Raw genomic sequence first — 72089 nt, 5'->3', positions numbered from 1 at the left:
AACTACAGAAAATAGAAGTTTATGCTTATCTTATCCAATGATATCAGGAAAAGTTATTACTAAGAATAAAACTCTATTGCAAATATTTTTCAATCTTTCCAATCAAGAACCCTGATTAACTTAAAAGGTGGTAGCTGAATCCTGGGAAAATTGCAATAGTCAATTTGTTTAAAAGAACTTTGTTATAATGGTCAATTTACTTCTATCCTATCAACAAGTTTGGAAGTTCCAATATTATTTCAGAAAATACCACTTATGGGAAAACTCTGCATAGATAAACAAATTCTATCTATAGCCTTAGGATTTAATAAAATGTGATAAGCAATATTCTATCTTTCTAACATAGTCCATTATTGTAAGCCAACTTTTTTGCTTCATTTATTAAACTCTTACAGTTCAAGAAATGACAAATTACATACTTGTATATGTATTCTGACGGGATTCTTTTAATGAACTCTTGACTTCCCAATCTCTTGTGTTTGGAGACATGGATATGTATAATCCCAGTGAAAATGAGAATAGAAAATTCCAATTAATACATTGAAATAGGTAGATTATAATTGTGGCTTTTGATCAAGGAACATTAACCTATTTCCCCAAAATGAAAAAATTATTTTCTTTCCACATCATGATATTTTATTACTTTTAAGAATTCACACATTATGAAATGCCTCTCAGGTTTATAAATGTAAAATAAGTAATGAATCACCCAGTGGAGCTTATAGTAAATGGGCCACTATTTTATCTAGGCAGTCAGGTTTTCATGCACGCCTTACACTTAATATTCAACTCGACAAGCAGGCAATTGAACAAAAATAAATTTAAAAAGCAAACATGAAATTACTAACTATGTAAGAAACATGTTTCTATTACACTATATCATTTACTAAGATCAAGCTCAACAAGAAAAGTTTCTTTGAATATGCAATTAAATACTAGGCAACCAAATTAATACCATACTACCTTCTAGCAATATATTAATGCGACAATTAAGTTTGTGAACTCATCCTAGAAAAAGGGCTACATACATCATTGCTGAATATCACTATGGTCACCTTCAAAGTCCTCCCCTTGGGAAGCTATGCACCCATGCCAGCACCTAGTCAATTTTGAAACTCTTTTTCTGGAATGGCCATCAGAACTGTCGTCGTATTACCCTTGATGTTCTGGAATGTCTTCCTTTCACTATTTCCTTTATATTTGGGTAAAGAAAGAAGTCATTGGGAGCCAGATCTGGTGAGTAGGGAGGGTGTTCCAATATAATTATTTGCTTACTGGCTAAAAACTCCCTCATAGACAGTGCCCTGTGAGCTGGTGCATTGTCATATTGCAAGAGCCATGAATTATTGGTGAAAAGTTCAGGTCATTTTCATCTAACTTTTTCACGCAGCCTTTTTAGCACTTCCAAATAGTAAACTTGGTTAATTGTTTGTACAGTTGGTACAAATTCATAATGAATAATCCCTCTGATATCAAAAAAGTTTAGCAACATCATTTTGACTCAATTGGGACTAATGGAACTTTTTTTGGTCGTGGAGAATTGGCTGACTTCTATTGTGCATTTTGATGCTTTGTTTCAGGGTTGTATTGGTACACCCATGTTTCAACACCAGTGGTAACATGGCCCAAAGCATCATCTTGCCTCTCCAAAAGGTCTTGACAAACTTCAACTCTCCTTTGCTTTTCTTCATTGGTGAACTCCTTCAGACCATTTTTTGCACACACCTTTCTCATGCCAAGATTTTCAGTTAAGATTTTCCTAAATGTTTCTCTATCAATGTTTACTTGGTCTGCTATGCTTCTCACAGTCAACTGACAATTTTGACACACAATTCAACAAATTTTTGCAATGTTTCATAAGTTCTTCTCATTACTGCCAGCCCTGATCTCTCTTCATCAGTGACATGTTCTCTCTCCTCAGAAAAATGTTTAATCCATTTGTACACTGATGTTTTCTTCATGACATTATCCCCATAAACTTGGACTAACATGTCCCTGATATTTCTTTCACTCTTGCCAAGTTTAACAAGAAACTGAATGTCTGTTCATTGTTCTAATTCAAGCTCAGACATTCTCACGACAGCACACAAAAACATGCAACAACAATAATGAACACCACTCAGCAAGACACTGCCACACGTCGACATGAACACAGCTGTGAGACACTGATATACCAAGGTTATGAAACCTTCCTGAGCTGTTTGTGCAGTGCTGCCAATGTAAGCACATGGTGGCAAGTTCGAGAACTTAATTGTCAGACCTCATATATTTAAAATAAAACTAGTGACTCAGAAGCAATATATAATGTTTCTCACAATTTTGGAGTATGTCTAGAGCTGTTGGCTCTAAGGGATTAACTTCATCTCTACTCATGACTATGACCAAATCAAATAAGTCAGACAGGAAAAGTCGAGAACCATATGACTTCGCTCATATGTGGGGTATAAAACTGAAAGCAACAAAGAACAAGACAAACAAATAAAGAAACAAAAACTCATAGACACAGACAATAGTTTAATGGTTACCAGAGGGTAAGGGGGGACAGGGGATGGTAGAAGAGGGTAAATATATGGTGATGGAAGGAGAACTGACTCTGGATGGTGAACACATAATGCAACATATAAATGATGTATTACAGAATGTACACTTGAAAACTTTGCTGACCATTGTCACCCCAATACATTTTTAATAAAATAAACAAAAGAGAGAAAAAAGATAAGAAATACAGTACCTTATTAAAACAAATACCAAGAAATGACGCCAGTAATTTTTTCAGTTAGGTTTCATTTTAAATGAATAATTTCTTATAAAATCAAGCTTATTATGAGCCTTCTATGTACCTGTCACTGTCTAGGATCTATATGGGACATGGGTGTTACCATACAACTATCTGAAGAATAAAAGACACAAAGAATAAAAGACCTGTAACAGTTCTATGAAAACAGAAAGATGATTACATAATATGCTCCACATGTAACATACTTCAGTATTAAATATGTTACAGATAAAAAACAATAATTGAAAGTTAGGACATTAAAGTTCAGGAACTATTAGAAATAACAAGAGACTCAAAGGAGCAAAATATTGAGAGAGATTAGAATTCGTCACAGTTAAGCAGCTCACTTTGGTATTAGCTGAGGGTGGGATTTTAGTGTAGCTGGTTCATGAGATGATGAATCAAGTGATGATCCAGTGGGAAGAACTGAACGATTATTAGGGTGAGCTGCTGAGTGGGTCAAGTTGGTAAAGTGGAGCAGTTTCTTTAATAAATAAAAAATTTTCACTCTGACTTCCTGAGACATTTTGACACTACCTTTTCCATTTTCCTTCTTTACCTTAACCACCAACCATCTCAGAGTTACCTTCTCTTTTGAAGGTGAAGTGAGGGATGACAAGTAAGATAATTGTGATTGACAAGTGCAGGAGCTTCACTTTCAAGATATTACTAAGGAGGGAGTAACTTCCAGTGAAGACTAAAATGAAACCATACTTCTCTGTGATCAATACAGAACAGCAAACAACTGAAACATGAATTTCTAATATAACCAGTATAAAACACAGAGTAAAGAGAAAAATAAATGAGATAGAAAAGAATACTATGGATCAAGTACTGAAGTGCTATATAGGAAGGTAGAAAAGGATACAGGGTTTTTACACTATTGTAATAAATGATGACTAATAGAAACTAACATTGAGTACTGACTATTGCCTTGAATTAATTAAGACAAAAAATTCCTGAGGCAAAACAAGTCACACAGAGATAATAATAATAATAATAATAATAATAACAACAACAACAAATTGACCAAGTTCACAAAAGCAAGAAGAAGCAAAACTAGGATTTGAATCCAGAACATTTATTTTAGCATTTGATCTTATGGTCTAAAACCTCGTATCTTGTTTTGTGTCAGAAATTATTAGCAATAGCAACCAGAGGTCTCTAGTTGATTTTTACCTCAAGTTTTCGTGATCAGTTCCTGGAGAATCCCCATCATGCAGACAATTATTAGTATGCGGCATGCATATTTTTAGCCTAGCAAGCAGCAGAACTTGTTTGGAAATAGTCTGGAAAGAATTAAATTTTAAGTGGCATTTCTGGACACTCAGATCCTGCTGTGTTTAGTTGCTGCAGCTGCAGTTTTCTTATTTGTATTCTTTCCTGTTTCAGAATTTTTTTTCTCTCTCTTTATATTTGACATAGCACTTTCTCTCTGAAGAAATCAAACCAAAGAATTATAGAAGCTTTAAATTAATAATTGGCATTAATCCTCAAAATAACCATGAAATTGTTTAAAATCTTGGCATTTATGTTTTCTGTGGGACTATGATATCACATTGAGGAAATGGGAACATATGGAGTTTTGTCTCTTAAAGGAAATATTACAATGGAATAAATAATCTCTCTGCATAAGCCACACAAGAAGAAATCTGTTTCAATACTGGATAACAAAAATTTGCTTCAGTTTTATGTCACACAGGGAATAGGTACTAAATAATTTAAGGAACATTCTTGCCAAAATAACATATAAAACCTAAATAGATTGCAAAGAACTTATGATGTTGTTTATTAGTTTTCAAGTTATTCTCACTAGGCAACTTTACAACAGACTGCTATAGAAAGAAGTCAGTTAAACATAAGCCTGTCCTCAGTAATCTAAAAATCACATGGAGACTTTAAAAAAAAAAGTGCCCACCCACCCTACTTTCCCTCCACTCCCATTATGATTTCATTGGTATGGGCAGGATTTTACTTTTATTGTATTTGTAGGTGATTCTGTTGAGCAGCTGATATTGAGAACCACCACTACATTAGCTTGCTAGCGCTGCCATAGCAAAGTACCACAGACTAGTGTCTTAAACAGATATCTATTTTCTCACAGTTCTTACCATTAGAAGTAGATCAAGATGTCAGCAGGGTTGGCTTTCTCCGAGGCCTCGCTCACTGACTAGCAGTTGGCCATCTTCTCCCTGTGTCTTCAGGTGGTCTTCCCTCTGTGTGTCTGTGTCCTAATATTGTATTTCTTTTTTTTTTAATTAAAGTTTATTGGGTGACATTGGTTAGTAAAGTTACATAGGTTTCAAGTATACAATTCTGTAATACATCATCTATATATCACATTGTGTGTTCACCACCCAGAGTCAGTTCTCTTTCCATCGCCATATATTTGATCCCCCTTACCCTCATCTACCACCCTCATACCCCCTTATAAGAAGACCAGTCATATTGAATGGTCTACCTTAATGACCTCATTTTACCTCTTTAAAGAGTCTACCTCCAAATACATTTACATTCTGAGGTACTGGGAGTTAGGACACATGAATGCGGCAGGGACACAATTCAGTCCATAACAACACTAATCTAGAAAGGGATCAGTTAGGAATGAATAATATGCAACTGAAACTTAAAACTACAAATTCTTTCTTATAATTAATTTTGAGGATAAAGATGTTATGTATGTTAGGGAAATATTACTTTGGGTTGCTTGTGCTATGAGATTTCTAAATCCTTTACGATAAGCTGAACCAGAGGAATTTATACTGAACAAAAATGTAGTTTAGAAATGGATAGATAGTACTAGAATACTCCTTTTTTTCGTTTTCTAACATTTGACTGATAATTTTCTACGTCTAAAGCAACCATTTTCACAACTCTAGAACTACAAAGTAAAAACTTCAGATAAAGCATCATAAAGGTGGTGATTCGAATAGCAAAACACTCATTAAGATGCGTTTCAGCCACAGAAATCAACTGGTTCATAGATGAAGACCAGTCATCAGAGTCATGAAACACTGACCTGCTACTAACTTGTTACAGGATACCAGTCATACAGCAACACTAGAAAATGCCCCAGGGATTGGCTTCACATGTTAATCAACTGGGACTATTTTTAAAATCCCATTTTCTGGGCAATTAAATAGAATTAAATAGGTATTGGATTCAGGTGTAAGTATTTTTGAGGCGATTGCATGTGTAGCCAAGTTTGAAAATACTAATTTAAAGTTCTAACAGAGAGCACCTGAATACAGGCCCAATTAAGTTTTTGATGTTATTCGACCCTATTAGTTGCCTCTGTTGGTCAGAAGTTGTTCTGAGGTAATCTACCACAATCACTTCTCCTAAAGAGAAACAATTATAGCCAAGTGGATGGAAATTTGAAAATAATAGTGCACACCAAAATGTACCATTTTTATTATAAATTTAGACAGACAAAATATTGCATAAAATTAGCAAACACTGTACAGTGTTAACAAATTCTAAGTGAAAGGCAACAGCTTCCTATCAAGAATCCAAATCCCCAGAGCAAACAATGTATTTCTAAAGATGATACTTGAGTTTATTTCCAACCTGCTTCCTAGTTTTCTAGCTTAGTGCCAAAATACCCATCAACTTTTTCTGTGACAGCTTTGAGACAGTGCCAGAAATCCTGATTATGTCCCTTAAAAAATGACTTTATACAGCTAAAGGTTTTACATGCTGTCTAAGAAAGTGAACACCATAACATTGAAAATTAAAACAAAATAAACAATTGCTATTATTTCTATATGTATTTTCTCCATCTTAAGTGTTTTTCAATTTTTTTTTTATTTACTAACAATGTATTCTTTAAAATCAAATTTGTTGAAGTATGATTTCCATCATAAAGTTTCCAATTTAAATGTAGAGGTCAATGAATTTTGACAAATATAAGCACTACCATAAGCAAAATGTAGTTCCATTACCACAAAAAGGTCCCTTGGTACCCTTTTCCAGTCAATCCCCCAACCCCTGTTCTCCCAAACACTAATTGGATTTCTAACTACATAAATTAGTTTTGCATTTTCTAGAATTTCATATAATTGGACATGATCTATTTTTCATTCCTGACTTTTTTCCTCAGCATAGATTTTTTTTTTAATGTATTCATCCATGTGGTGCATATCAGTAGTTTGTTCTTTTAATCATTTTATAGCACTTCATTATTTAAACACACCAAAATTCATTTATTTATCCATTTACCTTCTGATGGACATTTAAGCTGTTTCTAGTTTGGGGCTATTATAAATAAACTTAAGGTGAACATCCCTATAGAATTCTTTGTTGGACATACAGAGGGTGCCAAAAAATGTACACATATTTTAAGAAAGAAAAAACTGTATTAAAATTGTAATAGTCAATATATACTGATAACAAAAATGAATACAAGTAACATGACTTCTGCAATTACAAAAGGTGCTCAAAGTGGTTAACATCAGCATCCAGACACTTCTGATTATGACAAATTACTGATTGAGCAACATTGACCAAAGTGTCCACTTGTATACATTTTTTTGACATGCCCGGTATATTTTCACTTTAAACAAATACCTAAGAGTAGAATGGTTGGGTAGTTTGTTAGTCTGCTACGGCTTCTGTAACAAAATGCCACAAACTAGGTGGCTTAAACAACAAAATTTATTGTTTCACAGTTCTGGAGTCTCGAAGTCTGAGATCAAGATGTCAGCAGAGATGGTTCCCTCTGAGGGCTGTGAGTGAGAACCTGTTGTTTGAGGTCTATTAGGTTCGTGCACTTGTTGCAATGATGTTGCTAACCTTTTTTGATATCAGAAGGATTATTCATTATGAATTTGTACCAACTGGACAAACAGTTAACCAAGTGTACTATTTGAAAGTGCTGAAAAGGCTGCATGAAAAAGTTAGATGACCTGAACTTTTCGCCAACAATTCATGGCTCTTGCATCGCAACAAAGCACCATCTCACACAACACTGTCTGTGAGGGAATATTTAGCCAGGAAACAAATAACTGTATTGGAATACCCTCCCTACTCACCTGATCTGACCCCCAATGACTTCTTTCTTTACCTGAAGACAAAGGAAATATTGAAAGGAAGACATCTTGATGACATTCAAGACATCAAGGATAATATGACAACAGCTCTGATGGCCATTCCAGAAAAAGAGTTCCAAAATTGCTTTGAAGGTTGGACTAGGCACTGGTGTCAGTGAATAACTTCCAAAGGGGAGTACTTTGAAGGTGACCATAGTGATATTTAGCAGTGGGGTATGTAGCACTTTTCCTACGATGAATTCATGAACTTAATTGCCAGACCTCGTATTTCAAAGGAAATATAAATGAAACACCAGTTTTTCTGTATAGTAGAAGGAAATGCACAGTTCCTTGTGGAAATTAAAAGGCAGAGAGTCTAACTTGCCTTGTCAGATAAGGCAATTGAACCCATAGTAACATGTCAGTTTTACTCTGAATCTGCATGATGTTTCAACAAATGGGAATACAAAGAGAAGGTAATGCATTAAAGAAAGAACATTTATTTATACTGTGAATGAAAAGTGGCAAAATAATAGACCCAACAGGCTCAGAGGGCTACTTGGCACACCTGAGAAGCTCAGTGACTGAAAGTAATGACATAGGATTGTTTGATAATAAATCCCTAACTGAACAGTTCATCTCAGGTAGTCACATCCCAGGACTATAGCTTCCTTAGCAAAAGTCAGTCTTTGCCTTAAGTAAACCTTGTACATTGTTTCTACATATCTAGGATAACATACATTTGAAATATCAGAGTAATTTTCTTCTCCAGAGCCTTCGGAGGCACAACCATTGGCACCAGAGCTCAAGAATACCAGAGCATGAGACCACAGAACTCCTCGTTTTTACCTTATTCCCTGAATACCATCTCTATGTGTTGTAAATGTTAATTATTAACTCTCCTGTACCCACCAATGTAAAAGAAGTATATGTTGCTCCACGTTGATTTTTATCCAATCCCAGAGATTTTCCCGTTTTGCTTCCCCCTCTTTTCTTAATCTACAACCAGTGGATTCCATGCAAACTTCCTTACATTTTCTCCTTTGATTCTAAATGTATAAACGGAGCTTCAAAACTGCCATTCTCTGGAGTATTTTTTTCAGTGTGTTGAGATCTTACTTCCAGGCATGTCGTCAAAATTTTGGCTCAAATAAATTCTTATACAATTTTTGTACAGGTTTAGAAATTTTTACAATGACATTATTATTTAATCAGGAAATATTCATTGAATGACTCCTATAAGCCAAGCACTACTCTAGGCCCCAGGGATATGGCAGTGAACAAAACACATGGAAACTTCTTCTCTCATAGAATTCACATTCCAGAGAAAATGACAGTAAGAAAGATTAGTAAGTAAAACATATTGTATGTTATACTAATAGGTCCAAGGAGAACAATAAATCATAGGAGGATAAGAACAGTGTCCATATTGGGGAAGGATTGCAATTTTGCATGTAGTGGCTAAGGAAGGACTCACTGACAGGTATTATAACATTTGAATAAAGACTTGAAGGAGATAAGTGAGTGAGTCAGGCAGGTGTTTGAGGGGAGAGCATTTCAATCAGGGAGAAGAGTAAGTATAAAAGCCTTGAAGAGAGAATATAACTCATATGTTTGAAGAAAAAGAGAGAAGACAATTCATCTATCATCTATCTATCTATCTATCTATCTATCTATCTATCTATCTATCTATCTATCTATCATCATCCATCATCATCTATCATCATTTATCTATGTATTTCTTATTGGTTCTGTTTCTCTGGAAACTCTAGTACAACTTCCAAGACTCCAAATTCATCCACCTAATTTTGCTCTTACCTCTAAGCTCCTTCTTTTGCTATTTCTCCCCCATTTTCCCCAACCTCTAAACTTTGGAGTACTGAAAGATTTGTCCTTGTCATTATTCTATTTGCTATTTAAGTTCATTCTCTTGGTGATCTCATCCAAATATATAACATTAAGTACCATCCAAACACTGGTCTCTAAATTTTCTTCTCCAGCACAAAACTCTCCTCTGAACTTCAGATTTATATATTTAATTCTTTATATTGCATACCTACTTGGATGTCAAATGGGTAGGTCAAATTTAACATGTTTAAGAATGAGCTCCTGACATGTGACCTCCCCTCAAAAAACTGAGATAGAGAGTTTAGATAGAAGTGAAAAGGAAATTGTTCAGTTACTTTTGTGTAACATTTCATCTATTCTGCTAAGAACAAAATACGTATGCATATATATAAGCCACAAAATGTGAATTTTGTAATTTTGGTGATTCTGCATACAACTTAAGTACTCTTATATTTGCATTTAAAACTAACATTGCACAGTATAAAGATTAATGGTAAAATTGATGCTTGATATTTAAATTTTTATTTTTTTATTTACTTAGAACAAGATTATATACTAAGGAAAATGAACCATGACATTGTGAGAGAGAGACCATGAAAGGAAAACCTTCATATTTTAGTAAATTTAATGCCACTTTCCCCCCGCTTTTTAAATGAGACCCTGCATTTACATTTTGCACTACATCCTGCAAATTATGTGGCAGGCTCTGAAATAGCAAGCACATCGTCAGCTGAGAATGAGGAGGAGAGAGCAGATTTTGGAAGTCTGAGAAAAGAAAAGCTATGAAATAGTGCTCTGCTTGAGTGGAAGTGTGAATAGTAATAGCAAAATGAAATATGATCACTGGGCAGCATTATGAAACCACTTGAGGTTAATGGTCATGATTATGATGAGAGTCCAGTCAGCATGATTGTGTGTTTTTCTCTAGACATATTCATTTGCATGGAGGGCAAGGCAGTTGAGGATACATGAAAAGGAGCAGGATGATTATAAGTGACTAGGAAATTTAATCCGAGCAAGGAGGGAAGTGAGAATTTAAGAGGCTAACAAACACTGAAAAGTCATAAAATCAGATATGTACTGTTTTGCAGAGGATTGTTGAATTGGAGTACTGGAGGGAGTGAGAAAAAAGAGAAAGTGTGAGGTATGATGTTGGGATTATGGAGGGGTGACTATCGTCAGTCATAAGCACTAAGATACAATCATGAGACTGTGCAGCTGTGGTAGAGAGTGGAGACAATCAAGTTGCTGAGAGTTTGGAATTTTGGAAGGATCTTTATGGATAGTAAAATCTCAGAGTTATGATAGCAGTGTTGTTGGAGAAAACACCCGTGAACCCAACCCTAACATCAAAGCAGGACTAGTGGCCAGGGACGGGTCGCTGACAGCAATAGGAGAGGTAGTGATAGATTAGTGACAAGGGATTCAGATATTTAGGGGGAAGGGAGGGAAAAATGTCTCCCTTCAGCAAGAAAGAGATGGAAGTTGAGGTCAGAGAAGGTAATATATATAGCAAGTGAGAACTGGAGTTCTAGGGGATGAGAGATGATGTGGGAGACTAAGATTTCTATAGTAATGACATAAACAGGAATAAAGAGTATAAAAAAATCATTCCTGATGTTCTCGAGAAAAAAAATATTGCTAACAATGTTGAGAGTGTTCAGGCGTTGCAGTGTCCTGGGGCTGGCTCCTCCTTGACCACTGCTCATGGAGACTTCAAGTCCTACAGAGGAAAAGTCTCATTACTAGTGGCTGGATATACTTGACCTCTCTAAGAACAATCTATGGAGTATGTATTAATTTATGAAGATATGCTAATTGAGGGAAACGACAAGTCATTTTGGAAACAACCATGAAGTGTGTGGGAGTAAAAGAAGTTGAAATTTTAAAGTTGGAACCACATTTTAAATGAATTTTAATTTCAGCCTACATATAAAGAGCAGTCTTTGGTAGACCTAGCCTGGGATAATAGAAAGACATTATAGAAGCAAAGGTTGACATTTAGTGCTGCAGTTAACTAGCTATGTAGCCATGGGTAAGACATTTATATATGTTCAGCTTAAGTGTCCACATGTTAAAGTAAAATTAATAAATATTATTTATTTTATATTTATTTAGCTTGGAAGGAATATTATGAAATCTATTCTGTCATAGATTGGACTAAGATCTTGAACATATATTAGAGTGACTTGACAGTCCAGCATCTTTCTGAAGTGACTGAAAATTAAGTCCTTAAAATTCTTAGGGTTGCTCTCTCTCTTTCTTTCTCCACCCCCACCCCATCTCTCTCTCTCTTTGACATGATGCCCAGTGCATACAGAGTGACAGAGACGATAACAAGCCAAATTCAGACCATGGAGCCCAAATCCGTTTTGGCTTTGCAGCTGATTGGCAGGTTTCCTGCCAGCTACTCTTATCCTCCCTGCACAAGGCTGGTGATGGGTGTAACACTGTAGCCACCTTGTTCATTCTACAAGACTTACATTAATTTCACTTCAACAGCCCACCTTCTGATTAAGTACCTAAAATTCTATGACTCAAATCTCTGTCTTTAGTAGGGACCACCTTTTAATATATCTATTTCCCTAATGGACCCCATTACCTAGATACACAGTTCTTGCAATCTAAAATATTCAAAATACACACCATAATCTTTATTATTGCATCTATCTCCTCTTTGAGGCTCCAAAACCGCAGCCGCAAAAATGTCTTTGAAATAACCTTTGTCTCTTACTGTTTAGTAAACTACAGATCCAATTGGCTTCAATTAGGTTAATTTAATGGGACTTTACTTCCTAAACATCTCTTGCCTCATCAACCTTTCTCCATTTCCACTGAGACCAGACTGTCTACCTCTTAGCCTTGTCTAATATAAAATAGTCACTTTCATGATGAGAGAGAGAGAGAGAGAGAGAGAGGAGAGAGAGAAGCCCTAAGAATTTTAAGGACTTCATTAATTTTCAGTCACCTCAGAAAGAGATGCTCTGTCAAGTCACTCTAATATATGTTCAAGACCTTAGTCCAAAGCCTCTTCTGCTCTCCAACAAATGCTTGAATTTCTTTTAACACCAAGCTGCTGCTTAGTTTACCTGTAATGAGACAGTATAATACAGAGAAATGAGCAGTTTCTGAATGTGAATTTAAATCCTGGCTCTGCTATGCAACCTTGGATAATACATTTAAATTCTCTGAGCCTAGTTCGTTGCATTTGTAAGATGGGAATAAGTGATTTATAAGTCTGCTAGGATGGCATGTTGTTATAGATGTATAGGATCTATACAGCTGTGTGGATGCACCCGCACACACATGCACATGGGCATATTCATAACCCATTCCCAAACTACACATGCTATCATCCAGACAAACTTGAGAATGTTCTTCCTTATACTAGGTAGTAATTTTCAAGCTACTGGTCTGAAATTCACTCCTGGGAGCCATCGGGACAAACCTTGTCCTTGTCTAACTGGGCAGCAGGATAAAGATAACTGCAGGAAGAGGGAGCCAAAGATTGTTTTGACAACAAAGGTGCTGGAGTGAGGAGGATTTCGGGCATTTAATATGTGTGAAAGTATGGTAACTGGATCTTAGGTTAAGTCAAGTGCATTTAAAAGCTTTCCCAACTGTGTACGTTTCTCTAAGTAGTTCTCTCAATAGGTTCACCTCAGGAAATGAACACACCCCAGGACCCACTGAAGTTCTCATCAATTAAGCTAACTGACACAGCAGGCTTAACTTTTTTCCCAATGGTTAACAAACAAAAGCCTTTTAAATCTTTTTTTTTCTTTTTTTAAGATTTTATTGGGGAAGGGGAATAGGACTTTATTGGGGAATAGTGTGTGTACTTCCAGGACTTTTTTTTTTTTTCCAAGTCAAGTTGTTGTCCTTTCAATCTTAGTTGTGGAGGGCGCAGCTCAGCTCCAGATCCAGTTGCCGTTGATAGTTGCAGGGGGCGCAGCCCACCATCCATTGCGGGAGTCGAACCAGCAACCTTGTGGTTGAGAGGACACGCTCCAACCAACTGAGACATCCAGAAGCTCAGTGGCAGCTCAGCTCAAGGTGCCGTGTTCAATCTTAGTTGCAAGGGGTGCTGCCCACCATCCCTTGCAGGAATCGAGGAGTTGAACTGGCAACCTTGTGGTTGAGAGCCCACTGGCCCATGTGGGAATCAAACCGGCAACCTTCAGAATTAGGAGCACCGAGCTCCAACTGCCTGAACCACCGGGCCGGCCCTAAATCTTTTGAAAGCTCATCCTAGTCAACTTATTGAAGGCTCCCACTAAAATATATATATATATATATATATATATATATATATATATATATATATATATATATATATATAATATGGATAAACTTTAATAATATCAAAGTTACACTCCAATTAGGCAAGCTTTGTTTGGGGTGTAGGGGGTTATTATATTCAACTAAATTTATGATTGTATGTTTATAATGTTTAAACATCAAGATTTCTATACTTTCCTAAAGGGAATCGATGTCCTATTGATTCTTTTTACAGTCTTTAAAAAATGTGCTTTATATTTTTAGTACAACCAAAAAGTACATGAAATAATCATATTATTTCAAGATTTATGTTCAAATTGGAAAGTAATGATTAAGTTTTCAAATGGTGTCTTATTAATTCCATTATAACTTTTTGCCAATTTAAGGTTCTGCTGATATTGAATTGAGAGAAATAAAATAAAATGAAACAGGACAGAGAATATGAAAGTTCTTTGTAAAATTTAAATCATATTGATGTAGATATTACTATAATCTTAGAATCCACTCAGATGACTTTCCTTTGGTCTTTCATTGAAGTTTAGATACTCATTCCACTTATAATATGGACTTTTTTTTTTCTTCTCATTTCCCCATTTTGCTACTATATTCTCTGCTTGACCTTGGAAAATGTGCTTAACCTCTTTGTGTGTGTTTTTTAGTAAAACAGGCCTACTTTGAGAGGGTTGTTGTGAGGATTAAAAATAAGTATATATAGAAAACATTTTAGTGTGTTTGCTAGTATTAGTAAACATACCATAAGCATGAGCTAATTTTGTCAGAAAAATGAAAAAAGAGAATAGGAGGGGCATTCTAGGTTGAAGGAAACATGTAAGTCAAAAAACACAGAAGCAGAGCTTAGCCATGTCTCGTGAATGGCAGGGAGCTATAGGGCTAGAATGCTTATGTCACAGGGAATAATGAGATTTTGTAAAGCTAACGGTGCTGAAGCAGGGAAGGATTTGGGGCATTTAATATGTGTGAAATTATGGCAACTTGATCTCAGTGAAGTCAAGTGCATTTGGATTTTAAGTTTTATTTAGTGCATGGCATAGAACTTTTTTTTCCTTGTTTAAACTTTAATAATATTAACAGTAATTGAAATGATCAAAGAAATATTTTAGGAAGATTTGCCTGGAGCGATTAGTAGATGTTGTTAAAAACAAGACAACATGCCCTAAATGGAGTTCCTTATGCTAAGTAAGCCCCATGTCACTAAACCAAAACCTAACTTAATTACTGTTTGGGTTCTTCCAGAAATGGAATCTTAAACCGGTCAATCAGGAATCGCCTGAGCAATACTAGCTCGGTCATCTGCCTGGTAGACGCCTGTCATCCCCTAAAGAAAAGTGACCTTGCAATAACCAACTTGCTTTTTTGCTGGTATACATTCCTTGTTCCTGCTACTTCTCCCTATAAGAGTCTTCCGTTTTGTACACCTCCTCAGAGCTCCCTTCTAGCTTAGATGGGATACGGCCCAATTCATGAATTGTTGAACAAAGCCAATAAGATCTTTAACATTTACTCAGTTGAATTTTGTTTTTTAATACTGTAAAATTTGGAGACTAAAGATCAATTAGGAAATTATTGCAAAAGTCAGAAAATGAGTTAACGGTATTTATTGGGTCATGAAGTAATATAACTAGCATCTTTTTAGAGATAATTTAGTGTGTTCTTTCTCCATCCCTGAATTTTATGTCGGACGATATCAAAGTATAAAATCAACTAATGATTTACTCAGGTGACACAACTAGTTCTATCAGATCTAGGCCTAGAACACAATTTTCATGTTCCCAGATTCATGTGTTCACAACACCAAGCTATCTCAATTCAACGGGCATACATGGAAAATATACCATGTGCAGGGCATTCCTCAGGGTGCCTCAGGTAACATAATGAGAACACCTGAGCTGTAAAAATGTCATGGCTTATAACGTTATGTTTTTTATTTCGAGTATTTGAAGGTGTAAAATAAATTATTTCACAAATTTGAAAAGATTTAAATACTGTCAGTGACTCTATTTCTAGCAAGTTAAAAATGTCCAGTTATGTTATCTGTCGACCAAAAAAAATTTAAAACAAGTGTACCCCATTCTGCATCACGTTATTGTTCGTGCATTAACGTGGTCATCGAATGTTAAGGCTAGGCGTGGACATGGTTTTCACTGAGCAGAATACAGGAAATGGATGGTAATAGTAGGCTGTTTCCTTGATGTCAGCAACCAAAGTTGATAATCTTGTTTCTGGATGTCAAACAAAACAAAACAAATAAAAGCGAAAAACACCTTCCCTTGATTTTGAAATCTTGCTTTGAGCTCGTCTGAAAATGCCTTTACTGTTTATACCTCAGCAAAGCGCCTGCCAGAGGCAGAGCTTCCCTGGGTCCTATTCCAGGGAGGAGTCACCCTGCCTTTCTAGTTGTCATTTCTGTATTTGATTATTTACTCTTGAAATGACTCACAAAGAATAAAAGTAACAGCACTACTCAAAATAGCCAGTTCTCAAACTGTTTGTTAGCTGCATACTAAGAGGTGAGAAACTTGATCCAAAATGTAATTTAATGCGTGGCTTTCTTCACCAACAAGGTCTTGCTAAGGAACTGTCGATGTCTGAAACGCAATGCTTAGTGCCATAGTGGAGTGTGTCTAAGCTCTTTACGTTGTTGCAAACTAAAAAGAAGTTTATTGTTAGCACCAGTCAGTTAACCACAGTTTTAGTAGCACTGATCTAGAAGGACATTTTCTATGGCAATTTAATGTTTTATTGTTATAAAAACACACAACATGAGATCTACCTTCTTCACAAATTTTTAAGTGTAAACTACAATATTGTTAACTACAACCTCAGTGTTTTACGGCACATCTCTAGAGGTTTTTTGGTGTTGTTGTTTGTTTTTGTTTTTGTCTTGCATGATTTAAAAGACATTGAATAGAAACTCTCCATTGCATCCTCATCTACCCAATGCACAACCATATTCTACTTTCTGTACCTGTTTGTCTGACTACTTTAGATATCCCATACATATGGAATCATGCAGTATTTGTTCTTCTGTGACTGACTTATTTCACTTAGCATAATGTACTCAAGGTTCGTGCGTGTATATACTTCTACATCATGTTGTTACACCTGTAGATGTGTGTGACCACCACCACAGTCAAGATATAATTATTCTATCACCACAGTGATTTCGCTTTATACTCACACTGCCACTTCCCCCACCATCTCTAACCATAAGTAATTATCCAGTTATCCATTACTATAATTTTGTTATTTAAGAAAGTTTAGGTAAACAGAATTATACAACATTTTGGGATTGGCTTTTAAAATTCAGCATAATTTTCTGGAAATGCATCCATTATTGTATGCACCAATAGTCTATTCCTTTTACTGCTAAGTAGTATTCCATGGTGTAAATGAAACACAATTTGTTTAACCATTCACCTGTTGAAGGATATTTTGATTATTTCCAGTTTGGGGTTATTACAAATAAATCTTCAATAAACACTTGTGTACAGATGTTTGTGTGGAGATAACTATTCATTTCGCTGGGGGAAAATACATATGAGTGCTAATGCTGGTGTGTAAGTGCATGTTTATTTTTATAAGAAACTGCTAAATTATTTTCCAGGGTGGTCCCCATCTCTCCACTATCCCTGCTGCCCTGCTGCTCCAGTGGAAGCCTCAGGGATACAGTCCTAATTGGGGTAGGCACATCCTGTGCCCCAGAATAGAATGCAGGCCAAAGTCACCTTCAGGTGAGGGCTACTGGGGCAATCGGAGGCACATGTTGAGCTCACTATTTATTGGTCTTCCAGAAATAAACAAAAGGTGATGATTCTAGTGGATACTGGAGCTGAATGTACTCTAATACACGGTAACTCTCAGAAGTTGTCTGGCCCCTCCAACGCCATCGATGGATATAGGGAGCCAATAATTATGGTTAGGAAGGTCCTTTTGACCCTGCTAATTGGGCATTCCCTCTTTCCCAAGAATATGAGGTTTTTATCTCTCCAATACCAGAGAAAATACTGGGTGTTGATTGATATCTTACAAGGTCAAATTCTGAAAACCTCTTATCAGTGAATTCTGCCTCTAGGTTAAAGGAATACAACCAATGCTGAGGTTAAATGCCAGCTCCAACTGGGAACTGGTAAGCCTACCATCCTTTGTGAAGAGTGGTAACTATCAAACAAAATTGCCTGGGGGGTGGAGGGTGGCATAAGGGGATGAGAGAAACTATCCAAGAACTGCACCAAGTGGTATTATACGTCCTGCCTATAGTGCTTTCAGCCGCTCCTTATGGCCAGTAAAAAAATCCAGATGGCTCACAGTAGATGCCTACGAACTACTGAGCATCAAATAAGGTAGTGCCCACCATCCATGCAGCTATGCCTGACACTGCCACCATCTTAGATACCTTGACCATGACCCTAGGAGTGTGCCATGATGTGCTGGACTTAGCAAATGCTTTTTTTCAGTATGTCCCTGGCCACTGAGTCACAAGATCAATTCGCCTCCGTGGAGGAGGGGCAACAATGGACCTTTAAAGGGCTCCCCTTAAGTTACCTGCACAGCCTCACTGTAATGCAGGATCTCTTGTCCCCCTCCCCACACAAGAATGCAGGATATGGTAAGGCCAAAAAGGAACCCAATGGAGTTATGGATAGGGGAGTCATACCACTATATTCTCTCTTGCAGCTGGGTTGGTGACACAGGAAGCAGGAGCTACACAATCCGCAATCTGTGGTCCACTTCTCTGCCAACCAACCCCATTTGCTAGCTGCAATCCACCGTCCGCTTCTCTGCCAATCATCTAAACCCTGGCTAACTGCAATCCATGCTTGCTTGCTGAAATCCGCTTGCTAACCACACTTGCCAGCCACAATCTGCTGTCCGCTTCTCTGCCAACCAACCAGCCAACCCTTAGCATAGCCACGGCAGTTATATTAGTGGCTAATGACTAACGGGTAACAGCTGATGGTCACCCAGCCACAGCGTATGGCCATCTGATTACAGCTGATGTCCATCTAATAACCAAACCAGCACCTTTCCACATGAGGCTGAAAGCCTGGAAACTGCTCTCTGGGACTCTGTCCCCACATTCACCACATGTCATGGGATGGTAGCCCGAGGTTCATCCCTGTTCTCCTTCCCCACATCAGTAAAATGAGCCCATTACGTTGATGGTATAATGTTAACATGTGAAGACTTGCCTCTGCTTCAGGACATGCCACAGACTGCTGAAACATCTGCAAGGGAAAGAAGCTGAACTCACAGAAAATTCAAGGCCAAGGTACTCCTGTAAAGTTTTCGGGAATTGGTTGGGGAACAGGCAGGTTGTCCCAGAAGGTGTGATTGAAAGTTGCAAGCTTATCCAGCCCCTAAAAAATGAAACAGGTATAATCTTTTGTAAGGATTGCTTATTCCCCAGCTGGCACAGTGCCTCTTCCCCTTATACTGCCTGGTAAAAGAAGGGCATGGGTGGGACTGGGGATCAGAGCAGCAATCCACATTTGACAAGGCTAAAGCTCTGGGCATCTCCCAAGTAGGGCTACCATTTGAGTTGCATGTGTCTGTGGCTCTGGAAGGCATGGGTTGGGCACCATAGCAGAGAAAACAGAAGGGGAGAGGACCCTAGTATTTTGGTCCCAGCTCTGGAAGGAGTGAGAAACCCGATATACCTCCGTAGGCAATAGCTCCTGTCGTGCAGGGCGTCCGGCGGGGGTCTCTGCTCCCGCTCCCCACATAACGCAGGATATGGTGAGGCCAAAAAGGAACACCCACGGAGCCATAGGTAGGGGAGTCATACCACTATATTCTCTCTGGCGGCACTATACTCTCAATGGAGGCTGGATCCACACTGTCCACAAACCGCCATCCACGCTTGCCAGCCCAGCCGCCATCTTCTTGCTAGCCCCATTCTTTCTCTCTCTCCTCCTTCTCTTCTGCTAGCGTAGCCACAGCAGTTATATTAGTGGCCAATGGCTCACTGGTTACAGCTGACGGTCAACTAGCCACAGCTGATGGCCATGCAATCACAGTTGGCCATTTACTACCTGAGCCAGCACCTGTCTATGTGAGGCTGAGAGCCTGGAAACTACTTTCTGGGGCTCTGCCCCCACAGCTCCTAACAGTGTCCACAGCACACAGGTAGTGCCCCTCGCAAACGACAGCATATCATGGCCAGAACTTCTCTTTCTATCAAGGGGCGGGTTGAGAATATGTTCTATTGACCCACCTCTGCCCTGGCTCAGATTGCCGCTGACTAAGTGGCATGCCTATTGGCCGCAGAGAAGCACCCCACCCACCAGCCTACTCTAGAAACACAGGTGCTACTCTAGAGTGCATAGGTCCAAATGCCCCCGCCCCTATTCCTGTGGCACCCCGGTGGCCTACAGAGAGGAAATGGGGGGAAATTCCCACTGGTGCCTGGTGTACAGATGGGTCTAATGGGGCAATCTGCCCTTAAGGACTGCGGTCACTATTCAGACCAACACTGACACCATCTGGATGGAAATAGGAATGAACTGCAGCCACCACTGGGCTAAACTTGGAGAGATTTGGCTGCTCAGGAGCCCTGGCTGTTAACCCTTTGCATTGACAGTTGGGCTGGTCTCGAAGGAATAACCCAATGGCTTGGATGATGGAGAGCTAAAGTGTGGATGACCAGGAGTAAGCCCTCATGAGGTCAGGATACACGGAAAGACATCTGAGGTCTGCCTGAGGCAGTCCTCACTGTTTTCCACGTCCCAGATTGTACTTGTAGAACTCAGGTAGGACTTCTAGCAACTGAAATTTCAGTAGACACAGCAGATTGGGTGCATGGGAAGAGTGGCCACTGTTGCACCCACGTGGGATGACATAGTGCAAGGATGCTGGATTGCCCCTGAAATATAGTGATACGGGTTTTGAAGTAACAGCATGTCCTGTGTGTTCTAAACAATGCCTAAGGCACCTGCCAGGGTAGTCTGGGGCCATCCATCTAAATACTCAACTAGTGAGTGATTGGCAAATTGATTATACTGGCCCCTCCCTCTGTGTGAGGGTTCTAAATATGCCTTGGTTTATGTGGAAACTGTGTCTGGCCTAACCCAAGATTTTCCCTGTCTTCATGCGAACCAGGCTGCTGCCATTAGTAGATTAGAAAAATGAGTACCATGTACAGATACCCTTCATACAGACAGCAATCAGGGGTCACATTTTAAAGGTCAAGACATGCAAGACTGGGCAAAAGAACATGACATTGAATCGAAGTGCTATTTTTTTAATAACTTGCAAGCAGCAGGGCTGGTAGAAAGGAAGAGTGGACTATTAAGGCATCACATTAAATTACTAACAGGTAAAACCCCCTTGGCTTGGGGGGACTAAAGTACTGTCCCAGGCTCTAATACATTTGAATTATCAACCAGTCAGTAGGAATGGTTGCCCTATATGCAAAACTAGGGACCCCTACAAAGACATCCAATACCATAAAGGCATGGAAGTTGTGGGAAGCAGCCATTGCTCTACTCTCACTGTGGATCTACAGGCTATGCTGCTGAGAACACCAAGCCTGATCACACCTGGGAGAGCCATTACCTACTGAAATTTGCAAAGCGATGTCCCATGGGATAGGTGAGTTACCTGGTGTTCCTGGGTGAGTGAGAACTACTCAGTCTCCACTGAGATTCTGTTGTTATGCTGAAAACCGGACCTGTTGAAATGTATTGTATTGGAATGGAACACACACCATTGAAAGAGGGAAGATGGTGGGGGTCCTGGTCTGTGATACCTCATGCCCCGTCCATCTCACACCTAACAGTGCTGCCTCTCCAGCCACATGTATGGTCAAGTTCCTAAAGCTGCCAACCTTCCTCTTTTCAAGAGCAGGTGGGCATGTTCTGTTTTCCACTGGTATGTTCATTTGGCTACCGTCTTTGTTCCCTCCATTGGCGTGGGGGATGTTATACTACACAACTCACCCAGAAAGCCTTGGCTGACAAAGCCTGTTTTTACCGAACACTGAATGTCTCTAATGAAAAAAAAAAAAAAAAGCTGTCCTCCAAAATAGGATTTCCTTGGACATGATTACTACCTCACACCTGTGCCATTCATTATCCGAACAGACTGTTGTGTGTTCACATCTGATGAGTCTGCTAATGTATCATTAGGAGGACACAAGTGAACACCCTGAGCAATACGACCAGAAGTCTAGGGGAATTAATAAATCAGTGGTTTGGATCATGAGACTCTTGGTGGGAAAAAAATTGTTACTTATTTTGGGAATCATTATCTTAAGTTGTGTTTTCTCTTGCATGTGCCTATGCTATTACTATGGCTTCTGTCTCCAATGCAGCCAGATAGCAACCAATGTCTTGCTAATAAAAACCTGTGTTGACCCTCAGGCACTTTGCAAAATAGGAGGGCAAGTAAGATTCTCAGAACTTGTTACAAGGAGTAGAGGGTTGAAAGGTGACCCATTCACCTCTGAGCTGGACCCAGGAATCAGAAGCTCCTCATTCCTCCCCCATCCTTGGAATGCACACGCTGCTCACCATTCCCACAGTGGGAGCCTTGAGAGAGCAATGTATTGTTGAGACCATCTGGATGGTATGCATAACTGAACCTAGTTAAGGCCTCTACTTATACTTTAAGATTCTGGCAGGTGAATGCAGAAAACAACTCATCTTGCAGCTGCCCAGACATGCCTCATAAATAAGTTTCCTTGCTTGTCAAAACTACCAACTACCCATCTGCAGTGGACTGCATCTTTATTTGACTTTCTTTGCCCTCCATGTAACAGGTCAGTTTGTGAATCAACAGGGTGCATCATTTTGTTGGGTGGGGATGGAGTCCAGGCTCCCTATTCAGCAGAGTGGCAAAGGGCTTCTTTACTGACATGGGGAGAAAACCTCTGGGCTCCCCCCACTTGGCCTTTCTGATACCACAATGACAGGGTGATCATAGAGTAAGGGGCGCCTGATTATACTCTGGTGAGAGTGGACCTGAAGGTTCCAGACTCAACTTTTGTCAGCAGGGATGGTAGTGGGGCCATGATTTTTTCTATGATATTTTTCTTGACTAGGGTGGTTATTGTCTAAAAATTTCCTGTCTTGCTAGGCTGCCCCTTTCCTGGTCCTTTGTCTAGAGAGTGTGAGCTTTTTTGTTCTGTGCTGGTTGGTGTTTCTGGGTTGCTGGCTTCTTCAGAACCAGATATAGCATAGATGAAGCACAAAGAAAACCCAAGAAACACGACTGTGTCATCCCTCAATTCCAACATCACTAGAGTGTCTGCCTTCTCCTCTCCATCTTTCAGAGTCTTCATAACTTTGTATTAAATATAATGCGAAAGGATTTTAGCTGCGCTTAGTGGGAGGAATTGAAAAAATATATATCTATTTCAACTTTTCAAAAGTGAAAACCTCTATATTAGCTTTCTAGTTTAAACTACTTTTTATATTGTAACAGAATAACCCCCTCCTTTAAATATGTCTTATACTTGTCTTGTTTTTATTGCAAAAGATCTGATTTTTATAGTTGTTCTCATAAAAGCAACACATTTTATTGTACATTTCAACTATTTCATTTCTGATAATGTAGGAAAATCATTATTAGGTGCTTACAATAGTTCATAATCTATATGTTTATCAGAGAGAGTCTAATTGAGATTAATTAAATAATAAATTTAGATTTTTCTGATTCAAGGACTACCTTATTATAAAAACAAATATATCTCAGAAGAAATCAAATTGATAGTTTTAAGGAGAATATAAGCTAAAGGCTGCAAATAAAGAGAAAGATTTGTTTTATCTTTATCTTCAAATGTTTTAGAAAAAACTGTCAAGTGGGTTATCTAGGAGTAGATTATACTCAAGTATCTTCTAAAAATATGTTTATATTGCATATATAGCATCTTCACCTGGGTAATTTTTCATGAGTCGCCCCTGACAATTAGTTTAATGGAATCTTGCCATGAGGTATACTTTCTTTTGTTAGCACTCCTGGGAATATCTAGAATATGGTGCAAGCACTGTTATGATAATACAATATTAAGAAATTTAATTATCACCAAACTATTGTCTGTGTCTATGAGTTTTTGTTTCTCATTTGTTGGTTTTGTTCTTTTGTTGTTTTTGGTTCATATACCACATATCAGTGAAATCATATGGTTCTCTGCTTTTCCTGTCTGACTTATTTCGCTTAGCATTATATTCTCAAGATTCATCCATGTTGTCACAAATGCTCCTATTTTGATGTAATATAGAATTGTACACCTGAAATCTATGTAACTTTACTAACAATTGTCACCCCAATAAACTTTAATTTAAAAAAGAAAATGTTCTAAAAATAAAAGAAAGAAATTTAATTATCAACATACAAATTACATATACACATATTAAAAATTAAATGTTGAGAGCGCATATAAATACTAAGGACATAAGTCTGCAAAGTGCATTCCCCTCATCTGCAACCACTGCCATTTATTCCTTTTTCTAGACTGGCAGGAGTGACTTGGTGGGTGTTCGATTTTTTGTCAGCTTCTCAGCTTTACCCAGAGTCTCTGTGTATGCAGAGCATCAAGTACAGCTGGAAAAACCATCTTAGCTCTACCTCCGGTTCAACAAGTGTTTCTCTTTTTTGATAAATCTTATCCTTCTTTTCATTACTTGAGTTATGATGGAAATAACCTATCCCTCCTGCCACCTCATTTCTAGATGCTAGGAGTCACTTTCCAGTGGACTTCCACACACACTACCAAACTTCTCCAGCCCCTTGGCAAGGAACGGCATGTATTTAACTTTATTGGACATTGCCATTGGCTTTCTTCTTCTGGAATGACCAAAAACCCCACTTTCTATCCTACTATCCTGGTCCCAGAGTCAGTTCTCCAAATACCTTTCTGCCAACCTGTGCACAATATTTTCACACCCATTTTTTATCATTACATTTAGTGAATTATGGCTTTTATATACATGAATAAATGAAAAAAAAATGATAAAGTACTTAGCTCAATGCTTGGCAGCTAAAAAGTGCTTAGTGAAGGTCAGCTATCACTATAATTATTCTAATTAATGTTTTATGATAACGTTTAGTAGAAATTTTATGTTTTATAATAGTTACAAAATAACTAGCTTTTTAACTATGAAGTAAAAGCAACATTTTATTAAAATAGAGATTAAATAACAGTGGGAAGAAAAAAATGCACTTAAACACTAAAATGCCATATTAAATTATTTTTACAGTTAACAAGATTTTAAGTGAAGTATTTCTTACTTCTAAAACTTTTTTTATAATTACCTTCTTGCTCTTGTTAATAAATATTTATGCATGGTTAACAAAATAGGTAAGTGTAAGTACTAGATCATTTGGACTTTTATAAGTCTGAGTCCCTATCCATCTTCACCGCTTTTTGAAAAGAGACCAAGCTGTGGTTCATTCTGCTCTCCAGGCCTGAGTGAGGATGCAGAGTTCACCTAACATGCTGACTTCTCCCCAAAACAAGTGACCCACTGATATGGGAGTTGAACTGTATTCTCATGGCCTAAGGAGATGTGATAATAGTGTGATACCAGTTCTCTGCTAAGGGAGAAGTCACTAAACATAAACAAGACAACTTTATAAAAGAAGCTGCTTAACTAAAACAAAATTGAGGGGCAGCCGGTTAACTCAGTTGGTTAGAGAGCGGTGCTCTTAACAACAAGGTTGCTGTTAGAGCTCCACATGGGCCACTGTGAGCTGCGCCCTCCACAACTAGATTGAAACAACTACTTGACTTGGAGCTGATGGGTCGCGGAAAGACACACTTAAAATAAATAAGTTTTAAAAAATAAAATAAAACAAAATTGAAGTTTTGGGCTCCAGCTATACCATATAAACACGGATCCCCCCCCCTTCTTTGTTACTAATTTCAGAGACATATCAAAATAGAACTTTACACAATAAGGAATAAGTATCATTCATAAAACTCAAAGTCACTGACTCACCAGCAAAAAAAACATTGAACTGTTAAACATTAGAAAATATTTGCATCACCAAGAAATAGTTTGCCCTGTGAGTAAAACATAATTTAATGAACACAGATTTCATATACATTGCCTTAAAAGACTATGGATTTCTTTGTCTTGCCTGTAGTCAAGTCATTGAAAATGCCCTTGTTTATTGTTTCAATTCAGTATGTTCATAAACATTGTATGTCCAATTTCTTCTTGAAGTTTTAAGTTAGATAAAATTATGACATGATAACAGTATCTAAAGAAGAAACCCAAACTAGGTTGAAAGTGTAAAAAAGAGTGTTATAATGTTAGATTATGTCCATAATCATACTTAAGTTTTCCATTGAATTTATTTTTTTTCTATTATTCCTTGTCTTCCTTCACTTTACAAGATTTCACATGTGTCTTCATAGTTCCAAGAGACACATCACAATCATATCTGATTTTATCATTAGTTGATGAACTATATTAAATGTTGAAGGTAAAAATTACAAAAGAAGTTAAGATGCTAGAATTCTAGAATCTTAAATAGCGTCCAATCTTATTAGGGTAAGCAAAGCATGTGAAATTTACTAGGACAATGTGTAATCAAATACCAGACCCTGGGTACCATGTGGAATTGTGTGAATATTCAACAAGAAGAAATCTTTACAATCTACTGAGCATTTTCGTAGATGCCAGAGATTCTGAACCTAAATTCCAGGCTTCGCCAGCTTAAGCCCAACGCCTTCTGAGACCTGGGTCTCTTCTCTACTTCTGACCTCCATTCACTATCTGCTGACACCAATTCAACTCCACTTGATGTACTTCGTTTTCCTCATCTGCGAAGGAGCATCAAACTTCCATCTTACTGCTCGTGCTATTGTAAGGATCAAAGGAGACGCCAACAGTGAAGATAAAAGCATTCAAAAATATTTAGCCCCGTGGTCTGCATGAAATATTTCAAATGAAGCTGAACTGAGCAAATACATAGAGAGAATGATACAATATGGCAGAGTAGATAAATGCTGTGCTTGCCTCATTCCATGAACACATCAAAATTATACCTAAATTACAGAACAATCAACCTGGAGAACTATCTGAAGTCTAGGTGAACAGAAGTTTTATAACTAAGGATATAAAGAAATAGGCATGTGGAGACTGGTAGGAGGGGTAGAGGTTTGAAACAGGCTGGTCCAAAACTTCCATGTGGAGGATGAAAATTGGAAGGGATATCTCAGTCACAGAGGTTTCCCCCAGAGGAGGGAAGGACCCACATCAGGGCTCCCCAGTCTGGAGTACTGGTGCATGATGGGAAGCCCCTACAACACCTGGCTGTGAAACACAGTGGGATTCCGACCATCTAGGGGGAACAGAAGGCTGTGGGAAACCCAGATATCCTCTTAAAGGGACCCCACACACTTGCTAGTAGGTACTTACCTTGGGCCCCAGCGGAAGGATAGTGACTGGAGGGCACTGGGGACATATGGAGAGCAGACTGATGGTGTGGCTTCACACAAGAGCTGGAGGATAGTCACTATTTTCCCTGTGTGATGTCCGGCTTCTGTGTAGCAAGCATGGGGACTACCATTTTTCCTGCATTGAGCCCTCTCCCATGCCCATGGCCAAATCTGAATCTGAATTGGTCTTGTGATGAGCTCCACTTGCTGCACCCTGGTGAATCACTGAGACCCTGCCACACCCGACTCTGTACAACACAACTCTGTATCAGCACCTGAACCTTATAGGAGCTGGCAACCAACAGCAAGTCGCAGTGTATCCTGACTCTTTGCAAAACTACCCCAGACCTGGTACTGGTGACAGTTGTTCTTGGTTCACAGCACGGCCTCTCCCACATGCCTCCAGGTCCAGAACAGGCAGTGACCAGCCATGGATCACTTTGTAGCTCCTACCAGGTAGTCCACAGCTGGTCACAGGCAGTGGTTAATGTGGGTTGCATCAGATCCCTTCCCAAGAGGCCCCAGAACCAATATACTGGAAGTTGGCTTCAGTCCACAGCAGAGCACCACCCAATTAACCCCACAAGTGGCAAACCCAAAGAGTAGTATCAATAGGCACCAGAGCACACTGGGGCAAATCTCACTCGGTGTGGTAAGCTCCCCCTGCTAAGCAGCCCTTAAGCTATGGACATGACCAAACCTTACAGCCAGTTAATTCTGACATGCCAACAGCAATCAAGGCTCAAATATAACAGAAGGGCACACAGAATCCACAAAAGCCACACTCATGGAGCACCCAGCACAGGTGACCAGGGAGACTGTACTGCTGGGCCCCACAGGGCACCTACTATACAAAGCCAACTAGCAAGATTGAGAGACATAGCAGATCTACCTAATACACAGAAACAAACACAGAGAGGCAGACAAAATGAGGAAACAAAGAAATACATCCCAAATGAAAAAACAGGAGAAAACTCCAGAAAAAAGAACTAAACAAAATGGAGGCAAGCAACCTACCAGAAACAGAGTTCAAAACACTGATTATAAGGATACTTGAGGAACTTAGTGAGAACTTCAACAAATAAATAGAAAGCATAAAAATCTATAAAGAAAAGAAAAAAGAAAAAGAACTAGTCAGAATGAAGAATATAATAACTGAAATGAGGAATGCACTTGAAGGGATCACCAGTAGACTAAAGCAGAGGATCAAATTTACAATTTTGAAAACAAGGTAGCAGGAAACACCCAATAAGAGCAGCAAAAGGAAAAAAAAGAATTTAAAAAAATGAGGATAATCTAAGAGACCTCTGAGACAACATCAAGCATAACAATATTAGTATCATACGGGTACCAGAAGGAGAAAAGAGAAAGCAATGTATTGAGAACCTATTTGAAGAAATAATGACTGAAAAATTTTCTAACCTGGTGAAGGAAATAGATATACAAGCCCAGGAAGTGCAGAGTCCCAAACAAGATTAACCCAAACAGGCCCACACCTAGACACATTATAACTAAAATGACAAAGGTTAAAGACAAAGAGAGAATCCTAAAAGCAGCAAGAGAATGGCAACTCGTGACTTATATGGGAGCTCCGATAAGATTGTCAGATGATTTCAGAACAGAAACTTTGCAGGCCAGAGGGATTGACACAAAACTGTCAACATGATGAAAAGCAAGGACCTACACAGTCAAGGGTACTCTGCCCAGTAAGGCTATCATTTAAAATTGAAGTATAGATAAAGAGCTCCCCAGACAAGAAAAAGCTAAAGGAGTTCATCACCACCAAACCAGTATTAAAAGAATGTTAGAGAGACTTCTTTAACATGAAAAAAAAAAGAATAATAAAATGGCAATAACTACATATCTCTCAATAATTTATTTCAATGTAAATGGATTAAATGTGCCAATCAAAAACATAGGTAGGCTGAATGGATAAGAAAATAAAATCCTTACATATGCTGCCTACAAGAGACTTACTTCAGATTGAAGGATACACACAGACTGAAAGTAAAGGGATGCAAAAAGTTATTTCATAAAAAAAAAAAAAAAAAAAAAATGTTATAGCAATACTTACACCAGACAAAAAAGGCTTTAAAACAAAGGCTATAACAAGAGACAAAAAAGGACCTGATAATCCCACTTCCTGGTATTTATCTGAAGAAAGCCAAAACGCTATTTCAAGGGGACGTGTGCATCCATATGTTCATTGCAGCATTGTTTACAATGGACAAGATGTGGAGGCAGCCTGGGTGTCCATCAATGGATAAAGAGAAGGTGGTACATATATATACAATGGAATATTGCTCAGCCATGGAAGGGAATGTGTTCTTTCCATCTGCAGTGGCATGGACGGACCTGCAGGGTATTGTGCTGAGTGGAGTATGTCAGACAGAGAAAGACAGATGCAATGTGATTCCATTTATATGTGGAATCTAAAGAACAAAAGAAACACACTCGTAGATATAAAGAATATTTTGATGATTGCCAAATGGGAAGGGGGTTAGGAGGTGGGTGAAACAGGAAGCAAGTAAGTACAAGTTGGTTCTTACAACACAGTCATGGAGATGTAGGGTATTTCATAAGGAATATAGCCAATAATATTATAATAACTACGTATGGTGTCAGATGGGTACTAGATTTATCGGGGTAATAGATGGGATGGGGTTGGGGGACAGGGTGAAAAAAGTGAAGGGATTAAGACGTATAAATTGGTAGTTACAAAATATTAATGGAGATATAAAGTAAAATATAGTGAATATAGACAATAATGTGGTAACAACTATGTATAGTGCCAGGTGGGTACTAGACTAGTCAGGGGGATCACTTCTTAAATTATACAAATGTCAAATCACTATGCTGTACACTTGTAATTAATGCAAAATAGTATTGACTGATAACTGTAATTGAAAATTTAAAAAATGGAGTGGAAGGTGAAGGGGAATAAGAGGTTCAATTCCCAGGTATAAAACAAGGTCATGGGGATGTAATGTACAGCATAGGAAATATAGTCAATAATATCCTGATAGCATAGTACAGTGTCGATGGTTGCTAGACTTATGGTGATCACTTCTTTAGATATATAAATGTTGAACAACTATGATGTACACCTGAAACTGATATAATGTTGTATGTTAGCTATATTTTTTAATAAAAATCTAAAAAAAAATAAAGGAAATCTTCATTATAGACCTATGGCACAGCCCTTGTGGATGCTGCTTTATGGTGCTACACATTGGTGTTTTCATAATTCTTAAATTTACCCCATCTTTTTTTCAGGTATTTGTCGTCTGTGCTATTTCTCCTGCCCCAGGGCCCCTTGCTGAAGGTGAAGAAGCACAGGATAGAACATCAGGAAACCCTCAAGGTCAGAACATTTATTTGGAGAGTGGCCTATACAAATACCTTCTCTGCATCTATGATGTACCAAACACTGTCTAAGTTTGTTATTTACATTACCTCATAATTCTTACTATCATCATATGAGGCAGGGTGCTAATATTACACCATTTTAATAAATGATGGAATTAAAATTGAGAAACACTTTTCATAATTTGCTTCAGGTCACATAGTGAATATCTGAAATGGTCTAACAATAGGGCCATTCTCAGTGTCTTCCTGGAGAGAACCCTAGTCAAATTGTTAAGTGTGGAGCAGTGAAGAAATGGAAACAAAGAGGCTGGTTCAATATACTAATCCACTACAGAGATGGATGTTAACAAGATAAAGAGAAATGTCTAGAGGCCTGCTTTGAAAATGTTTCAACATGCAAAAAGGCAGGAGTGTTTTTGTTTCTAATCTGAAAGAGAAAGTCATTTTATAGATGGAAATAGGAAGCATACTGTCATAAGTGATTGAAGTTTAAGTCTGCAAATTGTGGGTGGCTGCCCACTGGTATGAATTAATACAAAGTGGAGAACAAAACCAAGTAACATAGCTTTCTTCTCTATAATTCTATTCTCTTTTCTTTCTACTTCCTTTTATCCATAATGCTAGTTCTTTGCTATGGGTTGTGGCAAGAAAATCAATATAGGTCTATATTTTAAGGTTCTGGAAACAGTACTTTTAATTAAGAAATAATATTGCAGAGTGAAATTGGTGTCTTAAGTTTACACTGCTATAATGGCTTGGCAGTGCTTCTGATTTCTAAATTTTATTGATGTGGATTTGGTATTTGGAAATCTTGTTGGCTTTATTGACCATGCAGATTTTTGGAAACGCTGGTTGCATTAACAGTTTGATGGTGGAGTACAGCTTTGGAAATGCAGAAGGGGCTCCAGCTCTTCCAGTGATGGATGATCCAGGCTGCAGCTACCAATCAAACCCATCTGGCTGGTACTAGGTTGCGTCAGAAGTAAGGGAGGACTGATGCTTTTCTGGCTTCAACTTTTCTGAGAAAAAAGAAAGACATTTTCAATTGAAAACTTTATCTTTTCTGTGGGAACAAGACCTTACCTGGAGAAGGTTGTTGCTGTTTAGAGAACGTTAATGCACTGCTGCTATGTTTACGTGACAGGTATAACGGCATTTTCAAGCTGATGGTACCTAGTGTACGCTGAAAAATCTTGTTTTGCAACCTAGTAAGATAACAAAAAGAATTTAAACGTAAGATTCAGGATGGATTTTTTTTGTTTTAGGCTTAATGTGAACTTCAAATAAACGTAATGTATTTCTCTAAACTATTTCAAAAACTCTAGAAGTAAAATCAAAAGGATCTTGAGGGGATCAAGTTCCCAGTTCATTGGCCTAAGAAAGAATTGTAGTGGGGAGAATTGGAGAAGTTGTGAGCGGAGCTTCTCTGATAATCTGTGATCTCCTCCCCCAAAGGGGATTCTCACCCTCTGCTGATTATGAGCTTTGGTATCAATGCTCTAGGGTTAACAAAAGGGGCATGGAAAACATCAGGGGCATGGTGCTATTGAGGAAAAAATTCAAGGTTCTTCTCTGTTTCCTGCTTCTACTATCCAGCCCCAACTTCATCCCCAGGGAGGAGGGTTTTAATCCAAGCTTTTTAGATAGGTTTAAGATACTGTAATGGGCTGCAGTTCAAAGGGAAGATATTTCAAGAGAATTATAGGTGAGGGTGGTATCTTTTTTAAAATGCTCTCTTCTTTCACACAGCAAAGGCAGATCTTTCAGAAGACATGAAAAAGTCTAAGACGGAAACTAGGTCACTTCCACCATTGACATTAGGGAAAATTTGATTTTTTTGTTGATGCTCCTTAAGCAGGTACATATGATTTGACTGTATTTCAAACCGGAGTTTGTCATTGTGTTTGGGATTTGGGGAGGATGTAAGCTGAACAGATCTTTCAGCCTGCTTTGGTTTTGGCTGATTTGGATTAACCTAGTTTAGGAATCGTCTTCATTTTCTCTGGCTAGCTCATGAGAGAGTTAAAGGGGAATCAAGGCAAAAGTCCACTCATGGTAAAACGGTAATTTTGCTTTTTCTGGGCATGCGTTTCTATCAGGATTCCTATGGAGAGGAATGGCAAGTCCTGGGTTATTTTTACATCTTGGTTCTAATGTCATTTTAAATTCACTTTAGTATACCCCACCCTGATGTTCCTGGACGTAATAATTAGACACTACCATGTCTTTGTAACTGACAGCTGATATTAGTTTTGTATACCCTGGTTAGTCTGATCCTATTAGCGCTAATTCAGTCCAAGTCCCATTTTCTTATAATTAATCTGGTAAAATAAAACACATGGAGCAGATTCTCAGGACCTTCGCCCCTAAATATCTGTGCTTTTAAAATGGTCTTCTGATTTAATATTTGATTTGAGGACTTTTGAGTCAGGTGGGTTATTTGATGGTGTTAAAGGAGCCATGCTGTGTTCAACTACCCACATGACTCCAATTGACCTTATAAAAATATAATTGCTGCAGAATATATGCATATCAAATATCCATTATCCCTGACCCTTTCATCATGGTTTGAAACTATGGCCCCATGAAGAACCAGATTTCAATTGTTTTAAGTCTCTAAATTGGATTTGGATTTTATAGCAAGCCTGGCTTTTCTCCTCTGTCTATACTAGAGTCTTAACCTACACATTCAATTATCAAGAAAATAATCTCTTGTGCATGGGGCATCGAAAGGTTTTGTTGTCCAACCAATATTTACAATTAAAGAAATCAATTGCCATATTTACGGCGAGGACATTTCATGTATACATCCATATTCTTTTCAGCAATTGCCAAAAAAATCAATTTGAGCTTTCAGTTGAATTAAGGTATCCTTTTTAATTTGTTCTAAAATGGGCAATCACTGTGTTACTCCTGAAGACATTTCAGTCATTACCGAGGGGTGTGGGGGGGGATGATGTTTCCATTTCCCTTAATTATTTATAGCATATACTTTAGAAATTTTACTATTTTTTTCAGAACCATGTTTACTTTCAATGAATAAAGTGTTAATTCCTAAAGGGTAGATATATTATTTATAATTATTAAAGTCAGTATAATAAAATCAACATAAATTGGATTTTGGAGTTGAATCTCAGTCCTACCACTCCCTAACTATGGGAATTTGGCAAATCGCTTTACCTCTCTGAATTTTATTTCCCTTAGCTGTAAATGGGATTGGTATTATAAATCTTAACTTACAGTGATGCTGAGACTATTAAATTTGGAGCACCTGGTACTGAAATAACAATAGTAAACAGTAGCTTATTCTCTTTTACATAATTATATAAATATATTATTTTATGTTTAATATTTAATAACATTAACTCATCACATCATTATGTTTGTGACCAATAATAATATTTGGCTGTTGGTATCAAGGATGTTCTTTTTCTCTTTCTGTGATAAATAAATGAGAAAAGTAAGGCAATATGTGTAATTGTTAAGAAAGTGGACCCTGCAGCCAGATTGGTACGGTTTGAATCCTCACCACAAACTGTGAGTTTGGGAAAGTTACTGAAATTCTGTGCACTTTGGTTTCCATCTCTGTAAAATTAGGACAATGAAAGTATGTATATCATGAAAATATTGTATATAAAACTTTTAAAACAGTTATTGCTACAAAATCCAATCTAAGTTGTAATTACTAATCTTAGAAGTTTACCTATAATCATACAGCCAATAAGTGGAAAAAGAGGATTTCTACCCAGGATTTCTGGTTTTAAGTTCAAGTTGTTTTTTTGTTTTGTTTTGTTTTTCCCTTGACTTGGTACTATTGTCATTGGAATTTTATGTATATGAATGTGTGGCAGGACTTTATAATATTGATACATGAGTACATAAAACATAACATGCAGTAGTTCTATTTTCCTTACCAGAGTGGGTTGATGATAAAACTTTGCAGTTTCCAAACCAGAGGCCCAAGTCTGAATTCAGATCATTGATTCTCACAAATTTGCTGCCTCCAAAGTCAGTGGCATTGACTGAATGTTCATCAACCTCTGCCTGAGTCATTTTAAGACTATTGCTGTGAACCCAGGATCATTGACTTCAAAGCTGGAGAGCTGGCATCCATCCTATTGGCATGTTAGGTCCCCAAAGGGTCCAGTACTCAGTGTGAAGGTAAATAAAGCCAACAGCAAAAATAAATACTTTATTAATAATGCATCTATTTGGCCAAGAATGAAATCAAGAAGGATTGTCATGAGTGATCAATAAAAAGGTTTAACTTGTACTGCTATGTATACTGGAAACTAATATAATACTGTATGTTAGCTATATTTCAATAAAAATCTTTAAAAAGAAAAGGGTTCACTTTTTGAAGTTGTATTTCTGCTTTTATTCTAATACCAGTTTTTCCAAAATATCTGCAGTACTAATAATAGCAAGATATGTAATTTATAAGCAAAGGCAATAGAATAGTTTAAAGTATTATAAAAGTTTTAGATTCATTTTCATTTGAAGAATACATATTGTATATATTAAGGAAAAAGAAAGTGTTTTCTTTCCCGATTTTTGAAAATACTGTCTCACTCATTGATCATTTAAAATCACATTTTTCTAGGACACCAGAGAACATTTCTTTCTTAAAAGTTTTTAGAACATTGTTGATTCTTCATGGATGTTTTACAACTCATCCAGGGAATATAAAAGTAAAACCCTTCAATGTTGAACACCTTGAATAAGAGCAAGAAATAACTTGTCAGATTGATAAACATTTTTATCCATCACCTAATCCAGAGAAAGTAGAAAGCTATATCCCTAAAAACTCTATGGAAATGGACTAGAAAGAGAAAAAGGCCATTCTCTTCCAGAGACCGAGTAGCTCTAGAAGCCAACCCAGACTGTATTCTATAAACTTCATGAGATTAGACGTAAGGGATCGAGTTAGAGGTGTATGAGATTGGATGTCCACCCATGTCTGAGTTTTGCTGTGAGAGATGAAAATATCATCAAAGAAAATGTGCTCTAAATGTGGAAGTGTTTCATAATGGGGAAACAAATAACCACTAAAGAGAATTTAGGATTTGTTTTATGGATCTCTGGAAAAATAAGCCAGCCAAAACACACCTTAAAATTTCCTTGAGGAAGACTTGTTTTTTTTGTTGTTGTTTTGTTTTCATATTTCATTATGTCCCATAAATTATTTTCATCTAAATGAAACAGTTAAAGAAAATACAGTTTTCTAGGGTCTAACATTTATAGATTTAGAATAGATATTAGCAGTTCATCCCACCCTCTATAGCAACTCTGTAAGGTGGTGATTCAGTCTCTGCTTCTCTGCTTGAAACTATGAAAATAATAGTTACCATCTACTAAGTGTTCATTTGTGCTTGTACTCTGCTAAGTACTTCACAATTATCCCACTTAATCTTCACAGTAACTCTATGAAGAAGACACTATTGTAATTTTTTTTTTTGACAATTGAGGTTTAGAGCATTTACTAAGTTGTTCAAAGTCAAATAACTAATAAGATGTGTTGCACGATAAAACTCAGGTTTCTTTGCTTTCAAAGCACATGCTTCTGATACCTACATTATGCTGCTTGAGTTTTGTGGATGGACAACTTTAGTTCTTAGAAATGTTTCCTTATAGTCAGCAAAAACATGCATTCCTCTAAATTTCAGAGTAAATTTAACACTTCTCATCTGCTTTTTAAATAAGGTAACATAGCAATCAGAATTTTTTTAAGGTAGATAGTCCAGATACAAATCTAAACTCAGCTTTGAAGAAAAAGAAAGATCATAGAGTCATGAGGAAATAGAGCAAGCTTCATGGAATCTCTCTAGCTCATCAATCTACCATGTCACCTAGATTTTTCCAACACCTGGGATTAAGGTATCATCTCCAGAAGGCCCTAGTGAAATTATAAGCTACTCACAATTAATAAAAATCATTGTGCATTGGCACGGATTACTTTATACATTAGTTGGTACTCTATAGAGAAGAGAACTAGAAAGGATGATATGGGATAGGTATGTTCTGATGGATCTACACAGGAATTGATATTGGAAACAGGATACCCTCAAGTGTAGATTAAGTATGAAGTAGCTGATTGCTTGATGGCCTCCTTAACCAACTTTCTCATAAAAATACTTTCCTTCCAGGAGCTATAATAACATAAATTCTTCTATTAGTGTTTTATTTCTGTAGAACTCTTTCTTTGACCAGGAATTTCTATTGAAATACAAATATCCCTAAAACTCAGTGTGGATTGATTGAACAGATTCCATTATTTCCTGTCAGTAGTCACTGCAATGAAAAGAAAGGGACTGACTAGAGCAGTAGTTGTCCAACTGTAGCATGCTTCAGAATCATCTGGAGGACTATGCCACACTGCCCCATTTTTCTGGTTTAATAAGACTGACGTAACATCGAAGAATTTGCATTTCTAATAAGTTCCCAGGAGATGCTGATGTTGCTGGCCATAAGACTACACTTTGAGAACCACCGGATTAAGGAGTGGTGTAGAAAGAGAAATGAGGAAGGGCTAAAAGAGAGCATTTCAGAGCCTAACTTAGCATATAGAATATTAATGTTAGAAAATTCAGAGTCATCATTTCATAAGCTGATCTCTGATAAGAAAAATGAAGCATACAAACTCAAAGTAATGTATACCATTTCTGAATACTGATGAGATAGGATGAAAGTCTTCTGATTTTCAGCTTTGCACTTTAGTCATGAATAAAGCCTTTCAAATCTAAGGCTGAAAAGAGCCCTCTGAGAAGCTTGTGAAAAGTAAAGATTCCTAGACCCCATTCTGGACTCAGGGCTCAGACAATCTGCATTTTAACAAATTCTCCTCATTATTCAGATACAAGGGGCTATGAGGACAACACTCCAAGGAGCAAGGCAAACACAGTCAGGTGTTAGGGAAGCCCCACAGCCCACACAGGAGTGGAGACCTATGTGAACACAGGGCAAGCTGTGGTGCCTGAGGGGAGCTGAGATAGAGTGGGGAAAAAAGGATATACATTTGCTATCTAACAAGTTGGTGCAAAACAGATGCTCACTGTGGAAACAAGAAGCCATGTCACTATACTTGTCAAAATACCCCACCTACCTTACATAAAAGAATCCTAGATTTATAGAAAATATGAACACAGAACACCCTGTTTAATCCTCACAGCTCTATTATAATAGTTTCACTCTAAAGGTCACCTGGAAGAATAACAAAAGCATTTTGAGTGTCATCCCACAGGGGCTTATAACCTTTGCTTTCTGTAGGGCAAATGGGAAATTCAACAAGAGAGAGAAGAGATAAACTGAAGCTTGCTTAGTATTAGCTTTAATTTTTAATTTCCCCCAAGTATGCAATTATATTCTTATTCCTAATTAAGAAAATTATTTCTATGTTGTAAAGATTTTGTAGAGTATCCGATGGACACTTGTCTCATTAGGGAGACCACCTCAGGGATGATGTAGATGCCTGATCACTGCACTGTACACCTGAAGCTGAACAATAATGAATGTCAACTACAAGTTTATATACATATATATGTATATACTTACAAGAAGCAGAGTACAGCATTAGGAATAGAGACAGTGGAAATGTAATGGCTGTGTGCGATGTCAGAGGGGTAGCAGATTGTGGGGAGGGGGGTTATCACTGTGTGAGGGATATAAATGATAAACGTCTAAGTATTACTTTGTTTTGTATACCTGAAACTAATAAAATAATAATAATAATAATAAATAAAATTATTTCTATCAATTTGTCATCTTTATTTAGTTACTCTATTTATCTGTCCTTATGTATGGGAGCTTAATAATGAAAGCACTTGTCTCCATCAAAGTAGCATATCATGAAATCTCCGTGCCTAACTCATTATTTTCCTAAATATGTCATTACAATAAAAATCACTTTTAAAGAAAATAATAAAAATTGCATTGAATTTGTTTTGCCAAATACCTTTGGATTTTTAAGGGCAAGAAAGTGAAAAAAAAAAATTTTCAGCACTGAAGGTAGACTTTGAAATCCTATCCTAAGTCATCTAACTATAGCACATGCTAGATCAAAGTGGAGGTCAAATCAATTTCTGCATGAATGTGTAGTCCACTCTCATTCCAGGAAATATTATGTATCTCTGCACATAATTTTCTATGTGCTCTCTACTATAAGAAAATAAGTCTTGAAGTACAAGAATTATTTCTCTAAACTTTTGCAACCCCTTTCAATGAATAAAGCCAAAAAAGCTTAGAAGGCTTTTAAGGCATCCCATGATTGCCCTCATTTTTCCCCATTTCAGTTTTATCTTAAATAACCCCATTTTCCCACACCTCCTGCCCTTCCCGCCCCCACTCTTCTGCAAATATAAATTTAACATTCTTAATTACACTTAGATTTACCTTGAGTCTGATGAATTCAGTATGCCAGGGCCCCTCATTCACAATGGCCCCTTGAACACCAGAATTTGATGGGAGTTGTATGGAGTTCTGAGTGAGGACCTAGAAGTCAGGTTGCAATCAGGCATTTCTATGCAATTATTTCTGATAAATTGTCCAAGAGATCTTATAAGAAAAATTCATGAGGAGGCGGCCAGTTAGCTCAGTTGGTTAGAGCACAGTGCTCTTAGCAACAAGGTTGCTGGTTCGATCCCCACATGGGCCATTGTGAGCTGCGCCCTCCACAGCTAGATTGAAACAACTACTTGACTTGGAGCTGATAGGTCCTGGAAAAACACACTTAAATAAATAAAAGTTAAAAAACAAAAAAGAATAAAGAACAATTCACGAATCTAGAAGCTTCCAGTAATTTGGTGGAATTTTACCTTTTATAAACACTCACTTTTGTATCTAATTTTTATTCTCAAAGGTATACATGTTTTCTCAAAACTGGCCATAAATTATGTCTCATGTCCACAATAGTTGGATTTTCCCTTTTCCCAATACTTTCTGCTTTTGTTTACATTTGTTTCTTTGATAAAGCTATTTCTAGAGTGCCCTTCCATTCTCCCAATGTATACTCTCTTTCCCATATCTCTGTATATCAAAATACTATCTATCCTGTAATTTTTAGCTCAAATGCTATAGCCTCATGACTTGTCAATTCTCCAATCAGTATACATTTCATTTGTACACTTAAATTTAATCTCTCTTTTATTATAAATATCACTGTTTTAAATCATATGCCACTGGTAGTATATATTTAAGACAAAAACCATACCTGTACATAGTTATAGTTCATTCTTCAAGACCCAGCTTAGTTCCTTCATGAAGATTTCTTTTTTCTCCCAACTTAGTTAAGTGACTATTTTCTATGGCTTCCCCCACAGCATTTCATACATACCTCTTTCATAGTGCTTTCTTCACAGTGCTGTGGTTGTTGGCTCTTTTGTTTGTACATCAGACTTGGAGGAGGACTTTCTTTCATTTTAGTGTCCCCAGAACAGTTTGCTGCATAGAGTAGGCACTCAAAAAACAATGTATATTGAATGAGTGAATAAATGAAAAGAAATTGTAAACTATAAGGGACATAATCATTTCAATTTATTCTAAATGTATTTCATTTATTGTTTTCACATAGTTTAAACTCAGAAATAATAGATGAAAGCTACAGTTAAGTAGCTCAGTTCTAAGAGTTACCTCAAATAAGTTACATTTTTTTCCCATTTATTACTCTAACTCAATAAACTCAATAAATGTAGGGATTGTGTCTGTTTTGCTCGCAATTTTATTTATGACACTTAGAAAAACAATGGGCAAAGTTGGTGTTCAATAATTATATGTTCAACAAGCAACTTACATATATGTCAATCTCTGACATGCAAATTTATCCCCAAACAATATAATTGCACTCTAACTTTCAGGGCCTATCTCCCATGACTTTATTACTCTGGAATCCAAGAGGAATATTTCCATTTCCAGTGCATTATTCCTCTATAACTTTTTTTTGTGTTTTTTTCTCTATACATAATCCTATCTGTATTTTCATAAATTTAAGTCCTATCTGTCTATTAACATCAAACCATCCATCCATCCATCCATTCATCCCTCCTTTCATTCATCCATTCATCCATCCATGCACACTTTTAAAAGGTTAAGTTCTATGAGAACAGGAATTTTTATCATTTACTTATCTAAATCCCAGACTCTAGGACAATACTAATAAGTGCCTGATATTAGAAAACATAGCAAGGAGACAGGAATGAGGAGGAGATAGGGAGTAAAAGATGAATAAGAAGCAAGATCATGTAGAATAATGTAGGTCACAATAAGAACGTTTTGGATTTTAGGCCGAGATAAGCCACAACAGTATTTCTAGTTGAGGAATGGCATAAACTGACTGCCTAGTTGAGAATAAATTGAAGATTACAGTGGGGAGGCCAGTTAGGAAAACATTACAATAACCCATGTAAGAAATGTGAGTGTTAGGCTCAGGATGGTGGCTGTGTGGTTAGTGATAAGAGGTGTACATATTGCAAAGGATACACATATTTTAAAATAAGTCACATTTTCTGCAATAACTCTTTTATCTGTTGCCATTTGCAAGGACCCCATAGTGGAGTTTCAGGTTTGCGTTGTCAGTCATATTTAGAAGTAAACCAGCACCACGTTTACTTAATGATATGGAAGGCTAAGAAACAGCCGGGTGTACAATGACAGCATCACAGACGCTGTGGACAACCAGATGCAGTTTTTCATTGTCCAATCACTACACAGGGATTTTTGATCAGAGGGGACACAAAGTGACAAGAATATGGGTTACATCATTTGAGGGAAGCTTCAGTGTTTAGGATCCCTGAGCTTAAATACTTTGCTTGTCACTCAGCACCAGCAGGGATGCATACCACTATCCCATTTTTAAATTTCAGCTATGGGTCATAAATTGAGGGAAGGATACATAGTAATCTTCTCAAGCAATCACAGCACACTTAGAGGCATCGTTGCATATATAATTAATTCGTAGCAACCTCAACAAGACCCACTTTTATCTCCACTGCATACATTCAACTGATATTATCAAAAGCTTAACTAAACATCAACCTTTGATCAAACATCTCAGGATGCTGGACGAAAGATTTAGAGTCTAGTTCTTAATACTTTATTCCTAATGTCTTTCCATCTTCCCTGCCCCTGCACTATCATATTTAGTACTATCATACTTGGTATGCATTGATTCATTCTTTTCATGATTAGATATTAGTGACTACTACAATATAAGCCACCTCCTGTTTATGTAGTAGAGAATTTCACAGATATGGTTCTTGTTCTCATGAAGTCTACATTCAAGTAGAAGAAGAAAGACAATTAACAAATATATTGGAAATTCCAGATATTGATAGGTGCTATATAGACCATCGTGCTAGTGATATCAAAGTGAGAACTGGAAATGAGGTAACTTTATAACTAAGATGCCCTATCTAAGCAGGTATCATTTAAGCCAAGCCCTGAATGAAAAGAAACACCAAATCTGGAGAGGAAAAGCATTCCAAGCTTTGATTAACATCTCCCTAACAAATTTATTTTCCTTATAATTTACCTCTTCAATTCACCCTTTACACTGCAGTTAGAACAATATCACCAGAATTTAAATCTAAAAGTGTTATCTCCCCTACTTAAAATCCTTTGTTGCTCTCAATGCCAACATTTAGCATGGCTTAGAGATACATTTGTGGCCCATACTTAACTCACCAATCTCAACATTTGTCACTTCTCTCTTCCAAACTCTGCTTCAACCATGTTGAAGTATTTGCAGTTGCCCCCACATGCTCTGTTCTTTCTTACTCAAAGTGTTTCTTGGCTCTTAGTAAATGTTACTCCCATTGGCTGGAACATCATTCTATCCCTCACTCTCACCCCCAGTCATAAGCTCCAAAAACATGTATTTAAAGTCATGTTGAGTATTTCTTTCTATTTGAAAATATGGGATGATGATTTGTTTAAAGTTCCAATTGAACTAAAATAGAATCAGACTAGAATTAATTCAGAAAAAAAGAGAAATAATATGTACAGCAATAGTAGAGAAAGTAAACTCTATCTGTACTTTTAAAAATGGTAAGAATTTGATTGAACACTGCCATTGAAAAGTGTTTCTGAGAATGAGAATTACACTGATCCAATGATAACACAGATGACTGAAGGAAAAAAATGAACGGAGCCAGATGTTCCAGTTGGTGTATAGTACGACCTCATGCCAAGTGGGTAAAATAGGCCATGTTTTGGAGGGTCTTGGAAGTAAGTCTGAGGAAAACAAGACATACAGCAGTTAAATACCTCAAAGAATTAAATGTGCACAATTGCATCTCCAGAGAAAGCAACTGACCAGGAGATAATGGTAGCCTAATTACACTGTTAGAAATTATAATAAAAATTTAATGTTATTGATAACTATAATGTGTTGAGCACTCTGCTCAGCACTTTACAAAGAATAAAATCATTTAATACCCATAAAACCCTATGGGTTAAGTACTGTTATTATCACTATTTTACAAACAAAAAACTAACCAGCTTAGAGACACAAAGTCACTTAATGAGTAAGGTAAATAATTAAAATGAGCTTAAAATATATATCTTGGACAGGAGTAAAGAAATCTAGGTAGTAGTTTCATCATTGTTATAAAATGGTCGTGTAATTTTATGCAACTCAGTGTACCTAAATGTGCCTTGAGTGGTTTATCTACATGTTGAGGCTCACATCACTATATGATGTTTTAAGCCCAAAAACTACATCAAACTATTATTCTGTCTTTTTTTTAATCTATTTCAATTACATTTACTTGTAAAGTTTGCCCTGAATAACATTCCCGTCTGTCAAAAGTACAACACAAAATTAGATGGGAAGAGATTATAATATCTTTATGGACAATCATAAAAGTGGGACATAACCCACAATCAAACTGATCTTGGTTAATTCCTAATCAAGAGTATCATTAGTTTTAAGTGTAATTCCATGATAAGTTCTTGGTTAGTGCCCCTGCTACCTCTACTCCTTTGATACCTATGCAACTACCAATGGGAGATGGAAAGTCAGGGGTAGGTATGGCAAATTTACAATTAGAATAACAGCCATCGCAAGTGTAGTATTTACTAAGCATGACTATTGTGTTTGGAATTTGATACATAGTATCTCATTTAGTAATCAGGATAGGGGTGTCCGCTTAGCTCAGCTGGTTAGCCCATGGTGCTGATAACACCGGGTTGCCGATTTGATCCCTGCATGGGCCACTGTGAGCTGTGCCCTCCTTAAAAAAATAATAATAATAATAATCAGGATAACTCTGCAAAGTAATTCTTAACATCTTTATTTTACACATAGGAAAAAGAAGAGACTTACAGGTGAATTATTTGTCTAGACTCATTGTTATGGACTGAATCGTGTCCCTTAAAATTCATCTGACTGTATTTGGAGATAGGGGCTTGAAGGAAGCAATTAACATTAGATGAGGTCATAGAGTGGGGTTATAATCCAATAGAACTGCTGTCCTTATAAAAAGAAGACACCAGAGATGTACATGCACAGAGAAAAGGTCATGTGAAGACACAGCCAAAAAAAGATGGCCATCAGCAAGTCAAGAAGAAAGGTCTCCGGAGAAAACAACCCTGCTAATCTTTGATCTTGAATTCTGGCCTCCAGAACTGTGAGAAAATAAATTTCTATAGTTTAAGCCACCCAGTCTGTTATTTTGTTATGGCAGCCCTAGTAGACTAATATAGTAACATGGCTGATAAGCACTGGAAATATTGTAGTTAAATTGAATTCAGGCCCTATTGACCTTCCTGCTCCGAGGTCATGGTGACAATGGCTCAACTCTATATAATGATTACCTGTGCTCTGTCTATGAAATATTCAAAAGGTCTGTGATCCAAACAGGCAAGAGTGTCCTTTCCTGCCACTCTAAAGGTAGAAATAAAGTAAAAATCTAAATGATTTCAAATTAACAAAAAGTTTTACAATGGGGTTTTATATTTATAACTAATGCCTGAATCTCAGAATTATTTATTTAATTATTAAAATGACAGCACAGGGGAACACTTAATAAAAAATTAAGAATGAGTGAATAGATATAAAATACAGAAGAGAATATATGGTGGGTTTGATTTTTGTTCCCTTTTCTATGTAAAAAATATATTTACATATATTTAAATATACGCACAGCACTCATGCATACATGTGCACATATATATGCAAGTCCTATTGGTTCTATTTCTCTGGAGAACCCCAAATAAAACTGACCCCAAACCACTGCTGCTGTTTGTAGCTCTCTGACCCAGAGATTCCCCACCTTGCTGCTGAACGACATCACCTAGACGTGTAAGTTCTATCTCCTATTCCCATTTCCCCTAGGAGTTCCCTGGTCCTTTCCCTTGCACCACTGTCTCTGGAACATTCCCTGCTATGAGAAACTTCCCCTCTCTTGCAATCTTGTGCGTGTGTGTGTATATGTGTATATATATATATATATATATATATATATATATATATATATATATACATATACATATATATGTATATATATGTATTTATATATACATATATATTTAAATATACATAAAATATTTTAATATAAATATTTAAATATATATATAAATATATGAAATATTTTAAAGAGGTTATATATATGTGGATATATATGTATACATATGTATACATATAAAGGTATTATATATATATATATAGAGAGAGAGAGAGAGACAGAGACAGAGAGACAGAGACAGAGAGAGAGAGAGATTTATTATAAGGAATTGGCTTATTGGCTTACACAGTTATGGAGGCTGGCAAGTCAAAATCTTCAGTATGGGCTAGTAGGCTTAAGACCCAAGAGAGCCTGTGGGACAGTTCCAGTCTGCTGGAGAATTTTCTCTTACTTGGGGGAGGATTAGTTTTTGTTCTATTCAAGCCTTCAACTGACTGAATGAGGCCCACACATTTAGGGAGGTCAATCTGCTTTACCAATTAAAATTTTGATATCATTGAAAACACACCTTGTGAGAAACAGCCAGAATAATGTTTGACCAAATATATTTCCTTAATATCACAATCATAAAAGTGGGACATAGCCCACAGTCAAACTGATCTTCATTAATTCCTTAATATGGTGCAGTAAAACTGACATATAAAGTTAAGCACCACTGTGTCTTTCTTTTATAGCAATAGGGCTTGTTGTGTCTTTGGTTAACAGATGTTGGGTGCATTTTTATAGTATATGCAAAACAGATAGGCTACATATAGCTAAAATGTTCTTATTTGACCTAGATCTAATGGAACTAAATGTGTAAGAATTTGAGTTTGGTGCCAGTGGGTTTTGATATAAGAATCCTAGTCTGCTGTGAAGAAGTAAATAATATAGGGGCAAATGTACAGGGGCCATCTTTGGCCCCATTTATATAGCACCCTGAAAATACCGTGTCATGTTTTAGTTTTCAAACAATTTGTGTTCTGATAATGGTGTACCACTTATTACAAATGTTACTCAGTGATGTATTGAAGGTCAAGGTATTCAATGAACCCTTCAGGCTTTTTGCAATACACAGACATTTGGTATTGTTGTGTATTATAACAGCCTGCTTAAAAAATCAGCTCAGAAAGATTATTCCACCTTCTTAACCTCTTCCTGGTCCATGCACCTTAGTAAGGCAGTTTGGTCACTAAATGTGGCTGTTCCAGAAATTGTCTCCTCCTAGCCACTCCCTGGGGTTTGATAAGATGGAAGTGGTATGGGAGTCATAAATATCTATTTCAAAAATTATCGTTTCTGCCCTCATCATTCTTGGCATGATGCTTTTTTCTTTCTCTTAATAGCAACCTTAGTTTAACATATTGGTACACCCTTCAAAAATGGGCTTGGAAGATTCAAGCTTAATTCTGGTTCTCATGATGGACTGACATAATCCTCAATAATAATGATAATAACCATTTAACCAAGTACACTTCTTGTTGAATTCCCTTTACAATCGATTGACTTACAGCTATTGAACCATCCTTACCATTTGACATTTGTCTTTGAATTTGTCTTTGACGTTTCACATTTGTCTGTGTCATTTCACAAAGACATTACAAAAGAAAGAAAATTAACTGCCAATATCTTTGATGAACATGGATGCAAAAATTCTCAACAAAATATTAGCAAACTGAGTTCAGCAATACATTAAAAGGATTATATACCATGACCAAATGGGATTTACCCAGGGATGCAAGGATGGTTCAATATCTGTAAAAATTAATGTGATACATCACATTAACAAAATAAAGGATGAAAATCATATGATCATCTCAATAGAAAAAGTATTCAACAAAATTCAACATATTTTTATGATTAAAAACTCTCAACGTGTGGGTATAGAAGGAACATACCTCAACATAATAAAGGTTATATATGACAAACCCACAGCTAACATCATAGAAAAAGACATTACAAAAAATACAAACAATTTAACAGATATGTAATACATTAAGAGAAATAAATGCACCTCTTTTACCTACCTTCCTTTTCTTATAATTAAAGAAGATCAAGTTTCTAAATAAACTTGAAGGTAATTTTTGATACTAAAATTAGATGACTTTTTAAATTAAATACAAATAATACCATTTGTAATTTTACCTTCAATAATTTAAATGTTATTTTACTTAATATTTAAAGCAGAATATCTTGAAAAAAATTTGGTATACTTTATTATTCAGTACACAGAATCTTGCTAAACTTTAATCTTGTGAAATATGAGTTTCATTTGACAACCTCAGGTTTGTAGTTAACTGATGCTACTTTGGTAAAAGAAATATATATATATATATATATATATATATATATATATATATATATATATATATATACATCAATTTTTCTCCCATTTCATTTGAAAATATAATGGGAAGACACATGTTAAGTACATCTTTACAAGGGTACAGATTATGTATATTAACTGGAATTACTTTATGAAAAATTTACACTGTGAATTTAATAATGCAGTCAATCTGAACAGATAATTTTTGTTTAATACACTTAGAAAATGTCTTTTGACTGTGAAAATTTCCTATATTTCTATATATTTTTATATGCCTTAGCTCTAAATTTAATGCTTCATGAATTGTGCCATTTTGTGAAAACATATTCTCCATACATCACACCAATGTACAGAAATTACTTATTCCAATCAGATAGCTTTTTAAAAAACATAATCAGAAAGAAGTCTTGATGTTCGAGTGCACAGTCTACTTTTTGGATGAATATTCTGTTTTTAACATATGCCCTTTGTTTCTCAGTGTTTATTTGGCCTTTATTTGTTATGTTTATATTTTTATTTTTATCTACAAGCAGAAATTATGGAGAATTTTCACTCCTGTGAAGACAACATAACCTCTTCTTTAAACCTTTTAATCATCTATTTGTCCTTTTTTTTTTTCAAGAGAGATTATGTCAACTATAAATTATTTGGAAAGTAGAACCATATTTTAAAATTCTTGAACTACTGTCTTGCGTCAACCTTCTTGTGATAAATGTTCTTCACTCTTTGTTTAAGATTGTCATTTTCTGGACACAGTTTAAGGCCAAGGACACTAAATGGCCTGTCACTGAATCAAGATAATTACTTGCTGAAGAGCAGTGGGGTTGTTTGAGAATAAACTAGAGGAAATCTGGAGCTTTGATTCAGGTTAGACACTATTAGGAATAGTGTATTATTAAACCTGTTATTTCCTTTTACCTGAGAGCATATCTCTTTAGGTTTTCTTCATACAAAATGTTCATGTGTCTTCTAAGTCACAGCTCTGACAGGACTGATGTTCACTCCACTTTTTCATGGCCAAGGGCAGTCGCCTTTACCTTTACTTCCACCACAATGTTCACCACTCCACCAATCACTAGGTCATGACCTGGATCTCTGCTCCATTGGCCCTTGGAGAGACTTTAATCTCATTGGAGTTCTATTGATTCTTTGTGTCCTTTCTACCCTGGTATCTTGCAGTGGGCTTTCATAGTTTGTATTGTAGCCATAACTACTTTCTTGTTTCATCGAAGAGAGGGTTTATCTCCTTTTTCTTGGCAGCAGATTTCATGGAAATAGAGGACTGAAGTGTTCTTACATAACTATCTTTAATGAGAAGTTGCTTGAGAGTTTTAGAAGAAAACTTTCATTATTTGGGGAGGTTGAAGAATTGAATAGTTTTTGAATTCATCTAGACAGTCAGAGCTAAAAATCAGTATTTTTAGATAAGACTCTACCAAATAATATGGTTAACCACTGGAAAATATAATCACCTGTCAATTTTTCTTTAAGGGTTGAAAGGAGATGATTTTAATTACCATGTTGTCCTGCCCTTGTCAACTTTTTCTAGACTAGTAGAGCCAAAAAAATCATCTAAAAATAAGAGAAGAGATAGTCGAATGAGAGAAAGAAAAATTTTGTGTGCTAAGAATGTTTAAGAATAAAAATGTGTGATAATGTCTTCAACTACTAGTTTTTTCTGTTTCATTCACTACAAAATTTATAATCTAGAATTAATTGCTTTCTTCTCTAAAAGGATAATGTCCAATGAGTCCTAAAAGACAATTTGGACAATATTTTTTGTGTGCTGGAATTTCATTGACATCATCTATTCCCAATTCTGATAACACGAGTGTATATTGTGATTTTTATGTGTAGAAATCTGTGAGAAAAAAAAATGTACTAAAAGGTGTTTTCATGATGTGAACATGGAGGAGAGACAAATAATAATGTCCTGATACATCCTTGTTGTGTTAAACTGTGTTTCACACAAATGGTATTATAGATTTCATTCAGTTTTATAATTAAAAGGTAAGAAAGTCAAGGTGTTAATAACGTGAAAAAACTTGGGGATAAACAAAAAAGCAATTGAATGGTTTCATACGATCAATTGTATTAGCAATAAAAATAAAACAACTATTAATTTTCTGCTGACAAATCACACTACTGTCAATGTACAACGTGAGTTTGTTTGGCTCCTCGGGCAGTAAACATGGGGAAAACACATGTATAAAGGAGTTTGCAAAACAAAACAAAGCAAAACAAAAATATATCGAAAGCAGAATTTTATGCTTTCTCCTAATGGAGTTGTGGCTCTTGCCAATAAATATCAAGAGAAGTTCTCGTTAGAAGCAGAACTTGAAATTAAATGAACATTGAAAATCCAATATGAGGTTAAAAAGTTAGTTCATATAAATAAACATCTCTAGTCTTCTGATTGATATTTCACCCATTAGACTAAACGCATAAATTCCTATTCCCTGCAGTAATCCTTAATTTAAAAAAAAAAATCAATTGTTAATAAAACACACACATAGTCCTCCCATCTCACCCCCGCCCCCATGGAAGTTGGTCCTGACATGAGCCTGTGTAACTCTTAGTGAGGAGAAATTACTCTGAGTATAGAGAATGGGGCAAAATGGCTTTTTCACTGTTGCCTGTAGTTCACTTTTCAGGCACTGCTGAGTTTGCCTTGAACCGTGATACAGAACTTTCCTCCTTCTTTGGTGTCCTTCATTTTCCTTCTTTCACTTTTGTATCCTGCTCCTGCGTGGCCTCTTTCTTTTATCCATGTCAGAAAGTCCTCTTTTGCCTGGATCTTCACATTCTTCACAGTAGAGTAACTCACAGGATAAGTCTGTATTATCAGCAATGAATCTCCCTCAGAATGTTAGTTTAAAGGACCCCTTCCCCTAAGTTGTGAGGTGAGGGCTGAAAGGGACAGGGGGAAGGAAAGTACTTGAAATCAAGTAGAGTTCCATGGTGGGGATGGAGTTTTATAGACAATGCCAACCTGACCCATAAGCTTGAGTTGCCAGTCCCTTTATCTTTTCTTGGTGTACACTTCTGTGAAATTAAAGCTTAGAAAATAGGAGCTAACAGCTCAGTAAATTGAGGGAGCCAAGATCACAGATTTTGAGATCCTCTTCCATGGTTCACAACAGAGCTTAATTTCAAAACATGATTTAAAACATTAACTTCTAATGACTTCTTTAAATAGATAATCCATTCACAGGGTACAAGATTCAAAAGGTACAAAACAATATGAAATGGAATTTTTTTTTTCTCTTACTGAGTTCATTTCTTTGGAGGAAATCAGTATTTTGAGTTTCCAAACAAATTTTTAAAAATTTTAAAAAGGCATGATATTTGAAGTCCTAGCATGGGAATACAAAAAGTAAATTGTGTATTGATTTAATAATAAGTAAAGATTTTTATCACTTCAACCAGGAGCATCCCTTGAATCGAGGTGGATTTCTATGGGAGCATTCCAGAAGGCCTATCAGGATATCATGCAATCTAATCATATGATAACTTTCCAGGCCCTGCTTTCCTCCCATTCCTTTCTCCCTTTATCTGCTCTCTTAACAGAGGAGTTGCTTAATAGAAGGAACAGTATAGTTAAGGGACAAATCTAGACTGTCAGTATGAAAACAGATAAATCATTTTATCATTTTGTCTCCATTTTTGCCATCAAAATATATATATATATATGGTATTACTTCCTAGGCAATAACAGAAATGAAGAATAGGAACATCTTTTGAGTTACTTAGAAGAAAGAAGTTACACATTAATAAACACATAGTACTATATAATTATATTTACAATGAGAACAGAAGTCAGATGGAAATCTTGGCTAGCACCCATAGGTCACAGCTTGTATATTTTAGTAGGAATAATAACTGTTCTCTAAAAGGTGATTAAGAGTGTGTAACTGACATCAGGGACCCAATCTCAGAGGCAGAAACTTCTAGAGAATGCAAAATTTCTTAGAGCTCATTTTTTTCTATCTCATTTAGTTTCTGTTACAAACTTTTTCTCCAGAAAAATCACAGGTTACAGAAAAGTAGATAATATAAAAAACAATAGAAACTATGATGTAAACAGAGGAGAAAATAAAAATAGGAATCTAAGTTAATGATGTTTAGAATCACTTCTATAATTCAGGTATACATTTCACAAATAGTGTAAAGAGAATACATAGTAACTTGTTAATAGGCATCAACTTTTAGAAAAAATAAACTAATGAGTAAATTCACCCAATAAACTAAAAAAAAAGTACTAAACATGGGCTGGCAGGGTGGCTCAGTTGGTTGGAGCGCCATGCTCCTAAAGCTGAAGTTGCCAGATCTATTCCCACAGGGGCTAGTGAGCTGCACATCCACAGCTAAGATTGTGATCAACGGCTCTCCCTGGAGCTAGGCTGCCATGAGCAGCCAGAAGTCTGCATGAGTGGCTGGTAGCCAGCGAGTACTGCTGTGAGCTGCTGTGATGACCGGCAACTGACTGTCTCAGCCAGGGGGCAGCGCAAGGCTCATAATACCAGCATGGTCCAGGGAGCTGTGTCCTACACAACTAGACTGAGAAACAATGACTTGAACCAGAGTGAAAGAAAGGAATAAATAAATAAATAAATAAATAATAATTTAGTTGTCATTCCAATATTTCTACCTTAAAAGTGTTCCTTGCAAACTTAATATGTATGCGATATTTGCCAATCTAGAAACTGTATTTTTGAATCTACCAACACAAAAATAAAAACATCACTGTATAAATCATCTCCATAGGGGAAAATTATTATTCCTCTAGCCAAAAATAAGTTACATTATAGTAGTAATAGAGAGTTCAGAATCCATTGTCTCGAAAAATGGTGGCCTAAGGTGAGCCTATGGAAATCTCCCCTGGAATTTACAACAAATCGAACAACTATAATTCCTCAAAGGACTCCCTGCACAGCAGACAGGCAAGACAAAGAGGCCCACTACCGAATTTACCTAAAGGAGGGCGAATCGCGCGAGCGGGAAAGGAGGGAAGGGAGAAGTACGGAGACGGAGTCGCGCGCAGGCGCAGGACGCAGACCTAGCTCAGTGCTCCGAGCTCACTGCTTCCCGGAACTACCGCAGCTGCGGGAGAGGGAAGAACTCGGACTGCTAGGGCTCCGAGCGCTTATGGCCCACAGGGCTGAGAGGGCAGCATATAACACGGCTGAACCCAACGCTCACAGCAGAGACCTCAGAGAAAAGACTGAGGGAAGAAGGCTGAAAACAGTGGTTTAAGCCCTCACTGTCTAGCGGAGAAAGGAAGCCTTAGGCACTAAGACTAGCGGGCCCCTCCCTACCCTCCCAGACCTCACCCTGCCCCCACTTACCCAGTGCTAGAAGCAGAATAGTAGCAGTATCAGATCATAAGAACAGAATATTTGCAGTTCTGAGAACTGTGGTCCGCAGACACAGATTCACAGTACAACTAGTTCTGGCAAAGAAGAGGGAGCTGTGGAAGCAGGACTGGCTGTGATGGTGGTCGCCGCCACTGCTCTGGGCCACCTCTCACAACCCACCCTGCCAGTCATGCGGGGCATCTGGCAGGGTTTCTGCTCCTGTTCCCCACAAGAGAAGGCAGGATATGGTAAGGCCAAAAAGGAACACCCACGGAGCCATAAGTAGGGGAGTCATATCACTATATTCTCGCTGGCGGCATCCGCCTCTCTGCAATCCACTCTTGCTAGCTCAGCGACCATCTTCTTGCTAGCCCCCATTTTTTGCTAGCGTAGCCACAGCAGTTATATTAGTGGCCAATGGCTCACTGGTTACAGCTGACGGCCAAGTAGCCACAGCTGATGGCCATCCAATCACAGTTGATGGCCATTTACTACCTGAGCCAACACCTTTCTATGTGAGGCCGAGAGCCTGGAAATTGCTTTCCGGGGCTCTGTCCCCACACTCCACGCCTACAGGCTCTCGCCTCACAATCTATGTGACAAGCATCTTCCGAGAGGGGCCCTGTGCGAGGAGCCTGGAGGTGAATGCACTATCCTAGACACAGCCAGGCTCTCTGGACACAGCCAGGCTTTCTCAGGGTACCACCAGTGCTTCTGGGCACAGCCAGACTTCCTGGGCTTCTTAGGGTACCACCAGTCTCCCTGGACACAGCCAGGGTTTCTCAGGGCACTGCCACTCTCTCTGGGCACAGCCAGACTTCCTGGACTCAGCCAGGGCTTCTCAGGGCACTGCTACACTCTCTCGGCACAGCCAGACTTCCTGGGCTCAGCCAGGGCTCTCAGGGCACTGCCACTCTCTCTGGGCTCAGCCAGACTTACTGGACACAGCTAGGGCCTCTCGGGGCACCGTGCTGGAACAACAGCAACTCACAGTCGAGGTGCTCACATATTCTCGATGGCGGCTGGTCAAGGCAAAAAAGCAAACATCTGCCAGTTCCACTACATGGCGGTATGTTCCCAAACAGTCAAGCAGTCCATTAAATTAGGGATAGAAGGCAATTCCCCATAGTCCATAGTCATTTGCCAGGACTGTCCTGGGGGTGAGAGACAACCTTGACCTCACCCTCAGCTCCCACAGAGGACTCAGCAAGCCTTTCCTCCTGGGACAAGTCCTGCATCCAGGCTGCCTCAGCAAGTACTTCCCAGCCCGCAGGACCGCAATGTCCTTTGCTTTCTCCGGCCTATGCTGGTTGGGGAACCGTCCACGTCTTCCCCCCCCTCCACGGGGTTCCAGCTCTCCGGCAGCTGCTCCTCCTGGTCTTCCTGAGACTGAGTGTTCGTACACACAAACTGCTCCACTGCCCTTCAGAGAGCTTTGGCCAGCACCATACCCTGCTTGCTGCACCATGTGTCGTGCGGGAGACCCTGCTCGCTGCGCCATGTGTCGTGCAGGGTGTCATGCGAGGTCTTCTGCTCCCACTCCCCACATAAGAATGCAGGATGTGGCCAGGCCCAAAAGGAACAACCACGGAGCCATAGGTAGGGAAGTCATACCACTATGGTCTCACTGGAGGCTGGGTTCACCGGACGTGCTACCTGCTGTCCTCTTCTCTGCCAACCGACCGACGACTCTCCTCCACTCTCCTCAACTCTGCTCCTCGACTCTCCTCCATAGCCATAGCAGTTATATTAGTGGCCAATGGCTCAATGATTACAGCTGACGGCCATCTACCACCCGAGCCAGCACCCCTCCATATGAGGCTGAGAGCCTGGAAACTGCTTTCTGGGGCTCTGTCCCCACACCGTCCCTGTCCTCACCCATCTGGGAGGTTCCCTCAAGGAGTAAACAGAACTGCTGAAACACATGGGCTCTGAATCTGGTGCAGGAAGAGCTTTGGACTTCAAAAGCTCTCCTCCTCCCCACACAGACGTGGCGCCCCATGACCCAAGCGAACTGTTAACAGAGGAGAAGCCCGCCTTCCAGGGAATCCCCCCATTGTCTGAGAAGCTGTAATAGTGCAGAGAAAACATAACACAACAGTGTGAGAGAGAGAGAGAAAAAAAAGGCTACAGTTGAAAATAAAATAAAACATTCTACCAACATGTACTGGAAAACAAAAGAAAGACCTCTTCCTATCAACCTGTTACAGAACCCACTCCTATAGATACCTAGGAAGAGAAATAATAAATTATTAATTGCCATGAATAACCAAGGCAATAAGACAGCTCAGAAAGAAAATGAAAGAAAGAAAGAAAAAATGAAAAGTCTCAAGAAAATGAACTTAAAGATATGGAAATATGTGACTTATGACAAAGAATTCAATATTGCAGTTGAGAAAAAACTCAATGAGATGCAAGAAAACACAGAAAGGCAGTTTAATGAACTCAGAAACACTATCAAAGAACAACAGGAACATTTTACCAAAGAGATTGAAATTTTAAAAAAAGAACCAAAAAGAATTTCTGGAGATTAAGAACTCAATAGAAGAAATTAAGAATGAAATAGCCAACTTAGGTAGTAGAGTTGACCAGATGGAGGAAAGAATCAGTGACATCGAAGATAGAAACTTGGAAATGACATGGATGGAAGAAGAAAGAGATTTCAGACTTAAAAGAAATGAAAGAACTCTACAAGAACATTCTGACTCCATCAGAAAGAGCAATATAAGAATAATGGACATACCAGAAGGGAAGAAAGGGAGAAGGTAACAGAGAGTACATTCAAACAAATAGTCGATGAGAACTTCCCAAACTTGTGGAAAGAACTGGATCTTCCAATTCAAGAAGCAAATAGAACACCTAATTACCTCAACCCCAACAGGCCTTCTCCAAGGCACATTGTATTGAAGCTGTCAAAAATCAACGACAAAGAAAGAATCTTTAAGGCAGCCAGGGAAAAGAAGACAGTAACCAACAAAGGAAAGCCCATTAGATTATCACCAGATTTTTCAGCAGAAACTCTACAAGCCAGGAGGGAGTGGAACCAAATATTCAAACTATTGAAGGAGAGAAATTATGATCCAAGAATAATATACCCAGCAAAGATATCCTTTAGATACAATGGAGGAATAAAGTCCTTTCCAGACATACAGAAGCTGAGGGAATTTTCTAATGCACGACCTGCACTACAAGAAATACTAAAGGAGGCTATTTGACCACCATCAACAGGGACAATTTGTGGCAACCAAAACATAAAAGAGGGAGAGTAAAGCCTGAACTGGAACATGGGAATGGAGAAAGTAAGCATGCTGAAGAAAATGGAATACTCTAAATATCAAACTTTCTTTTACATAAACTTAATGGTAACCACTCAAAAAAAAACCCACAAAAACCAGAACTGAAATATATACTGTAATAAAAGAAAAAACAGAGGGAAACATCATTGAAAACCACCACACAGAAATAATAGACAACAACAAAAGGACAAACAATGGAGACACAGTCTTACCAGAAAACAAAAGATAGAATGATAGGAAATCCTCAAATATTAATAATCACCCTAAATGTAAATGGACTGAACTCACCAATAAAAAGGCACAAAGTAGCAGATTGGATAAAAAAACTAAACCCAACCATATGCTGTCTCCAAAAGACACATCTCAGCTACAAGGACAAGCATAGACTCAAAGTGAAAGGGTGGAAATTGACACTTTAAGCAAATGGTATCCAGAGAAAATCAGGTGTAGCCATAATGATATCAGATGAAACAGACTTCAGTGTGAAAAAGGCAACAAGAGACACAGATGCACATTACATAATGGTAAAGGAGACTATACAACAAGAAGACATAACAGTCATCAATATTTATGCTCCCAATCAGGGAGCACCAAAATATACCAAGCAACTATTAACAAAACTATAGGGAGAAATTGACCAAAACACAATTATACTAGGTGACCTAAATGCATCATTGACAGCTATGGATAGATCATTCAAATAGAAAATAAATAACGAAATAGCAGCCCTAAATGACACATTAGATGAAATGGACATAATTGATATTTATAGAGCACTTCATCCTAAAACATCAGACTATACATTCTTTTCTAGTGTACATGGAACATTCTCAAGGATAGACCATATATTGGGACATAAAACTAGCCTCGGCAAATTTACTACAGGGCAACAATAATCAAAACAGCATGGCACTGGCAAAAAAACAGACACATAGACCAATGGAATAGAATTGAGAACCCAGAAATAAAACCACATAAATATGGACAGATAATTTTTGACAAAGAAGCAAAAAACATACAAAGGAGAAAAGACAGCCTCTTCAATAAATGGTGCTGGCAGAATTGGAAAGCAACTTGCAAAAGAATGAAACTGGACTGCTATCGGTCACCATGTACCAAAATTAATTCAAAATGGATCAAAGACTTAAGCATAAGACCTGAAACAATAAACTGCATAGAAGAAAACATAGTACTAAACTTATGGACCTTGGGTTCAAAGAGCATTTTATGAATTTGACTCCAAATGCAAGGGAAGTAAAAGCTAAAATAAATGAATGGGACTATATCAAACTTAAAAGCTTCTGCACAGCAAAAGAAACCATTGACAACATAAAGAGGAAAAAAAAAATGGGAAAAGATTTTTGCAAACAATGCCTCCGATAAGGGGCTAATATCCAAAATATACAAGGAACTCATGCAACTCAACAACGAAAAAACAAACAACCCAATTAAAAAATGGGCAGAGGACCTGAAGAGATATTTCTCCAAAGAGGACATACAAATGGCAAATAGACTTATGAAAAAATGCTCAATAGCACTAATCATCAGAGAAATGCAAATTAAAAACCCCAATGAGATATCACCTCACCCCAGTTACAATGGCTATCATCAACAAGACAAATAGTAACAAGTGTTGGAGAGGCTGTGGAGAAAAAGGAACCCTCATACACTGTTGGTGGGAATGCAGACTGGTGCAGCCACTGTGGAAGGCAGTGTGGAGGTTCCTCAAAAAATTACGAATAGAATTACCATATGACCCTCTGCTGGGTATCTACTCAAAAATCTGAAAACATTTATACATAAAGACAAGTGTGCTCCAATGTTCATTGCAGCTTTATTTACAGTGGCCAGGACATGGAAACAACCAAAGTGTCCTTCGATAGATGAATGGATAAAGAAGTTGTGGTATATATACACAATGGAATACTATTCGGCGGTAAGAAAAGATGAAATAGGACCGTTTGTGACAACATGGATGGATCTTGAGACTATAATGCTAAGCAAAATAAGTCAGACAGAAGAAGCAGAGAACCATATGATTTCACTGATATGTGGTATATGAATCAAAAACAACAAAAGAATAAGACAAACAAATGAGAAACAAAAACTCATAGACACAGACAATAGTTTAGTGGTTACCAGAGGGTAAGGGGGGAGGGGGGTGGCAGATGAGGGTAAAGGAGATCAAATATAAGGTGATGGAAGGAGAACTGACTCTGGGTGGTGAACACACAATGTGATTTATAGATGATGTAATACAGAATTGTACACCTGAAATCTATGTAACTTTACTAACAATTGTCACCCCAATAAACTTTAATTAAGAAAAAAAGAAAGAAAAGGGGAAGAAAAATAATCCATTTTCTCATTGCCTGTATGAAAACAATTGATTCCAAATGCCCCAACACAATTTAAATATGTAATTATTTTATTTGACCTGTAGTCTCTGTAGTATGCTTAATGGAATGTGTGTGTGTGTGTGTGTCTATGTGTGTGCGCTTGCGTATCTCACTCCCTTCTAAACAATTATCAACACTAAGACATATAAAAAATTGTTTCTATACTAAGCACTCTCATTATAAAAAGAGATTCACCTTAACCACATCAGTGTTGCCCAAGCTGCATTTTCTCTCAGTGAAAAGCATGCCAGATTTTTCATTTGCCTCTCCAGAATACTTCAGAGAATGGGGATAACCAGTGAGGCAGTTAGGAAGGCTAAGTAATTAATAAGGAATGGATCTGCTTCAAATCATGCCAGCAAATAGACTAATGCAGACGGAGACACCTGCTCTTCCCAGTGGCTTTGCTTATGATGCACTGATGTACTCGTTAGCTGCCAGATATTTTCATATTGATGGTAATTTTAAATAGCTGAATAAAATATCCCACAAAAGAAGTCCAGCAAGATTATTATCCACAGCACCGCACTTTGTTACCTGTTTTCTGAGTATGCTGTAACTATGGATCTGCCAAAAAACCTGCATTTGCTTTCTAGAGGAAGAAAGCCCAATAAAGAACTTGGCTTTCTCAACTCTGAAAGCAATCAAGTGCTCTGATAAAAGATGAAGGAGCTCACATTTTGGGAGCCTGTCTGTTCTCTCTCATCTCAGTTCCCTTGTTGCTATGGTCACCCTCAGCGCAGCAGGGCTCCGCTATGATGCTGCCTTCTTCCCGCCTGTCCATTTCCCTGTCTAGTCTTTTGTGTATCTCCCATTTTCCCTGACCAGCACCACTTCTCTCCACTTTTGATACAGGCTGGCAAAAAGAAAAGACATTGAAGATACCAATGAGTTGTTTTAAAACTGCAGACCTGAGGGCAACCCTGCCACAGCCAAGTTGACCAGTGAGCTGGTGGTGGAGCAGCTTGTGTGGCCCTTGGAGGCCCATTGGCGGCGCTGCTTCCCGACCTTCTGGTCTTCGGGAAGCCAGTGTAACTGGAACCGAGCTCGCCAAGGCCCAGGTGTCCTCTTTGGCGTCCATGTGACGAGGTTTACAGCATTAACGGACAGGTTCAGCCTGACCTGCAAGTCGGAACATGAAAGGGACAAACTGGCCCACATCTTCAATTATTGCATTAGTGACATCGGGGAGCGTTGCAACTGACAAGCTACATCTTTGGCTGTGTCAGCGCTTCTACCAGTCTCACATCCTGTTGCCTCAGTGTTCAGAAAGGGTAAAAGAGCTCATTTTAACTTTTCATGTTTGTATTTTATTTCAAAATAAAGTATTCCTCAGGTTCTCTTCAAACAAACAAAACTGCAGACAGGAAATTAAGAGCACTCAGTCTTTACATACATATTAGTCTCCTGTTATGTAACAACAAAGGGAAAGCAAGGTTCTATCTAGAGTCTGTGCTACTTTGTGGGTCCAAACCTTCGTATAGAGACGGGGTCCAACCAGTTGGTCTTTTAATTATGTCTGTAGTCTTTGTTATAAAGAGAAATTAAATCTGGTGGTAGTGTGCCAGTGGAGGGTGTTATACAGGTTTATGTGAGCAGCTGTTCTTGAATATATCCTGCAGAAAAAACGGAAGACATGGTGGCTAAGGATAAACCAGGGTTCCAAATATACATAATGCCTTCTGTCTTCAGATTTATATGTTTTCTCAGACACAGATAGACATAGGTGAATTTCTTAGAGGATTCTGAACACTTGAAATTAAGTGTCATAAAAAGGTGTTATTTAGGATGCCAGAGATAACACAGGAGAAAGTATTAAAGATAATATGTAGGTATGTTGTTAAAATAGTGCTGTCCCTTGTTTTGCATGGTCTCTTAAAGTGCTATTTGTCCAACTAAGCAAATTTTGTTGTTGATATACCAATAAGCATGTCCTCCTGGACTGGTAAAGTTACAGTTGTTATTTTATGCTATACTACTTGGTTTGTTAGGGTTTGATCTCTGCTGCTGGTGCTTCTTTTAAACAAACTGTCCGTTTTGAACTACTGCTAATCAGTTGGACTTGTGCCTGGAGGGTATTTTTACAAAGGGCACAGAGAACTGAAAAATAAATGAGATTTGCATATTTGTAAGGTCTTTGAAGTGAGAGGTTACAAAGAGTACAGCTATTATCTTCCTACATTTATAAGAGTCTACAAGTAAGAGGCATTTCTCCAAACACCTGAAATAAAATAATTAAGCTTGTAAATATATGGTCATTACGTTTAAGGGCAAAAGTGAGGAAACTGCTTATTCTAAAATGTAGAGTCAGATTTATCTGTTTATATTTAATACTTCATAAAATTTTTAACTAAAAAGACAAAAAAGAGAAGGGATTTCCAAACAATTTGATTTGGCATATTTATATTCAGGAAATAACAATAAATAGTTTCACACAAAATCACTTGTTCTCAAAAAAGACCACAAAGGTTTCTAAAATCGTGATCCTTCAGATATGTCTTGAATTGTGAAAAATCAGTAGTTTATGAACTGGAGAAAAATGCCATTTATTGTTATTTTAAGTCAATTTTATCTTTTATGTCTTTGGTGAAGAAATATTCCTGTTAGAGAGCTGGACATTCCAATTCTATTTTCTCCTTCTACTTGTCATTTTTATTAATGCCAAAACAAGGCACCTATGTACCCTTATAGATGCTCAGTGGAGGAGGTAAAAGAGAATATCTTCAAATACTTTCAGCTTTCTTCTGTAGTGTAATCTAACCACTGAAAGTATCACAGACTCACAGAACAATAATCTACCTTCGTTTCTCCCTTATAATCTAGTTTGGGAATATTTCCTCATGTTTTCAATGATAAAATATAAACACATTTGTGCATGCCTTCATAATAGCTTGAATAGTACTATGTCGACATGCCTACTGTGCAATAGGGCTGCATAATAAGTTGATTGACTAAATTTAGGAAAAAGTTGTACTGGCTGCTTGACTAAACATACTGATTGGCTAAGGAAACTAGAGTAATATGACTTCTTGCATTAAGCAAAACAGACTTGTATTTTGATTTTCCTGATGCCTTTGTTTCTGTTATGAAATAGTCTTGTCCCCTCAGTTAAGATTATCCCTTTCTTTTTCAATGCCACACCCTCTTTCCATTCTATCATTTCTTTACAATTCAGTCTTGTTTACTTACCTGATAGCATTGTGCGACAGTAGATTATAAAAATATTTTTTTTATCACTTTCCTGCCTCCTTAACACTCTTTGCTATAGCTTTTAGTGGGCATCACCAGACGACGATTTGTTTCTCAACTCTTCTTTTGTATATAGTCTATTTCTTGAAAGCATATCATCATAAATTTTTCTTCCAAGTGAGAAAACCATTGAAAATTTCCTACAGCTATGTACACTAGAAAACATTTGCCTTGCTCTCAAAAGTATTGGTTGTAGTGCATAAATCACTCATTAATTTGTATTGCCATAAAAATCCATATTTTATTCTATTATTTTTCTTTAGTTTGTAAGAGTGAACAGAATAATTAAAATGCAGTTACATTTTTTGTATGAAATTGAGCTGATTCATTTTTTTTCTCTAATATCAGAAAAATGAGCCTTCAGATCTTCAATCCTGAAGATTTACTTCCTCCATGTACTTCTAGTTTTTAGCAATAATTGAAAGGTTTTACATTTTTAAAAAAAACACTTGTGCAAGTTTTTAAAAATGCTTTCTAAGTACACCCACATATAGAAAGGCACCCGCACATCCTCATTTGTTTAGTTTCTATAATTCCCTTTAAAAAGAGTTGGTAGATACCTCAGTTTAAGGAATCCAATTTAATCTATTTCTGATTCTAGTGATGTTTTTAGGAGAATAAATATTTCATGATTTCTCCCAGGATGCCTTGTCTCCAGTCCATGATACTTTTCAAAAATTTCATTAAAAATGAATGTCAAATTATTTCTCAAATCTTCAGAGGAATCTTCTTTATAAACACTATAGCAAGGCGGAGAAAATGGAGTCAGATAAAAATTCCAGTTGGTCCTTAAAATCAATAAAGCAAATATTATCTATTTGAAACATAAAATTTTAAGTCATACCTAAAGGCAGACATGGTATGTTTCTGCTGCAAGACATAAATGATTTTAATTTTCCCAAATATTTATGCCAAACTTACTCTGTTGACAGCCACAGCATACTATTATCTCATAAGTTTTTTTTCACATGTTAGTGATCAGTACATCCCTCACTTGTTCTTATGTGTGCGTTTTCACACATGTATGTGTGGGACTTTGAAAATTTTAATTTATTTTATTGGACTAAACTGCCTTATAGACTGCAGGAAGTTGCAGGGGATAAACCTTTTGATGCCTCCTATAGTTCATATTGCACTTGCTTTTCAGGGCATCAGACAATTTCTTTAATACTCCTTTTATTTATTGAAATCATTTAAAATAATGATAACTAGATAAGCTTCCTTCTACACACATACACACACACACACACACACACAAACACACACACACACACACAGGCCACTAGCCTTTGAATGATATAAGAAACACAACACAAAATTACTTAAGGTATGCAAATATGTTCATTTTTATTTATCCTGAAACACACCTCAAACTGAAGAATTCAGGTTAGTTTTCTCTATTGTCTCACCTTCATTGGTCTACCCCTCTTCACTTCTCTCCTCTTTAAATGCTTGTTATCTTTTTAAGTAGTAAAGTTCCCCAGTCTTCCAAGGTTTTACCACCACATGTGAATTCCAACACAAACTATATATATTGGACATTTATCAACTGTTATAGTTAATATATTTTTGTAAATGGATCCTATCTTTTCAACCAAATCATACATTCTTTTAAAGGATTTAGGACTTTGTGTCTTCTACATCTAGTATGACTTAGGGGAAATGGATTCTGATTTCTACTTTTTGCAACTACCGTGACCTGGGAATTTGCAAAATTCATATAAAGTCCTTTAAACTTTTAGGGTCTTCATTTTCTGGCATAAACAAGCCTGTTTTACTTTCATTTTTTAGAGAGTCTAGAAAACTCTCTAAATTTACTTTCAGATATAAAATTACATATGAGCTGGGCACACTGGAGAAATATAATTATGTGAGCTTCTTTCCTTAAGAGCCTCTTTAAGTAAAAACTTTCATGTAAAATCCTGAGATTGCTAAAAACAATACTTCATGTATATTCCTTCATTTAGCTAAATCTTTAACATACACGAATTGATGAGATTGTGATTCATAATTCTCTTTTTATGAACAAAGGCAATATTTGTAGATTATACAGTATTTGAAAAGTTAAACTGCAATATGAAGTTGACAGATACTGACTGATTTATTTGTGATATTTCATGTTTTAGTTGGAGATATATATCAATATCCTCACAAATTGTTGAGCAATCCAAATATTTATCACTTTCTTACTTTTCTTACACTTTTCCTCTTTATAAAGATTAATCTACTCACTGAAAGTTAAAGGTTGAAGGCATCCATAATAGGCAACTCATAAAAGCACATAACATCTGAACAAGTTAATATTGTGTTTTATAAGAAACATATATATTTGGTAACTTAGATGACCAAATAATATATTTTTCATATATATTTGAGCTTCATCCATGGTTCCTGGCTCACAGCTCCCCAAACCCTTGGAATTTCCTGAAAATAAGAGCAATGAGAATATCTTTTGTTGTAATATTTGGTCTTTTATCTTTAGTTTCTGAATTTGCTTGAGAGTCATAAGGGTGAAATGGTTATCTTATTATTCATAACAAGCCCCATTCTTCTACAATTGGGTTTATGTTAATGAGGTGACTTTTGGATAGCACCTAAGGATGGGGGCTGATTTCCAGGACAGCCAACCATGAATGGAGGGTTGGAACTTTCAGTCCCACCTCTGATTTCCTGGGAGAGGAGAGGGGCTAGAAGTTGAGTTAATCACTATTGGCCAATGATTTAATCTATAATGCCTATGTAATGAAGTCTCCATAAAAACCCAAAAAGATGGAGTTTGCAGAGATTCCCAGTTGAGGAACCAGAACACTTCCGTGTGCTACCATGCTGGGGCCCCAAACTCAACTAGGAAACAACCTCTTTTATTTGGGAACTCACTCTATGTGTCTCTTCATCTGGCTATTGGTTTGCATCTTTTACTATCCTTTATAATAAATCAGTAATCTACTAGAGTTCTGTGAGCTGCTCTAACAAATTAATTAACCTCAAGAAGGGGGCCGTGAGAACCTCTGATTTATAGCACATTAGTCAGAAAAACAAGTGACAGCCTGGGCTTGTGATTAGCAGCTGAAATGGAGGACAGTTTGTGGGACTGACCGCTTACTCTGTGGAACCTGATGCTATCTTTGCATAAATAGAGTCAAAATTGAGTTGAATTACAGGATACTCAGCTAATGCCCTGACATTGTTTGGTGGTGTGTGGGTAGGGGAAACCTCTCCACACACGTATTAGAAATTGTCTCAGAATACCTTTTAAATACAAATTACCAAAATTCATAACTAGAAAATCCTCATGAAAGTTGACTGACTACATTATAAATAAAACAGATTTACCTCATGAGTTTCACCCATCCTTTCTTGCTATGCCTTTATGTATGACGCATCTCTTAGGCTAATAAAAATGTCAGTTAGTGCATGTGGTGCTGACCTCTGCTGGCAGAGATGGTCAGGAACAGTGTGACATGTACAACTCACCCTATGGAGGCAGGCATGGAACATCTGGAGTAGTAAGTCTTTAAGTTTTATTTCTATTTCCATGACTTCTAACATGTAGAGTAATATGTAAGATGTGAAGCAAATGGCATTTCCAAATCTTGACTCTCTATGATTGGAATGTCCATGAGCAAGTCATTTAACCAAGCTTGGTCTAGATATACTCTCCAATCTTTCCAGCTCTAATATTTACTTTGGTTTTGATAGGTTGTTAGAATCTTCACTGAGTGTTTAAAATAATTCAGAAACTTACTACAGAAAGTATGTTTTAAGTTATTAGAATAAACCAAGAACCAAATGGATTAAATTAAATCTAAATTAGTGTCAGCATTTAACCTATCAAAGATAAAGGGTTCTTCTATATTGAAAAGCAACCCAGGTGTTAAGCTTATAAGGATATGATTGGCTAAATAGAAGCATCTATTTTTGAAAAAAAATATATAACAGTGAAAGAGCTGAGTTTTGTTTTTGACCAATTCACTTTAATGTCTTAGAGCTTTGTACCTAAAAATGGAGATAGTACAAAAATGGAGATAGTACTTACTTCACAGTACAATCATGGAGATTAAATGAAATATTTATGTGATGATGGTGAGGAACCTATGAGGAACCTTTACAAATATAAGATAATATTATACTTTAGCTACAATATATATATATCAGTTTCGTACATCTTTACATAGCAATAATAGCTGAGGGTCTCCAGATAATTTCATCCTGACTAAAATTGTGTTTCAAAATACAAAATCTAATATTAAGAGTTTAGTCAATTTAAAAGACCCAGGTGGTTTGGAAAGCTCACATGGGCCTAATTTCCTATCCCAAGCTGGACAATATACTAGGTGCTAATAATGTGGATTTGTAAATAACTCATGTATTTGAAAGTAGTTAAGTGATATAATACATACTTAATCATTTACCAATTTTTCCCTATTTTATTTTATTAGCGTATTTTACTACTTTGTTTTTATTTTACCTACACATTATACAACAATTAGAAATAATGCAGTGAGATAGATGCTAAGATCATAATGAGGGAACAGAAAATTAATAAAAATACCACACAGACACTGCGCTCCATGGACTATCTATTTCATGGGAAAGATAGATATTCCAGATGAAACAAAGGAGGAAAAGGGATTTAGGGGCAAATGTTGAGTATAGACAGAATATAGGACTAAACAGACTTAACAGTCTCAAGTAGGAAATGCTATCTTGTTGCCTTATTTCAACTCAGGCTCCAGTATTAAGATTTAGGGCGGGATATCCCTCCTGAGCCAGGTGGTTTGAGCACAGGATGAACAGAAGAAATTATGCCGGGACTTGGCCAGCAATAAGATAAGGCGAAACAGAAAGTTAAATATGGAATTTTGAATAGTTAGGACAGGAACTGGAGTCTACTAAAAAGGGGACTAATGCACAGACATACAAAATTCAGATAGGAAATAGGCATGTCTGGTAAGCAAGTGTATCAGGAACACCTATGAGGTTATGGAGCAGTGGCAGAAACTCAACAGATGGTCAGAAAAAAGGTTAAAAAAAAAATCATCCAAAGATGTTTGTTTAGAAATAAGAGGTTGGGGTACATGAATTCATTAACTCTTTATCTATTAAACGTTTATTGAGAATTCCGTATACCAGAACTTGGGGAGGCAGGAATGAATATGCAACAGATCATGCTCCTGAAGAATTTATTCTATGAATTTTATCGTAAACTCTAATTTATACCCGAGGCTGCGGAGGGCATAAGCTAGAATAAATGATAGACATGTATTCATTCTTGTGAAGGTTACATCTATATGACTGCAAACAAATAATTAAATGGAAATAAGTGTTAATAAAAGCATATGTGGACTGCCATGAGAAGCTAAAGCATTTAGCAATCTTGGAAAACATTAAATGGAGAAGTTTGTCAGGTATATGGCAGACTACCAATGCACTTAGAACTATAGCGATACATCGTGTGAACTCATATATATATATATATATATATATATATATATATATATATGTATATATGTATATGTATATATATATTTACTGAATTACTGATTAAATATATTATGAATGAATTGCAGAAACAATATACAGATAGGGTGAAAATGGCTGGAAAGGGAGGGACATCTCTCTCTCTCTCTCTCTCTCTCTCTCTCTCTCTCTATATATATATATATATATATATATATATATATATATATATATATACATATGTACGTATATAGATATGTAAAAATCATGAATACAATGCTCAAGAAGCTAAGATTTTCTGAAACAACTTTGATTTAAAATAGCTTGTCCTGTAGTCTTCCAAAGTCACTACTGCTTGCCAGACACGTATTGATGTTTTGCTTTAAAAATGTGATCATTTTAAGCATGTAGAAAAGAAAAATTAGGCTGAATGCCAAAGCAACTGGCTTCTGAGGCAGAACTCGACTGAGGCAAGACCCATTTGGTCTCAGAGAGAAGACTAACGTGAGCCTGCAGGTAGAGACAGGTAGAAACACCTCAGGGCCCTGAGGGTCAGAAGGCAGGGGGACATATTCAGTGAGGGCATAGTTCAAGATTCATTGCTAGTTTGCCAGCTGTCTGATTCCTTCTGCTTTTATTTATTTATTTTTCCCCCTATGATTATACCTTAAACACTTTCTTATTTTAAATCACAAGTAGGCTGTTTAGGAGTTTAATATGTAACTACTGCAAAAACGATTTTTCGATTCTGTCTTCACTATCCAATGCATAAAATAATGACTCAGAAAAATGTGCTTAGTACCATCAGTAACATCCATCAAGAAGAGCCCAAGGCTCTACCCAGAATGCTTCACAATTTCTTGCACCATTTGTTCATAGTTTAATTAGATTAGCAAGCAAATTATCGTCAATTACACAGTTTCTGACAAAAGTAATCGCATAAACAGACACTATCTTGAGATAAGTTCTTTCTGCAATAAATGATTTTTATTCTCCCACAACTCACTCCTACAATATTTTCAAAATTAAAATGCCACACACTAAGCTGCATCATAGTAATGCATCAAATGTCATTTGCAGGTTCTTCTCATATTTTATTTAATTTTTAATGTCTACAATAAAAATTGCTGTGTAACTTTGAAATAACACTATAGAAATTAATGTTTTTGCCTGAGTTTGTAATATACAGTAGTGGGAAGAGGAATCCTAGACAATATTTGATTAAAATATTGGAGAATTTGATCTTCTGAAGCTGAGGCCAAATAACTCCAGAACATTTGCCTCATAGTTATAAACAATAAAAATCTGGTGTTACAATGGAAGTCCGCTTTGGTTTATCTTAATGTCTCAAAAACATTGAAATTTTTAGCAGTTAGAACATGAAGTCTAGCCATGCCAAACTTTAAAAAAAAAAAAAATTATATTTAACAGTTTTAGGTATGTTATGTTTTTATTACTCTTAGGCCAAATCAGCAATTAGAATCATACACAGCTTTGAGAATTTATAAAAATGTCACCATAATGTTCTAAAGCCATGATGATGAGTAAATATTTAAACTGGTTTTAAATCTTCCTGATCAGTCAATGACTACTCACTTTGGTTAGCATGCCCCCAAAAGCCAACCATCACTGATGAATTTTTTCCAAAAACTTGCTTCTAAGGGTGATGTCAACCCACTCCTGCCTTAACCAAGTCAAAAAAAAAAAATTATGTAACCCATATAAACCCAAATTTTGTCTGTGTTTCAGTGGGCATAATTTCTATTAACCGATCTTGATGTCACAAATTCTGTTTCAAGGCAGTATATAATGATTATCCTATCAAAAGCATTCTTCATCTCCGTTACTGTGTGGTTTACTTCTAGCATTTCAATTGGATTCCTTTTTTATAGTTTCCATCTCTCTGGTGAAATTACCCATTTGATCGTGCATGCTCTTCGATGAGAACCTTTAACTTACTAACCATAATTATTTTAAGTTCCCTATCATATAGTTCCAACATTCGTGTCACGATTGATTTATCTCTTGGAAATATGTTCCTGAAGCTGCCTTTTCATATGCTTCATACCTTTTTGTTTTTGAAAGTTGGACTTCTTGTGTAGCATATAGTAAAAACTGACATAAGTAGCTTTGTACTTGGAAATTGGTGTGCCTTTCTTCTATTGTGGTCTTTAGTGAACTGATTTGATTACTCTAATTAAGAGATGAGCTGGGCTTGAGGGTTTTTGTTGCTATGGTTACCCTTAGTGCACAACAGTCTTCGAAGTCCTCTAAACAATTACCTGTGCTTAGAGTAGGGACTAATTTTCCAGAGATTTTTGTTTTACTTTTGTCTTTTTTTTTTTTCCTCAAGGTCTGTTCCACTGATACCTTTAGGTATTTTCTTTTCACTGCATCTCAGAGATTCTTTTCCTATTTTAAGACTATTTTTTTTTTTTAGAGAGGTTTTAAGTTCATATCAAAATTGAGAGGCATGTACAGAGATTTCTCATATACCTCCAGCCTCCATACATGCATGGCCTCTCCCATTATCAATATCACTTACAAGAATGGTACATTTACTACCAAGGATGACCCTACATGGACACATCATAATCACTCAAAGTCGAGAGTTTACCTTAGGGTTCATGCTTGACATATATTCTATGGGTTTGGACAAATATATGATGACATATATCAATCATTATGTCATACACTGCATTTTCACTGATCTAAAAATCCTCTGTAATTCATCTATTTATCCTTCCTCCCACCCTAGAAACATTCTTTTTATTTTATTTCTGTTGGCCTGTTGGGGGGTTAAGGTAGGGTCCTCTGTGTTCTAATAAAGCCTTAGTCTTAGGCAGATGTCATATTTCTGTTGACCTCCCCTCAGGGATAGGGGTTTTTTCCTCTTCTTTTATTCTCATCTGAAAGGGATTTCCCCCAGTGTCCTAATGGCAACAGTGTTTGTTGTCCTCCCAGCAGGTTACCCTTTTGTTCACAAGGGAGATGGAGGTGAATATCTCAGCACTGTCCCTTCCCCCTTCACCACTGGCAGCTGCTGTTGACCCCTCTGAGTTCCGCACCACGAGGGAGACTTTCTGAGAATTGTCCCTATTTTTTTTGTTATCACTGGTGGAGTTTGTGGACAAGAAATCTACAAGAAGATGAGGACACCCCTTATATTTGTAGCCCCCAGGAGTTCATCCCTTACCAGCACATCCATTAGTGTGCCAAGGATCTAGCTGCCCTCCTATTGTTGAGTGCCTGGTTGTTTTTTGCCCAAGAAAAAAATCTGATCCAATCTTTTCTCTTCCTGCCTGCCTCTCCTTAGATGTGGGCCACTTGGTTGCTGAACAATGTCAGTACTCAATGGATTCAAGATTATGAATTTGGTATTTGTTTGACTTTTTCTACCTATAAGATTGAGATCTTCATTCTTTGCATATCCCTACATCTCTGAATGAAAATGAATGAAAAAAGAAAAGAAAAGAAAAAAAATTATCACTTTCTTTTAAAATTGCTTCTGTTGACTTGTAAGTGAGACAGGTTAGTTAGCATGTCCTTAGGTAGACAGGAAGGTCCCTGGTGGGATAAACAAAAAAGCAGCCATATCCTGAAACTCCAGGTTCTGGAATGTCTCCTTCACTCCAGGACAAAGATATGAAACCTCGTCTTGAGGTTAATAAATTATCTGGAATCCCTTTTGGCCAGACAAAGGAACAGATCTGATAGATAGGGATGGGTTATTTCATTAATCCCTTCAGGATGGGCAAACAGGACAAACCTAATAGATGAATTCCATTAGAAGGCTCTAGCTCCCTTCCCCAAGCAGGCAAGGGAAAGTATAAAAGTAAGAGCTTTTGCCTCAGATACTGGGCTTCCCAGTTTCGGGTACCCCCAACCCCTGCTCGGGAGCTGCAACCTCTTCTCCTGCCTCTAATAAACTACCTTCCTTTACAACTTTTTGTCTCTCCCTGCTCCGTGTGTCTATTCTTTGGCTTCACAAGACAAGTTCCCGGCCCACACCAGAAACTGCCAGCAGATCCAACATCATTATATCATTTGGGGGCTTGTCTGGGATTGAAGGAAAGGTAAATATTATCTGTGTCTTGCCCACCTTATGGGCCTTCATCGTTTTTTTGTCTCTGTCTCCTGTCACACGAACATCGGGCCTCCGCCAGCCATTTAAAAGCAACTAGCATGGCCGCTGACCTTAAGCCACTGAGGTGAAGGCTTTGCAGAAGGGCTCTGGTAGATCCCCTCCGGCACTGAACTGGAGGAATGTTGGCCACAGTCCAACTACCTTCTCTCTTGCTTTATCTCTTGGGTGGAGTAAAACCCAAAGACCATGCGTGGTTGAGGTGAATGGCCCTTGGCAGCAATTGAGGGACTCTGCCATAGCTACTCTGCAGTGTGTCCCAAAGGCTCCCTGGGTCTTCCCCCAGCCCGACTGCCTGTGAGGGTGCCATTCAGAGGCTTCCCTGCCCCTCTCTGCTACTTTCTCATATCCTTCTGCTGCCTTTTTCCTTTCCACAAGGAGACTGAACATTGGCGTGTGGGATTGTGGGCCTTTGTGGACGACTGAGGGATCCTGGTCATAGCTACTCTACGGTGGGTCCCAAAGGTCCCTCTGGTCCCTTCCCAGCCCGATTGCCCATAAGGGTGCCAGCAGGATGACTCCTTTGTCTCCTCTGTTCTTTCATCCTATCACTATCTTTCCCTCGCTCTTGAGACGTTGGTCTGGGGTCCCTTCTCTGTGAGACCTCCTCAACACTCTCCAGTAACATATTTTAACAAGCCAGCCAGGAGGTAAGCCCCTTTTAGGGGACCCCAAAACCTCTCGCTCACTTTCCTATACCGATTTTGTTGG

At 37.3% G+C, this 72089-nt stretch overlaps 1 long non-coding RNA gene across 1 annotated transcript; it reads right to left on the bottom strand.

Moving 5' to 3' along the window:
* Positions 1 to 30506: 30506 nt before the first annotated feature.
* LOC148758786 (uncharacterized) lies at positions 30507 to 44966 on the bottom strand. The gene is made up of 3 exons (XR_016020225.1): positions 39918 to 44966; positions 34627 to 39423; positions 30507 to 31731 (listed from the first exon to the last, which is right to left on the bottom strand). It is a non-coding gene; the product is annotated as an uncharacterized LOC148758786 (long non-coding RNA).
* Positions 44967 to 72089: the final 27123 nt, after the last annotated feature.

The sequence above is a fragment of the Rhinolophus sinicus genome, chromosome 2 (genome assembly GCF_057876585.1).
Source record: "Rhinolophus sinicus isolate RSI-liver-muscle chromosome 2, RSI-T2T, whole genome shotgun sequence".
Classification (NCBI taxonomy): domain Eukaryota; kingdom Metazoa; phylum Chordata; class Mammalia; order Chiroptera; family Rhinolophidae; genus Rhinolophus; species Rhinolophus sinicus.
Note: the sequence above shows the minus strand (reverse complement) of the source record. Positions and strands in the feature narration are given on the sequence as shown.